The 52,500-nt window shown below is 41.4% G+C and overlaps 1 protein-coding gene across 1 annotated transcript; it reads left to right on the plus strand.

Annotated features, from left to right (window-relative positions):
- The first annotated feature begins 13,120 nt into the window (after positions 1-13,120).
- On the plus strand, positions 13,121-44,330 carry LOC137638640 (ferritin, heavy subunit-like). The gene is made up of 4 exons (XM_068370903.1): positions 13,121-13,334; positions 24,316-24,417; positions 28,567-28,689; positions 43,387-44,330. The coding sequence occupies exons 1-4, from the start codon at positions 13,233-13,235 to the stop codon at positions 43,567-43,569; spliced, it is 510 nt and encodes a 169-aa protein (XP_068227004.1). The 5' UTR covers positions 13,121-13,232; the 3' UTR covers positions 43,570-44,330.
- Positions 44,331-52,500: the final 8,170 nt, after the last annotated feature.

Genomic DNA, 52,500 nt, shown 5'->3' on the forward strand with positions numbered 1-52,500 from the left:
TACACCGAATAGTCTGGCCTATTCTTTACAGATTCTCCTCTGTCCTCATACATCTGACAACACTGAGATTACCAATCAATTCTTCTTCACCCAAGGGGTTAACTACTGCACTGTAATTGTCCAGTGGCTACTTTCCTCTTGCTAATGGTAGAAGAGACTCTTTAGCTATGGTAAGCAGCTCTTCTAGGAGAAGGACACTCCAAAATCAAGCCATTGTTCTCTAGTCTTGGGTAGTGCCATAGCCTCTGTACCATGGTCTTCCACTGTCTTGGATTAGAGTTCTCTTGCTTGAGGGTACACTCGGGCACGCTATTCTATCTCGTTTCTCTTCCTTTTGTTTTGTAAAAGTTTTCATAGTTTATATAAGAAATGTTTATTTAATGTCATTGTTCTTAAAATATATTATTTTTCCTTATTTCCTTTCCTCAGTAGGCTATTTTCCCTGTTGGAGCCCCTGGGCTTATAGCATCTTGCTTTTCCAACTAGGGTTGTAGCTTAGCAAGTATTAATAATAATAATAATAATAATAATAATAATAATAATAATAATAATAATATAAATCCTATCGAAAGCAACATCATCGTACAATTTGATCTTCTCAGAAACGCTCCTTCAATGTAGAATTGAAATTAATGAATAGAATCTCTTTCACGGCTGAACTTATCACTAATTGAAACCTTCTTTCTCGTATAAGATTGAACCCTCTCCCAGCTTGGGATTAAAACCCTCTCTCCCGCGTAAATTCGAACCTTCTCCCGACATAGGATTAGAACCCTCTTTGTAAATCTGAGTATAGATTTGTGTTCCTTGCTCTGGATGGAATGACCGAATCAACAGAGTGCTTATCTAGCAATGGCAATTGTAATGCATTTTCCTTTGTCCCGCAAGTCTGTAGAGCAGCCATCTTGGATTTTTTTTTTAAATGATGACCTTAATACTAAAGTTATTAATATTTCGTGGCCTTCGTAACCTACTATAAGGGCAATTGTAATGGTTAAAATTTTTTTTTTTTCGAACAAGGATTCAATTCTTCTAAACACGAAAGGTACTTTTCGTTAACTCCTCAGATATTGGGGATCATTTCAGCATTTCTTCATGAGAGCGAAAAGAATAATTTCACTCTGCTCTAGACTAAAAAAAAAACATCCTTACTTATGAGGGATATTAGATCGAAGAATGTCAGGACATTTATAACTGAAGACATAGTAAACAATTCAACGGAATTTTTGAGTTAGTACTTGTAGGCCTACTCATACATTGCTTGTGAGGGAGGTAGGGTCCATTCAGCTTTATTGAGGATTAAAGTAACCAAGAGATTTTTTTCACAGCTGCACAGATAACACGCAAGGTAATTGCAGCCTTCAATTATAGTCAATTCTTTTTAGTGAGGCAGATTTGCACCGACTCGCTGGGGTGCTCATTTAGCTCGGAACTGTTTCCTGATCGCTGATTGGTTGGACAAGATAATTCTAACCAATCAGATAGCAGGAAATTTTTCCGAGCTATAAGGGCACCGCTGCTACTCGGTGCAAATGCGTCTCATTAAAAAAAATTGAGTATAGTAGGAGCAAGCAATCGAAAAACTGATGATGACATATACTGAGTGATTCTACTGACTCGCTGAGGGTCCTTTATACAGTATGTGCTGGAAACTGAATTAAGACTGCAAGACCAAGATATTGACATGATAGCAATCACAGTCAGACAAAACAATGTATGTGGATTTGACCCCCAACAGACGGGCAGAGTACAAGACAAGTAGAGATTCAATGACTTCCATGCAGATACAAGGGGAGATAACTCTCAATTATTAAGAATGGCCTTGGCAGTCCATTATAATGCAAGAAACAGTTTCGACGGGCCTTCTTAATATATGGGGCTACTGACTCCAATATTGCCGCATTCTTTTACTCGAAACTTCTTTTTCCAATGGCACTGCAGAATCCCCCAAGCAGTTTCAATGCCCCGGTATGCTCGTGTACTGATGCTAGTCATTACCAAAGAGGGCATCTTGCTAATGAATATTCATATTGCAATTCTATTTTGGGTAGTAGAATGAAATCCAATATGGATTGCATTGGGTGTAGATAAAAAGGAACGGCTTTGCCAGCAATTCACAGCTACACACCATTGGAGAAGACTGGGAGGTTTTACAGGCTAGACTAAAGAACTTGGTCATTTTAACAACCTCAAATCGGACAACGGTAGGCTATCATACAATTATTGCAGACGTTTTCCAATACAGGTGAATTCACGGAAGACTGTCTATCTACATTGGCTCTGTACCAACCGTGTGTCACACAATTGTACATAATTCCTTTTGTATATAATATGCTTGTATCTTCGCTCTTCCCTCGCACTCAAACGAACATGAAAATTCATGTTTGCTGTTTTGCTCTGAACATTGTCTGTCTCTCGAACATGTTATGTCCTGTTGCCTTGAGGTTTTGTATATAAAGAAGAGTGTTCCTTAATATATAACTCAGTCGTTTCCAATCTGCCTTTGAGTTCACAACTCCCCTTACTCGGCACCGTCACATTGGTGACCCCGGAGTGACTCGCTCCTCCCGCCTCCCCAACCCCCCCCCCCCCCTCCCCCTGCCTCTCACCGTTACTATGACGCCGTCAACGCATACCTTCTGCAGCAGTACTCGCCGTCGCCAGCCGCCCGTATAGCAACGCCTTTTCAGCTCTCTCAACAACCGTTGGGGGACCAAAGGGCTTCGCTCACCCTCGGGAAAATGACCAGTATCACTCGCCTGCAACCCGCCGCAGACGGCTCTCCTCGTGATGTGAACCCACTTCATGACTTTCAAACCTCCATCAACGCCTCCACTCGTGGCGAAGAGGACATCTATTCAACTTCAACCGAAGCTGACGTGAATGTCGTAGGACACGCCTATGAATGCCGTAGGACATACACGCCTATGAACGCCGTAGGCCTATGAATGCCGTAGGACACGCCTATGAATGCCGTAGGACACACGCCTATGAATGCCGTAGGACACACACGCCTATGAAAGCCGTAGGACACACACGCCTATGAAAGCCGTAGGACACGCCTATGAATGCCGTAGGACACACACGCCTATGAATGCCGTAGGACACACTCGCCTACCCCGTGACGAGCCGGAGCGGCAACAGCCACCCATCATCCACCACTCGCTCGCACCCAAACCAACGACTTCTACAGCCACTCACTGTCGCTAATCGGCGCAGTTTTTAATACTACCTCTCCAGATTCAGGGCACCTATTTAACATGTTCAGTATGTCATTTTTAGAGGGGGAGCCATGTACCAACCGTGTGTCACACAATTGTACATAATTCCTTTTGTATATAATATGCTTGTATCTTCGCTCTTCCCTCGCACTCAAACGAACATGAAAATTCATGTCTGCTGTTTTGCTCTGAACATTGTCTGTCTCTCGAACATGTTATGTCCTGTTGCCTTGAGGTTTTGTATATAAAGAAGAGTGTTCCTTAATATATAACTCAGTCGTTTCCAATCTGCCTTTGAGTTCATAACTCCCCTTACTCGGCACCGTCACAGCTCCGTGCATTGTGCAGGATATTCACCCAAGCAAATCCATACCGAAGTTATCCCTGAGCACGTTATTTCTCCAAGCACATAGAAGTTGACAAACTACCACTACCACTTACCCTTGAGTTTCCAAAGAAGTGTGCATCCAAGCAGCCATCACAAAGTTGCAGTTCCTTGATTCACTGTAAAATGGATTCTTCACGGACACAGATGGCTAACTTTCACCTTCCTCCACACCATCAAGCAATGACCTCTAAGTGATTAACGTCATCATAATGATAATCAGTTGCTCTTCCCACAGGTGTTCTTGGAGGGCAAAGGGGCACCATAGACAGACCTGTGTCAGCATAGCACTAAATGCTAGATTGATGAAGACTAACAGGATGACACATTCTCTGAATTGCAGAATTGTAATGCTACTATAGATTTTCATGTGAAGGGTGAAACTGCTAAGTAAAAAATAAAATCATACGAATACCGAATATATTCCATCTTTGAACTAGTTTTTTTTTTCCTCAAAACTAGAATTATCTCTCTCAAAATTCCAGTTGTGGGCCTTACAGCCCACCAGGATATGGGATTTTGTTTTTTTAACGTATGTCTATACATAAGTAAATTAGAATCAAGATTATAATTCACTTATGAGGAAAGATACAAACACTAACTACGATTTTTAGAAAAATATACAATTCATAAAATATAAAATACAAAATATACGATTTAAAAAAAAAAATCTGTAGCATCAATATAACCTGAATTTCAATTGCACTGCTCAGTAATAATAATAATAATAATAATAATAATAATAATAATAATAATAATAATAATAATAATAGGGAAGTGGGGAATATGGGGAAAGGAAGAGTACCCCTGGATACAATCCAGTTTAGAGCTCAAAGGCAGGTACTCGGGATGGGAAAGATTAAGGAACTAGGGAGAAAGAGAAGTACAGGAGAAGAATAAAAGAGAAGGGCAGACCCTCTTGCGATATTAGGGAATTGGTATTATTATTGTTTATATTACTGCTCAGTAGTCGAAGCCTCCTAGTTGTTGAACTGAAAGTGAAGCTTAAAACAGGATTACAATCCCGGGCGCAAAAATATTAATGCCTGAGTCACACATCGGCCTATTGTGGCGAGCATCGTGGACTGGCGTCTTATGTGACCCAAAGCAAAAGAAGAATGGCAGTTGATTACACCATGACGTATTACGACATCAATCATAACGATTAACTTACGTAATCCTACGCAAACGTAGGTTGCTGATTAGGCCACGCCCACATTTTTCTTTAGACATATTTTCAGTTTTAATCATTGTTATTTTTTCACAGTCAGTATAACTAGTTATGAATATATTTGATAAAGTTATTCTAATCATGTCAAATATATTTGTTTGAACGTTTACTGATATTTTCTATGACCATATCAATAAACCAAATTAAGCAGGATAAAGAGAATGATAAAAAACCAATAAATGAAATACAACGAGGTCGGAGGAATGCCGTTAAACTAAATTAGATCATGGAATATCGGATTATGGGCAAGTGTCCTCAGCGATGCAAAATAAGCTCTCGAAGACCTTTCAGGACACTGTAGGCTATAAATTCTGAGCCCACTCGAGTAACTGAGAGCTCCCTCCCCCTCCCTCCCTCTCCCTCCGGAGGAAAAATTACTCTCCTCGATACAAGCGGTCCTGCTCAAGGCGTCAATTGAGCTTGTTAAAAGATCTCAGACGTTCGTTCGTTCGTTCGTTTAATAACGACCATGCACTAGGCAGATCCCAAGCGTAAGTTACGCGTATGTTCAGCCTACAAGGTTGCATCGTTTGATCAAGATAAATTTCCTACATGGACATGGGAGTGTTTTTTATTTTTTATTTTATTTTTTTTTCTTTGTCTGGTGGATCTAAAGTTTTAGATGCCACTGACGGCGGCCTCCCACCAGATGAGATTTATTGGCTTCCGACTGCACATTGTACTAACAAAATCATAATTTTTGGACGATTTTTATGTCTTCTCTTCTTCTTCCCAGCTTTATCCCTATTCGGGGTCGCTGTTTCTAATGAGTCTCTTCCATCTCCCTCTGTCCTGTGTCATTTCCTCCCATACTTCCTTCTCCCTCATATCATCTCTAATGCAATCTCTCCACCTGGTCTTAGGTCTTCCTCTCCTTCGTGTTCCATTTTTATGTGACTAATTACAATTTGTACACAATGACTATCCTAAAATAAATTTATACAACGCTTCCAGAGGGCTGAAGTCTCTACCTGATTTTTGCTCAGATGGCCTCTATAAGGTTTACAACACTTCTATAGGACTCAAATCACGGGCAGTTTTCCTCAGACAGTCTCTACAACCCGGTAGGCCTACTTGGTGAATTTATCAAATACATACGTAGGACCTTAAATGTCGAAGGGAAATGCACCTATATCTGTAATATCTTTAAGTTTACGCATACAACATCACACAATTCTATCGAAATCATGCGTGTTTAAATATAAAGAGCATGATGTAGCCTATCATTATATAAAGGCACAAATACAAACTAATAATCAATTTCATTTGCTCATGCTTTGTCTATCTAAGCTTACTTTCATATTATACCGTGAAGGTTTGGGTAAAACAAATCAAGAGGCCCAAAATGCTTTAACGAGTCCATAATTATATCTATAAATCAACATCCTTTTGAAAATGAGAAAAAAAAAGTGTTAAAGGATAAATATCAAAATTCTTTGCCGCTATTTTAAACTCTTAAGATATCAAATAACAACACAGAATGTGTCCTGAAAGATGGTCAGTAAAAACTACAAATAGGCCTATTCCACACTATCTATCTGCAGGCACGTATTCATACAAAGTGACGTGGTTAAAAACTACACATCTTCCTATAAAAATATCGATATTTTCATATATGATATTCCTTTAAAAATAATAGCTGAGAACAATATATAGATAAAAAAAGAATATACGTGGATATCTACCAGCGCATTAGGATGAGGGCAATGTGTATATATATATATATATATATATATATATATATATATATATATATATATATATATATATATATATATATGTGTGTGTGTGTGTGTGTGTGTGTGTGTGTGTGCATCACACACACACACACATATATATATATATATATATATATATATATATATATATATATATATATATATATATATATATATATATATATATATATATATATATATGCATCATATGTATGTATATATACATACATACATATGTATTTGCAATATATATATATATATATATATATATATATATATATATATATATATATATATATATATATATGCTTATACAGCATATACATTTTTAGATAACCTGATCATAAGGTTAACATAGTGTTGTTGTAGTCTATCAGAAACGTCGCTGGCTTGTAATCTGTTGGAAGGGTGTTCGAGACACACTCAAGCAACAATCACACCATCCTTATGAAGATATGAGGTGTTTGGGGGAGCCTATGAGTTTACCTGACGAGTCATCTGCAGCCATTGTCTGGTCCTCCCTCGTCTTAGCTTGGTGGAGAGGAGTCTTGGATGCTGATCATGTGTATGTGATCAGTCTCTAGTCCACTGTCCTATCCTTTAAACCCTTAAGATATTTACTCTACCATGTTTTCACTGGGTCCATCGGTGAGCTAAGTATGGGGGCTTTGGGGGAGCCTATAGGTCTATCTGCTGATTCATCAGCCGATTATATGTATATAATGGTCAGGCTCTAGGGCATTGTCCTGCTTAACATGGCAATGTCACTGTCCCTTGCCTCTGCCATTCATGAGTGGCCTTTAAACCTATAAAATATACCAAGACCGTCGGTAGGCCCAGTCAATACAGTATTGGCTCTGAGTAGGCCTATACAGAAAAGTTGTCGTAACTTTACTTTAAAGGTAACTCTAGACTTCCGGGGCTACTCTGATAAACTAATAGGAAATTCTACGATCTATTCCCAGAGGATGGTAAGACAAGACGTGTGAAAGGTGAAAAGAAAGGCTAATCGTGTGAGAAATTTTTTTTATTAAGCTAGAAAAATTTGAATATAATTATGTAAAAGAAATAGTAGTAAAGAAGTCTTTCAATAATAGTTACTGTGATATAATCACAATAAAAAGAATATTATTAATCTTACTAATATTGTTGTTAACATTGTTGTTACAAGTATACCCCAGCCGTTAAAATGACGTTAGATGATTAATATGGACCCGCCCGAGAAGTAGTTCACTCGAATTCAGTGGAGGGTTGGATTTAAACCCAAAACAAGTAAAGCAAGTATAAGAGGACTAATAAGTTTGGATCCAGTGACGTTACATACAGTCCATAAAGCGTAGACAAAGGCGCACACACACACACACACACACACACATATATATATATATATATATATATATATATATATATATATATATATATATATATATTATTCTGTCAGAAAAAAAGCACAAGAACTTTGAATTGTTATGTATTGTTATGGCAAGACATTTTCTGTCGACGAAATTACAGGTAATATATTTTCAGAGTTAACATATTCGTAAATAATCCAAATATATGCATAGGCTACTGTTTTCAACAGCCCGTATTTCACCATAGATCTTAAACGAACGAACGAAAACAATGTCGGAGTTAACAATAATTATCAAGTAACGTATGAATATATATATACATATATATATATATATATATATATATATATATATATATATATATATATATATATATATATATATATATATAACAAATGGCAAGTGTTGCATTCTTGTGATGCTTGATCTAAGTGCAGCATTTGATACTGTAGAACATACATATCTGATAGAAGACCTTAAAGCTGTGGGCATCTTAGAACGAGCATACGACTGGTTTGTGAGTTATCTTGAAAACCGCAAAGTTAAAGTAGTAATATCAAATGTTGAATCTGAGACAATAAAACTAAGCAAAGGGGTGCCTCAAGGCAGTGTACTAGGTCCTCTCCTGTTTGAAATTTACACGATTGAACTGGCAAATATACTTGAAACTCACAGAGTTAAGTTTAAAATATACGCTGATGATACACAATTCTATTTCCCAATAGAATCAGTTGATGAAGCTAAAAGAAAGATACATGAAATAATGACTGACATTAATTAACGCTTGGATGTTAACAAAAAAACTCAAGCTCAATGAAGATAAAAGTGAATGTATTATTTTTGGAAATTAAAAAGATATAAAAAGAATCGAATGCTTCCAAAGAATTGAAATAAGTCAATCGATCATTGACCTAAAGAAATCTGTCAGGAATCTTGGAGTAATCATGGATGATAGACTGACAATGAATGAACATAAATAATATGGTAAGAAATTGTAACTATCATATTAGAAACATAGCATTTATTAGTAAATACTTAGATGAAAAATCTATGGCCATACTCATAAATCACCTCATATTTTCAAGAATTGATTACTGCAACTCACTGTTCTATGGCTTACCAAATTATCAGCTGAAGAAAATTCAGAGAGTACAAAACAGAGCCGCTAGATTAATAAAAGGACTACACAATAGGGAAAGAGTTACCCCTGCACTAATTAAATTACACTGGCTACCGGCAAAAGCGAGAATTGAATACAAGCTACTCTTACTAACGTATAAGATACTGAACCAAAATATCTAAAAGAATGCCTGAATAAACTAGAACTAGAAACAAATGTTAACACAAGACACACGAGTGATAAACATAGGCTATCTGAACCAAGAACAAATAATAAAATTGGTGAAAGGGCTTTTAGCTACTGTGCGCCTAGACACTATAATAAACTGCCAACTGAAATGAAGGACCTTAAGGGAGCAATTGAATTTAAGAAGAAACTAAAGACATTACTTTTTACAAGATCATATGATTTGGAAGATGCTACAATCAAAGAATTGTATAAGTTATAATGAAAATGTTTCGTTAGATGATTAATATGGACCCGCCCGAGAAGTAGTTCACTCGACTTCAGTGGAGGGTTGGATTTAAACCCAAAACAAGTAAACAAGTATATATATATATATATATATATATATATATATATATATATATATATATATATATATATATATATATATATATATATATATATATATATATATATACGGGATGTTGAAAACAGTAGCCTATGCATATATTTGGATTATTTACGAATATGTTAACTCTGAAAATATATTACCTGTAATTTCGTCGACAGAAAATGTTTTGCCATAACAATACATAACAATTCAAAGTTCTTGTGCTTTTTTCTGACAGAATAACGATCACCAGGAAGGACTGGATAACTTGAACTGACCAAGGGGTAAAAGTGAGGAAAACTGGAGATAACCGCCACAAGTAGGGATTAGCCACCAACCCGAATGCTTATATGGGGGCAACACCGCAAGCAATGGAACTCATCGTACAAGGGTGCCCACTGGACCCTCATTACCTTAGATCAGTGTTTCCCAACCCTGGGGTAAATTACCCGTGGGGTAATGGACCCGTATTTTTGGGGTAATCAAGATGTTCAGATGCCCGTGTAGCCCTTTCTGTAACCAAGCCCAGAATAGAGAAAATTGCACAAGCAAAACAAGCTCAACCCTTACACGGAAAAACCAGAGTAAACATAAAGTGATTGCTGAATAATATCTATTAATATTGTTACATTGAATATTCTGTACTGATGACGGTTCATTTTGATATCCATTAAAATGGAAAAGTTTGCATTTGTTTTGGATCCTTAAATATAAGCAGCCAATAGCGGGCTACATGATCCATACAGTTCATCAGGTGGCTGCAAAAAAACATCCGATGTTACCGGGTATATGTTCAATGGGGTAATTGATTAGTTGGAAATAAAATTTTGGGGTAATCATTTAAAAAGGTTGGGAAACACTGCCTTAGATGCTGCTGATTTTTACCTTAGATTGCCTTAAAACTAATATTATTCCCTAAATTTGACGTTAGTAATTTCGTTAAACCAAAACTACCTTAGAATTATCTTATAGATTACCTTGAAACCATGCAAATTACCTCAAACTAAGGTATTTACTTTAAAATTTTAAACCCTGCTCCTGACATTACCACGATAAGATATGCTGGTCTGACAAACAACGTATTTCCAGATAACCAAATTCTTTCATGATCCCCCTCCTCCTCTCAACTAGGTCCCATACTTGGTATGGTTGAATTTTTCAAGAAATCTATATCTTACCTAACCTAAAGATGAAGAAAATTAATAAAAAAAATAATAAAATCAATGTATGAAGAACCTAGAGTGTGAATAAAGGAAAGTACGTTGAGTACCGTATTTAAATAGAACCAACCCCTTAATGAATATTCCTGAATAATTATATTAAGAGATCTTGATGAGGTTTAATCGAGCTTTTGACCTCTTATATGGGTAAAGAGTGAATTATAATACCCGAGGGGCTTTTTTCAATTGTTCAGAAACAATTATGCGTGGTCGTGCGGGAAAGGTAAAGAAGTGCTCTTCATATCCTCGAAGAAATTATAATAGTAATAAGAATGATAAATGAAGAGGGTAATATTTCAGTCTCAATATCATATCGGTTCAATATACTCTTGAAATTTCTAATACACACACATGTATATATATATATATATATATATATATATATATATATATATATATATATATATATATATATATATATATATATATATATATATATATATACACGTCTGTGTGTGTTTATACGTCTGTTGCCTATCATGAATATATATATATATATATATATATATATATATATATGTATGTATGTATATACAGTATATATATATATATATATATATATATATATATATATATATATACACACACACACACACACACACATATATATATATATATATATATATATATATATATATATATATATATATATATATATATATAGTAGCCTCTTGGCTAGTACAGTGGTAACGTGTTTGCCTAGCATTCGCGTGGCAAGAAATCGATCCCCGCCCAGGGCCGTGAGTTTAAGCTGTTTACTGGGGAGGCTACTGCTGTGGTAGGGCACCACTGTGGGGGGTTGGGCTTGCCCGGCTGACGTTCTGGTGAGCATCTATTCTGATGAAACTGGAACTGAAACCAGACACCTTTAACCTTATATATATATATATATATATATATATATATATATATATATATATATATATATATATATATATACGTTTGTGTGTGTTTATACGTATGTAGCCTATCATGAATGCATGTACACATGTATCACCAAATAATGATAGCAATTAGTTTTCAAGCACTGAAAATCAAAGCAAACTTGATATTTACTGATTTTGTCACAATCTTTCATCGTTCCTCCCCAAAAATGAATTCCTTTTAGAGGGGTGTGAAGTAAATTAACAGCTTTTAGAACTTGTTCATTTAACGGGGAAGGGTTGGGTAAGCTTTTGTCTTATCCAAGAATAATTACAAATGTGTGTCATTCAAGAAATAACACTAAGTCTAAATTGAGTTAAACTAGGTCGTTAGAAATTGAATAATAATAATAATAATAATAATATTAATAACAATAATAATAATAATAATAATAATAATAATAATAATAATAATAATAATAATAATATGACCCATCTTCTCCCATTATTTTTTCGTAACATTGATATATAATAGAATTCATAATTACTGGTATGTAGTCAGTAGTATTAAATTTCATTTACGATTTATTTAAATAAAAGTAGCGGATAATCGTTACTAAAAGTCTGATAATGCTCCATTTAACATCAGGTGAAGATTATTTCAATCTAATATACTACCTTCACATGAATTACAGTTATTTTTATATGCAGAATGTCAATTTCTTTAACGGAGTGCTTATAAGTTCTGTTCATTCTGCATTAAGAGAAAGAAAATATTTCTCATTCTTTCATCATTTGCTCTTACATAACCAGTGATGTACGAGCAAATATGTACTGTAGATGAAAATGGTGAATGTTATTGATATGCGATCTCTTAGAAACCTAGTGTATCATCAGTTCTGTCATTCTTCATTTCTATTTACATTGCCTAATTTGCCTCATTATCTTGAGAAGTACCGCCTGTTACACGTGCAAGCATGTACTGAGATTGCGTGCAAGCAAGACCAATGATTTTTGCATACCAACCAGGGTTGCCAGGTATTGCAAATGAGAAAAGGTCAATTTCTAATCAACAGAGGCTTTAAAAGGCCAACCCATTAATAGAAAAAGGTAAAAAATATAGTATTTAAGGCTCGGCTTTTTTCATATTACTAAAGGGCAACCTATTTAAATACAAAAGGTCAAATTTGAGTTTTTTTTGGCCGGAAAAAAGGCCAACCTGGCAACCCTGATACCAACGTCATGCGATTCGTAATTTCCTTTTCATTTGAAAATTCAATCGATTTATCATCTGCTCCCTACATTAATGGTCGTAATCTCCCCTTATCAGATTTTAAAATTTTAATTTCTTTAATTTAGGACAAAATAACAGTGCAAGCAACGATAACAAAAATCTATTTCTGACAAGTCCTTGCAGTCACCGTCGGAGTCACGTGACATACCAGCTGTTAGATGTAAACAAGAAATTTTGGCGTGTTGTTTAGTCGACGACTCTCTCCAAAACAGGACTTGTCAACTTTCTGTGGTTTGTGTTCATCAAAGTCTTTGGTGTTAATCGCTGTTAAAATGGCTAGTGCTATACGACAGAACTTCCACGAGGATTGTGAAGCAGCACTGAATAACCACATCAATTTGCAGCTCCACATAAGCTATGTATTTACAAATTTGGTAAGTAAGTGTTACTCATCTCGGTTTCATTGTATATTATTACGGTAGCTTCCGTGTTACTCAAGGCTACCTTTGGTATTTGTGCGAATTATTCTTATGATAATTCAGGACAATATTATCTGGATAATCATCTTTGCTTGAATTATATACCAATTATTATTCTCATTGGTAATTGTAGTTAGTTACGCTTATGGAGCCCAAATCGTACGTGACCTTGTAAACTACAACTCCTTTGTTTTGTATCTCTTTGTTTTTCATGGTAAATATATGGTAATTTGGAGCCTTTGTATTTCAGCGGCCAGTTCCTCCTGTGTGGATTAAGAATAGTCAACTTAACTAAACTATTCTTCCTTACCTAACCTACAAGCCGCGTCCTTACCTACATACCTAATGGGGCCGCTAACGCCCCCTTGCGACCCCTAACGCCCCCTTGCGACCCCTAACGCCCCCTTGCGACCCCCCTTACACTGCCGCATTCTAAGTTAGCCATAATAATACATACAGGTGGTTGCTATCATACATACACCCCCTTTTTTTTTGTGGGGGAAATGCCAAAATAGAGTGATGTGCTGCAATAATAATGGTCAGAAATACAAATTAACACAAGATAACCAGTTGGAAACATATATGGTTCATGTAAGTGACTTTTAATTGAATGAAAATTAAAGTATCATAATTACCTATAATTCACTAAACCTTACACTGGTTTTTACTCCGCCGTGGCTCGGTTCGATTGCAAATAATCTCGCTGCTCTTGTGTTCTGGCAAGTGGTACATGTTGAGCTGTGCTCGCGACACCCTTGTCATTATTCCAGGGTTACTTTTTACTTTCACATGAGTCACAATAGCTATTCACTGAACGGAGAGCGTTTCCTTCACAATCAATCGCTGACGTAGATGAAATTACAGTAAATTTTGAAATTAGATTGTATTTCTCTTAAGTTCCCTCTTAGAGACGTCCTTATGTGACAGTGGTCCAGCTTTAACCGAAGGGAATGGTGGAAAAAAGGGGCTGTTGTTGAAAACCATACGGGAACTTTTGCATAAATATTTTTAAGCTCCTAATTGGTTAAAAAACCCAGATAATGATTTAAGTCATTCAAAAAACTGGAAAACTGGCCAAAGCGAGTGCAAGTCATGCATGTGCACTAACTTGCCATCAGTCTCCCAAATGTAAACAATGGACTTAGAATAAGAGATAGACTTCATTTTAATCGACCGATACATTAGTTATGATGCCCCAGGCCCCATTAAACCTATAGAGAAAAATACCAAACTAGCCAGCACTCTTCCATTTCTTATAGGGAATTTCAGTTTTGCTAGTGTTAAAGTGTCGTATATTTACTGTTTTTATTTCGTAATGACCTAATCAACACTGTAAAGTTGTGTCGTCAATACTACAATAGAATTGGTCTTATATGCACCACTTTTGTCTTATTAGGCTAGAGAGTTTAACTCTTTTGTCTTGGCATGATCGTCATGTTAGCTGCAGATAGATAGTTTACCTAGGTTAAGACAACGCCAATACATCAATGATACTTATAATAGACTTCTTTCCTGATCCTATGACAGAGGGGAACCCTACTCTCTACAAGACCTACAAAATTAGTTTATTGTATACATTCTAAGCTATATTGCATTTCACACTGCATAACTGGTATTTATTGTTAAATCCACATTATCAAAGCACCTAGAGAACCAGAAAGTCTTCAGTTTCTTATTGAACAAAGTATTTCTCAGTTATCAATTCTGGAATTTGAATTTTTTTATAACACTGAATATTTACATGTTTTATAACTCTGAATTTTTCAATATTAATCTTACCCGATAATCATGTAGCTGTCAACTCTGTTGCCGACAGAAATCTACGGTAGGGATACGCCAGCGATCGCTATACAGGTGGGGGTGAACACCACAGCGCCATCTGTGGTCAGGTACTCTAGTACTTCTTGTCAACACCACCTCAATTTTTCCTCTGTCGTGCCTCCGGCTAGACCTACATGGATACGCTGTTGATTCTGGAGTTATTGCTCACGATTTGGTGATGTATTTGCTCTAGAGTTTAGCCTTCGCTATTCAGGAAGCTATATCATTAGCTTAGCAAGTTTTTGGAATTAATTTGATTTAATTGAACTCTCTTTCACTTTTAAATGGCCGACCCTTCCCTTAGACGGAAGTGTTGGTGTCGAAGAGAGTATAGACTCTCTTAATTTTGCTTAACAAAGTTATAGATTTATTTTATATCTCTCCGCCTTTTATAGGCCTCTTTGATTAACTTCCTTTTATTATAAACTTATTAAAATTAATTTTTATATTTGTTTATATTCGACCTTTCCTAATAGTAGGCGGTCTTTTCTTGGAACCGAAGTTAATTAACTTTGAGCCCGTCATTTCGTTTGTACCTGTTAACATATTATGCCATTTTAATGTTTTTGAAAGAATTTCTTTGATAGTCTTGTACTGTTTTCAAAGTTGAACTAACGTTTTGTTTTGTCTCTGCAGTTGTTGACGTTCAGAACGTTCAACTTGCGCTCTATCGTTACGATAGAGAGAGTCTATCACGGTGTCACGTTGCAGTAAGAGTAAACCGATTCTAGCGTTTTGTTCATTCTTTCTTAGCTTAAATGGTTCTATTCTAATAAAGGAACTTTTTATGTGGGAAACCTTTCAGTTTTTTTTTTTTTTTTTCCTTTAACAATAATATGTTTTAACGATATATATAATTGGGCTCTTCTCTCAGGTGCTAAGTCAAGAGAGAGAGAGAGAGAGAGATAGAGACGGAGGGAGAGAGAGGAGGGTAAACGTTTCGTTCAAGCGGGTAACGTTGTTATCGTTTTTGCTCTTCTCCCTAGTCTCTTTAAGGGAAGAAGGTAAACGTTTCTAGAGTTTTATTCTTGTTCTCAGACTTTATGCGGTGAGAGATTTTAAACGTAGTTTATTTGATCTAGTGTTTAATCTCTTTTCCAGCCACTGAATTATTTATCTTTCATTATGTTTTTCTGTTACATTGTAATACTGTTTTCGCAATTACTAACTTTTAATGAAGGATAGAATTGCGTGTTTCAGGTACAAACCACTTAAAGTTTTGAGTTCAGTGAAATAAGTGCAAACAGAAAATCAAAAGTGATAAAGTGATAAGCGCATAGTGTTACAGTGTTGCGTTCGAGGGTTCGTCTGTTCGTGCCAGTTGTTCGCCTGGTCTGGGACCTCTTACAAGCTCCCAAGCCCAGGGGAGAAGTAATGTCGAAGGACTTACGGGTTCAGCAGGCCTTGATCGACGAACAGACTTTTCCCTCCGTGGTTTCGGGTGTAACCAACTCACGTAGCCGACGTGATCACCCCACCCACACAAAGACGAGAGAGCCCATTTATTCCTCGTCTGCGGAAGAGGTTTCTCGCAGAAACCATGGACCAAATCTTGCAGCTTTTAAGTGCAAGTCGGTCCCTTCCGCGCAAGTCCAACTCCTAGGTGGTGCCATTAGCACTGGGTCAGTTCGGACTTGCTGCAGTACGACAACTGCACACCTCCCAGAGAGGCAAGGTGGTATCGCAACAGACAGTAACTCCGTCTGTTGCCGCACCAGCTGTTTTAGACCCTCAGTTTCAACGGACAGTAGCTCCGTTTGTTGTTGTCTTTCTTAAACTCTAGTGGTCTATGCTGCTGACAATGCAGTCTCAGCTTGCGGTGTTGATGCAGGAGTTTCAGGCAGAGAAGGTTAACACACCTCCTCCTGCGAGCGCTCCTCCACCTCTACGCAGTCCAGCCTGCCAGACGTATGATGTTGAGGTTCCTCAAGCTACCTCCATGCGTGAGCTGCCGCGTTGGGAGTTGCCAGATACCAGCTCTGTGCAGCAACCTCCCCTTTCCTTGAGGCAGGAGCCTCTTGCCACGCGGCAACCTCCTCAACACTTGAGGCAGGAGCCTTATGCTTTGCAGCAACCTCCTCTACCCTTGAGGTAGGAGCCTCTTGCGTTGCGACTACCTCCTCCATCCTCGAGGCAGCTACCTCTTGCGGTGCGACAACCTCCACCATCCTCGAGGCAGCAACCTCAACTCCACCTCTGCGCAGTCCACCCTGCCAGACGTATGATGTTGAGGTTCCTCAACCTACCTCCACGCGTGAGCTGCCGCATTGGGAGTTGCCAGATACCAGCGCTATGCAGCAACCTCTTGCGTTGCGGCAACCTCCACCATCCTTGAGGCAGCAACCTCAACTCTTGCGGCAGCCACCTCCACTCTTGAGGCAAGAACCTCAACTCTTGAATGGGCTCTCGTGGCATGGTTAGTTTCGACCTGGCCTTTCATTAGAAGGGGCTAGCGTTCGATCCCAAGTATGAGGTAGAAATTTATTTCTATTTGAACACGATGTTGTGTTGATATTTATCCATATTGACTCATTAGGGGTAATTTGAATGAATTACTACCAATTGTGTCACGTGGTGGCCCGGGGAAATCTGGTAAAACTCGCTGGTAAAGAGACTGATGTCTCACCAGGTAAATCCTTGGACAGCTAGATTAGTGTCAGGTTCAGATTTCTTTAAAAAATCCTCCTCTACCCATCAGGCAGCCTCATGCTTATGAGGAGCCTCATGCTATGCGGCATCCTCCTCAAATCATGAGGCAAAAGCCTCATGCTATGCGGCAACCGCCTCAACCCATGAGGCAGGAGCCTCATACTATGCGGCATCCTCCTCAACGCATGCGGCATAAGCCTCATCCCTTGCAGCTTGAGCCTCATCCCATACAGCATGAGTCTCATACCATGCAGCATGAGCCTCATCCCATGCAGCATGAGCCTCATCCCATGCAGCATAAGCCGCACGCCATGCAACATGCTTACCTTACAGCATGCTCTACATACAGCATGCTCTGCATACCTTACCGCATGCTTCTCAGTCACACATCTTTGGTTGTTGCCAACTCACTAGACTGTCAAGCAGTTTCATAACGTTGCCTTCTAGTCTGCTGCTTTTGCACCAGTGAAACCCTCACTGAGAGAACTTAGCTTTTCTCGGATATGGTTCCTGTAGATGAGAAAGTGCTATTCTCCCTCCTTCTGATTTTCCCTTGAGGACTCTGTCATTTGGAGAGGAGCCTTTAGCTGCTTAGCCTCCTATGGACTTTTATTTAAGCATAGCATGCTTCCAGGGAGGGTAATGGTTCCACTTCAGTCGCTAACCCCGTCTGTTACCACACCTGCTCCCATAGACCTTGAGCTGTGTTGCAAGACATGCAGTCCAAGCTTAGTCCTTGTTAGAGGATTTTTTGTTTACGGAGTCAGTGTGTCACTGGGAAGACGTTCAACAACCAGCAGAAGTGTCTTGTTGTGACGCAGTGCGGCAACCTCAGCAACCCGATAAGGAGTTGTCTGTACGACCCAGACAGTCTAGACAGCTTCGGGTTGTCACTGTACTTCCTCGCTTCCCCATGGTTGACAGTTCACAGACTGTGCAGCAGTACCATGATCTTGTGTCCGGCTCCGTCAGACGACTAGCTTTTAAGAGCTCCCACAAGTCGTCGCTGTCTGGAGATTCTCAGATGGACTATGGATCTGACCAAGGAACTGGGCCTCCTGGTCAATTTTGAGGAGTCCCAGCTCGTCCCATCCCAGACCATTGTCTACCTGGGTATGGATCTTCAGAGTCGAGCTTTTCGGGCTTTTCCGTCGACCCCAAAGATATACTAAGCCCTAGATTGCATCCAGAGCATGCTGAGAAGGAACCGATGCTCAGTCAGGTAGTGGATGAGTCTAACAGGGACACTTTCATCGCTGGCACTGTTCATCGAGTTAGGGAGACCCCACCTCCCCCCCTTCAGTATCATCTAGCGGCTCACTGGATAAAGGACATGACGCTAGAGACGATCTCAGTTCCTGTTTCCGAAGAGAAGAGGTCTACTCTCACGTGGTGAAAGAACAGCTTTCTTCTCAAGGAAGTCTACCTTTGGCTGTTCAGAAACCCGACCGCCGTCTCTTCTCTGACGCATCAGACACGGGCTGGGGTGCGACTTTGGACGGACAGGAATGCTCGGGAACATGGAATCAGGAGCTAAGGACACTTCACATCTATTGCAAGGAGCTGTTGGCGGTTCATCTGACCTTGATAAACTTCAAGTCCCTCCAGCTTAACAAGGTGGTGGAGGTGGACTCTGACAACACCACAGCCTTGGCTTACATCTCCAAGCAGGGAGGGACTCATTCGTGGAAGTTGTTCTAGATCGCAAGGGAACTCCTCATCTGGTTAAAAGATCGAAAGCTCACGCTGGTAACGAGGTTCATTCAGGGCGATATGAATGTCATGGCAGATCGCCTTAGCCGGAAGGGTCAGGTCATCCCCACAGAGTGGACCCTTCACAAGAATGTTTGCAGCAGACTTTGGGCCCTGTGGGGTCAGCCAACCATAGATCTGTTCGCTACCTCGATAACCTAGAGGCTCCCGTTGTATTGTTCTCCGATTCCAGACCCAGCAGCAGTTCACGTGGATGCTTTTCTGCTGGATTGGTCCCATCTCGACCTGTATGCATTCCCGCCGTTCAAGATTGTCAACAGGGTACTTCAGAAGTTCGCCTCTCGCAAAGGGACACGGCTGACGTTGGTTGGCTCCGCTCTGGCCCGCGAGAGAATGGTTCATAGAGGTACTGCAATGGCTGGTCGACATTCCCAGGACTCTTCCTCTAGGAGTGGACCTTCTACGTCTACCTCACGTAAAGAAGGTACATCCAAACCTCCACGCTCTTCGTCTGACTGCCTTCAGACTTTCGAAAGACTCTCAAGAGCTAGGGGCTTTTCGAAGGAGGCAGCCAGAGCGATTGCCAGAGCAAGGAGGACATCCACTCTCAGAGTCTATCAGTCTAAAGGGGAAGTCTTCCGAAGCTGGTACAAAGCCAATGCAGTTTCCTCATCCAGTACCACTGTAACCCAGATTGCTGACTTCCTGTTACATCTAAGGAACGTAAGATCCCTTTCAGCTCCTACGATTAAGGGTTACAGAAGTATGTTGGCAGCGGTCTTCCGCCACAGAGGCTTGGATCTTTCCACCAACAAAGATCTACAGGACCTCCTTAGGTCTTTTAAGACCTCAAAGGAACGTCGGTTGTCCACTCCAGGCTGGAATCTAGACGTGGTCCTAAGGTTCCTTATGTCATCAAGATTTGAACCTCTCCAATCAGCCTCTTTTAAGGACCTCACATTAAAAACTCTTTTCCTCGTGTGCTTGACAACAGCTAAAAGAGTAAGTGAGATCCACGCCTTCAGCAGGAACATAGTTTTCACATCTGAAACGGCTAAATGTTCCTTGCAGCTCGGTTTTTTGCTAAAACGAGCTTCCTTCACGTCCTTGGCCTAAGTCGTTCGAGATCCCAAGCCTGTCCAACTTGGTGGGGGACGAACTGGAGAGAGTACTTTGCCCAGTTAGAGCTCTTAGGTACTATCTAAAAAGGTCATAACCTTTACGAGGACAATCAGAAGCCTTATGGTGGGCTATCAAGAAGCCTTCTCTTCCAAGGTCTAAGAACTCAGTTTCTTACCTATTCAGGCTCCTAATTAGGGAAGCACATTCTCATCTGAAGGAAGAAGACCTTGCTTTGCTGAAGGTAAGGACACATGAAGTGAGAGCTGTGGCTACTTCAGTGGCCCTCAAACAGAACCGTTCTCTGCAGAGTGTTATGGATGCAACCTATTGGAGAAGCAAGTCAGTGTTCGCATCATTCTATCTCAAAGATGTCCAGTCTCTTTACGAGAACTGCTACACCCTGGGACCATTCGTAGCAACGAATGCAGTAGTAGGCGGGGGCTCAGCCACTACATTCCCATAATCCCATAACCTTTTTAACCTTTCTCTTGAATACTTTTTATGGGTTGTACGGTTGGCTAAGAAGCCTTCCACATCCTTGTTGATTTGGCGGGTGGTCAATTCTTTCTTGAGAAGCGCCAAGGTTAAAGGTTGTGATGAGGTCCTTTAGTATGGGTTGCAGCCCTTTATACTTCAGCACCTAAGAGTCGTTCAGCATCCTAAGAGGACCGCTACGCTCAGTAAGAAAGACGTACTTAATAAAGGCAGAGTAATGGTTCAAGTCGTCTTCCTTACCAGGTACTTATTTATTTTATGTTATTTTTGAATAACTAATAAAATAAAATACGGGATACTTAGCTTCTGTGTTAACATGTATGCTGGTCTCCACCCACCACCCTGGGTGTGAATCAGCTACATGATTATCGGGTAAGATTAATATTGAAAAATGTTATTTTCATTAGTAAAATAAATTTTTGAATATACTTACCCGATAATCATGATTTAATTGACCCACCCTTCCTCCCCATAGAGAACCAGTGGACCGAGGAAAAAATTGAGGTGGTGTTGACAAGAAGTACTAGAGTACCTGACCACAGATGGCGCTGTGGTGTTCACCCCCACCTGTATAGCGATCGCTGGCGTATCCCTACCGTAGATTTCTGTCGGCAACAGAGTTGACAGCTACATGATTATCGGGTAAGTATATTCAAAAATTTATTTTACTAATAAAAATAACATATTTACATGTTTTATAACACTGAATATTTACATGTTTTATAACACTGAATATTTACATGTTTTATAACACTGAATATTTACATGTTTTATAACACTGAATATTTACATGTTTTATAACACTGAATATTTACATGTTTTATAACTCTGAATATTTACATGTTTTATAACACTGAATATTTACATATGTGCTATTTATTACATCCCTAGTATGTCTGTATTTTCAGCTAATCTCTCAATTTCCAAGTCATGAGCTTTGCAATTTCTTGAATTCACTGGGTTATATGATCATCAAGTGCGTTCAACTTGGTGAAGTTTATACATTGTATTTATTGTGAGTTGTATTCCTTGTTGGTGTGGGTTGGGCTGTATTAGACTACGGTAAGTGTTGCGTGTAGGATATGATAATTCAATGATGTCCACATGGGTAGGTAAGGATAATTCAAAGATTTCAAAAAGGGTAGGCTAGGATAATTCATTTATGTCAGCAAGAGTATGCTAGGATAATTCATGGATGTCAACAAGGCTAGGCTAGGATAATTCATTTATGTCAGCAAGAGTATGCTAGGATAATTCTTAACATCAGCATGAGTAGGTTGGGATAATTCATAACATTAATATGGGTAGGGTAGGATAATTCATAACATCAGCATGAGTAGGTTGGGATAATTCTTAACATTAGTATGGGTAGGGTAGGATAATTCATAACATCAGCATGAGTAGGCTAGGATAATTCATAACATCAGCATGGGTAGGCTAGGATAATTCATAACATCAGCATGGGTAGGCTAGGATAATTCATAACATCAGCATGGGTAGGCTAGGATAATTCATAACATCAGCATGGGTAGGCTAGGATAATTCATAACATCAGCATGGTTAGGCTAGGGATAATTCATGGGTAGGCTATGGTAATTCAATGATGTGTACATGGGTAAGCTAGGCTAATTCATTAATTTTAGCATTGGTAGGCTATGGTAATTAATTGATGTCAGTATGAGTAGGCTAAGATAATTCATTGATACCATCGTGGGTTGAATAGGATAATTCATTTATGCCAATATTAGTAAGCTAGGAAAATTGATGCCAACATGGGTAGGCTTGGATAATTCATTGATGATGATATTTCATTGATATTGAAATGGTTTACACTAGGATAATTCATGGATCTATACATCGGTAGGCTAGGTTAATTCATGGATGTGTGTTAGCTAGAATAATTCATAGATCTCGGTTTGGTTAGAGGGCTACATAAAATCCTGGCAGGTTGAAAAAAAAATTATAATCTAGACTCTGTAGAGTGATAGGATAAAACACATTTTAGCTACTTCTTTAAATAGACTTGAGAATACTGTACCAGTTTAAATATAGATTGACTAATGCTGTATCTCGTCAAGAAATTGTTGAAGTCTGCAAGGTTTATCACCTTTCTTTTTAGGTAATATGAGGGACAAATGAGGAATAATGCATTTAGTGTACTGATACAAATATGAAGAGTACTATGTTGTTGTATTTCGGGTGTTTTTTCTATTTTCTATATGTGATTATTGTGCATGCATTCTTCTGAAGTTCTTGTTGGAGTTTCTGATTGCTTTTATTGTCTTAGTCTCAATAAGAGCTTATTAAAACTTCTTGAATTCTAATGCTGCCTGGGTGCTTGGTGTTTTCATATTAAAGTAATTTTTTAAGACGCCTCAGTTGTATTATGACTGTCTTTTGTCTTTTGTACAGTATTAACCCTTTTACCCCCTGGTACGTTTCACAAAAGCCATCCCTTTACCCTCATGGACGTACCGGTACGTCCTTGCAAAAAATGGTATAAAATTTTTTTTTTTCATATTTTTGATAATTTTTTGAGAAAATTCAGGCATTTTCCAAGAGAATGAAACCAATCTGACCTCTCTATGACAAAAATTAAGGCTGTTAGAGCAATTTAAAAAAAAATATACTGCAAAATGTGCTGGGAAAAATATAACCCCCTGGGGGTTAAGGGTTGGAAATTTCCAAATAGCCTGGGGGTAAAAGGGTTAAGAAGTATTTATGGGAAGTACAATAGTTTTTAAGAATTTTAAATAAGAAATCATACATAAAGGTATTCCATGCTCATTAAAAGGGGGTTTACACAATCGAACCCGGTTGTTGAACTTGCTTGTCAAACGGTTTGAAGAGGTGTCAGGTAGTCACAAATGTATATGGTTTGTGAACAATGAAGCCCCTCCCACAAAAGTCAGACTAGAACAGACTTTCTTGGAACCATTTGAAAACCAAATACTGTATCCCATTCACATGTTCAAACATCACTTTAAACCCTGCTTAAGAAGTAATCTGTTCCAGTAATGAAAGGCTCCCCTGGTAAAAATAAGAAATCTCAGTTGAATGGTAGATATGTGGATTTTCTTAAGACAAAAACTTTATACATTCGCTATATTCTGATGAACATTTTTACTCTCAACAGAGGCACCATTTTGCTCGGGATGATATTGCGCTTCCTGGTTTTGCAAAGTACTTTGGAAAGGCCAGCAAGATAGCAAATGACCACGCAGAGATGCTCATGAAGGTAATTAAGATTGTTATTTATAATGAAAAAAGGGATTTTGACGAAGGAAAAATCTATTTCTGGGGAGAGACCTGTGACGCCCGGTGAAAAGTCCTTCTTTACACTTTTCTGATATAAATCTTCCAAATATACCAGAGAAAGATAAAAGCATGGAATGCAGAGGTTACTACCCTCGCGCGAGCTTTGATGCTTTTGACCACTGTTTAGTGAATGTTCTGAGAGTAGTCAATTATCATATTATAGGGAAAAGTGCTTATTCAGTACTATTTGGAAGTGGTCGACCCATTTTGATGAGGTATATGAAATACTTTTGGTTTGGAAGGTCTGACTTGAGGTGCACTATAGTGATACAGTACAGTATTTTACCTATGTTATTCAGACAATTTAAATCTACTTGAAATTTTCTCATAGCTGACATGCTCACTCTCTCTCTCTCTCTCTCTCTCTCTCCCCTTTTTTTCTCTCTCCCCTTTTTTTCTCTCTCTCTCTCTCTCTCTCTCTCTCTCTCTCTCTCTCTCTCTCTCTCTCTCTCTCTCTCTCTCTCTCTCATTGCAGCTTCTGATGTGGAATGCTTTAAAATTTTGTAAATCTGTACTGGACGATATATTTTAGATTTTTAATCTGATTGCCAGAAAATTTGATATTGAATGAATTTCTAATTTGCTACTAACAGTTGGCTTGTTTGGTCACCAGACACAGTAGACAAAGCTTTGAATATATTATGGTAAATGTACTGTTCAGCAGACTAGTAATTATATACTTTCAACAACTTTGCTATTATGTATTGTTATTGCAGTATAGCTTTTTCACTCTTGTGATTTTTTCAATCTCTTTAATATTGGTGCAGTTGCCAGTACCTTGATATATGCTCTTTAGTTCCAAAACCAAAGACCTATACCAATCAACACCTGTACCAAAGAAATTTTGCATATAAAAAGTTTTATAAGTGATTTATGCACTACTCAATACTAAAATTAATAAGTACTGAAAGTAATTATCTGAAATAAAGTAAAATCTAACCTCCGCTTAACCTTGCTGAGAGGAGTCTAATGACTATGAGTATGGTGGAGAGGGAAGGTATAAAGAAGAAATGTTATTATTTGGAAGGAGAGTCTCTTTCCAATAAAACTTCAGGCATCTTGAGTTCTGGGTTTTTTCTTTTTCTACACAATGTTTTCCCTGCCTTCGACATGGTTGAGGCTCATCAAGTTTCTTTAGACGATGTGTCCAATGAATTTTGTCTCTGCCTTCTCATCCGGATGTTTCTAAAATGTAACCTTGTCTGGTCATTCCAGACAAGAGTACTATGGCTTTTTGGGACTTTTTTGGTTTTACTTCTCTACTGAATTTGGACATTCATCCATTCATTTTGTGAAGATATCCGTGATCAGTTAAATAGCGGCATATTATATCTCCTTTGAAGATAGTGCATCTATCCTAGTCTTGTATTTCTTTTCAAGCTCTTGCAGCTCCTCAGTGGTGAGCTCTTCCCTGTGGTGACCAGACAATTCGCTGTATGAATAGTTGGATGCAAGGACATATTTCTGTAAAGCATAAAAAGGAAAGAATGAAATTAAATTTAAGTAATCGTGAAGGTCATACAGCTTATTTAAATAGTTAAGCGGAAAAATTAGAAATCTGAAAATCATGCAAGTTCATCGCAATTGCTGGGAAGGAATGATATTTGTTCCTACACAAAGACAAATCTTCGTCCTTCAATAGGAGTATCGTATGATTTCAGCAGGGGTGGAAACTCTGTTGTTAAAAGAAGTGTTGGTAGTTACTGTCAGGTAATGGGGAAACCCTGGCTTCTGCCAGCTCACTGAGTAGTTGAGATGTACTCGTGGTGCAACAAACATGGCTATATTTACACTTTTATTATGCAGATTGCTGTGTAACCCTGAGAATGGATAAAAACGTAGCAGCATGCGGTCCTACCCATGATTCCTGGATTACAAATGTAGCTCTTTTATAACCGGGAGCTCTAGATCCCCATTCATTGTGCCCTTCTTGCAGAAGTCATAAGTGTGTGTAGTCATCACTGTGAGGAATGTAAAGAGTAGCAGGAGTATGGCAAAGTGAGATTCTTTGCCTTTGGTGTCTTCTTCAAGGTCAAAGAAATTCACTAAACCTCTTTCTTGTCCTTCTGGTACTTGAGCTTATAAACCTTCTGTCTCCTTCTCCCATGGCTGTAATGAAGAAGGACGACGACTCGGACTTGCCCCAAGACAAGCTCTGAGTGAGGTAAGCCTATTTACTCCCCCCAGAGAACCGGGTAGCTCCCTCTCTTCATTTCAGAGTGAGCCTGAAATTGCCTTTTTAAATGGTGACCCTGCTAAGGACAACACCCTAAAGGCTCTGTGGCCTTTCTAAGGGTATGAGGGCCATTCAGTTGACGGAGAAGCCTCGGCAATCTTTAGCTATTTCTAAGACTAGGCCTTCCTCTATGGCCCTGCCTTCACCTGCTGACATTGCATAGGATGCTACTGACCCAGGTCTAACCCAGGACTCCGGAATATGTAGTCAATTGTCAATCTTCATCTTCTGCAGTCTCGGGTAAGGGAAAGAAGTGCCCACGGCTTCCTTCTCCTCCCAGTCAGATTCCATCGACCTTGTCTCTGCTAGGGTGTACTTTAGTAGCTGCCTTCCAAAGGCAGAGGAGTGAGCACCTACAGAGTTCTCCAAGGGAATCGATCTTTCCATCGAGAAAACCTTCGCCCATCACCTGTGAAGATGAATCTTAGAAGGCTTCTCATCACAGATATGAGAAAGATTATCTGATCTTCGCTAGACTCGCATGTGTGTCCACGCTGTAAGAGATGTTTAATTTCAGCTATCAGAATGTAAAAAATTGTAAATTTCGGCTGTCAGGGGATAAGAAGTTGTCATTTACAGCTATCTGGTCATAAAAAAGTTGTCAGTTTCTAGTTTGAGGGTAAGAAGTTGTCAATTTCAGCCATCTGGTCATAAAAAAAGTTGTCAGTTTCTGGCTTTAGAGGGAAAGAAATTGTCAATTTCAGCTACATGGTCATAAAAAAGTTGTCAGTTTCAGGTGGTAAGAAATTGTCAATTTCAGTATCTGGGCATAAAAAAATTTGTTTCTGGGGGTTAAGAAATTTTCAATTGTAGCTTTCAAGAGGTAAAAAAAGTAAGATTTGCAGAAACAAAAAGTGTTTTTAATTTAAATACTATTTCCAGTTACTGTACCTCTGAAAAGTAATAGGTCTCTCCCCATCCTCAACGCTTTTGTCAGGTGATTCATTCATTATTTAACAGTCAGTCCTCGTTGTCCTCCACTGTTCCGATTGAGGCATAGCAGGTATGAGAGGGTATGTTGGTTCCTCAAAGGGGAGGATGCATGTCGGAGAAAGAGAGGGAAAAAATCGTATTAGTACACCGAGGTTGTGATGTTGGCACTTCTGAACTATTGTAATTGCATTTACTGTACTTCTAAATTGTATGGATTTAAGATTTTAGATTTAGAAGCCTTATAACTTTTACCCAGTTGTTTTTATCTCATTCAAATTTGTCTTCCGTGTGCAATTTATAGATATACTGTATTCATTTAATCTGTCTCCTCACATTTGTAATTTATTGATATATTGATTTTAGAGTCATGTTGAACTGTGTTTCATATTTAAGGTCAATGTTTGTTAGAGGAAAGTGTAATGGTGTTGAAGTTTAATTTACAAGGAATAACTTTTACACTACAGAATATGTCCAGTTTGAAGGAATTACTTTTAGCACCACAGAATATGCCCATTTTGTGTTGTATTGCTGCAGTCTAATGCATTGTAAAATGTAAGATCAAAACCAGCATAATTTTGTAAAGTTTATACTTCAAATCAATTTGAGACTTTCAAAAGTGCAATTGAATTCATTTTATTTCCCTGGACATTTTCCATTTTTTTTTTAATCTAATGCAGCATCATTGTTCTTTTTAAAACTATTTATTCACTCAAATTGTAATTCGAGGGGCAAAACTAATAGTAGGTCTTACTCTGAAGTTTACATTACTATTATGTATTACAGTTCAAAATTTATGGTAGGAATTTCTTGACAGTTTGAATTTCAATTTTGATTTCAATTCACAAAAGTGTTGATTGTTTTAACTTTCAAGTTCTCTTATTCAGTATGTATGATTTTCAGTATTTAAACAAAAGAGGGGGCCGTCTAGAACTGCAGAACATATCTTCCCAGATTTTCAAGGTACAGAATGATGCTCTTCCAAATGTTATTAATGCACTGGATATGAAAAAGAAGGTTAATAAGGTAAGAACAGACTTTAGTTGTTTATCATTGCTCTTTTTAAGCCTGATTGATAGTATCCTAAAAGTTTATACAATATTCTTCATTGATAATGACTGCTTCCATTATTACATGTTATGGGTAACATATTTTTTTTACCTTAATCCACTCGCAAATTATAACAATTGCTCTCTAGGTTATAGTTCATTATTCAAAATTCTAAGTGCTGCAATGTATCCTTAACTTGGATTGTATTATAAAATTTAGGCCAGGAGCCAGACACTAGGACGGGTAAGGTCATTCAGTACAGTTTTTTAATGATTAAAAATATGATAAAATATTTGAAAAACCATTCACCCATAAGTGCATTCCATTCCCACATAAAGATTAATTCATTAAAAATGAAATTAATTCAAATTTCATTCAAAAGCTCAATTTTGTCATATGCCCCCCCCAAAAAAAAACATTTACATAATCTAAAATATCATCAATGGATTTACCATCTAGAGGGTATTTTCGATGCTTATTTGTATATTTGTTCCGTAACCGAAATACAAACCACGCTATTTACAAAGGGTTATTACTTTTAGCGTAGCTGAAATGGCGAGCCATTAGAATTTAACGAGGGTGTATTACCCCCGCGCTAGTTAGCGGGGGGGTAGGGGAGTGGTAGCTAGCTACCCCTCCTCCCCCTCACACACAGGTGAATACTCACTTTCACTTTTGGCTCGGACTGTGACAGACGTCTCTGTCTTGGTCCTCGCTTGGCAGCCATTGTCTGTTTTGTCTTTACTTAATCGCTTACTTTTCTTTTACTCAATATATATGTAAACATGTTTTCATGTTTGTATATATATTTGAGTATAGAAATAAGTAAGTTTCCTTTTCAGATGTGTGTGTGTAGTGTACGATATCTACGTGGAGGCCTCGGCAGTTAGGCCACCACGGCCTAATTTTATGGGTTGCGATCGAGTTTGACTTCGGTCTTTCTCTCTCTCTCTCTCTTGAGGTCGTTCACCCTTTTACTATGTTTTACTACGCCCTTGTAGCTTCCTTCCCGTGTGGGTGGGGTTGCTACGCCGTACATTTTGTCTCAATTAGTTTATGAATCTAATTGTAGTTGTTAATTTTTCAGCTTGTAGAACGATTCCTTTCGGGGTTTTCGTTTTTTTCTTTAGTGTTCATTCTTTTTTTAAATTACATAATTACATAGTTACATAATTATAATTGTTATAATTCTGTTTTGGTTACAGCTCTCCTTCCGCGAGTGTAAGTGGTTGTGAGGGCACGTGCCTGTTGTGTAATTCTTGTTCCTTTTCCTCGGGATTCCTCTTCGGAGCCTTCCCGGGGGAATGAATGTGTACTAATATTATTTGTTTTATTTTTTTTTTTACAGTTACCGATCTAGTTCGTTTCTGTAATATAGCAACGGTGTGAGCTGTCTGGTTGAGTCCTGGGGATTCGGCTGTTGCTGCCTCCCCCCTTGTATTGTCGTCAGGGGCGTGTCTCCTTCTACTGGTAGTACTCCCGTGTCGACGGACAGCTCTCCAGTTCATTTTAGAACAGTCAGGAGGCTTGCCTCCTTGGGCGGATAACTTTCCTTCCGAGGGAAGTTTTTTCCTGTCCAGGCTTGAGCTTTTCCTCTTTTGGGGGGTTCTTCTCTTGCCTTTTTTTCGTGCGACTATGCTCTTGGTGCTGAGCGGTCGCACCTGCAGTTTCGCTCAAGGGGCTGGGCAACTGCAGGGGCTCCTCTTCGGAGGATTGCCCCTTTTAGGTCACTGGCTGACCAGTCTCTTCCACGAAGTGTTTCTCTGTCGTTCGCGAGAGAGTACACTCATATAGAGACTCCTCTTCGGAGGTTTCTTCTGTTGCTGTTGCTGTTGGCCTCCCTCGCCGTAAGGCCCTCCGTCCGCCTCGTCGTAAGGGCCTCTCATCTCCCTATAAGGGTGCTTGAGGCGCCTTTTTGAATCTCCGTTTGCAGCCTACAACTTCTTTTTCTCGATCTTCCGTCTTGGTGCAGATGGACAGCAGTCTAATCTCGTCTCCCGACGGGCAACGGTCTTCCCGACGGACAACGGTCTTCCCGACGGACAACGGTCTTCCCGACGGACAGCGGTCTTCCGACGGACATCAGTCTCCCGGCGGACAATGATCCCTTCGGGGCAAAGGGTTGCCCCCACGGGGGTTCTTCCCTTGCGTGTCAGGGTTTCCCTGCGCGCCCTTCTGTTCGTCAGCGCTCTCCTGTTCGTCAGCGCTTTCAAGATGATCTTCCCTGCGGTTCCTGTTAAGTGCCCTGTGCGCCCACGTTCGCCCTCGCGATCTAGAACTTCGGTTCAGGTCGGGGTCAAGGACTCTTCTTTGCGCAGGCTTCCACGCGTAGCCTTCTGCTCGTCAGCGATCATCAGCTCGTCAGCGATCATCAGCTCGTCAGCGATCATCAGCTCGCCAGCGATCGTCAGCTCGTCAGCGATCATCAGCTCGCCAGCGATCTCCGGATCGCCCACGTGTGTTACAGCTGGCACGCCAACGTTCTCCAACACTTCTGAAGGAACATGGTTCGCCAGCTACTAGCTCAACTGCGGATGCTGATCGCCATCGCGCGACCCTCAACTGCGGATGCTGATCGCCATCGCGCGTCCCTCAACTGCGGATGCTGATCGCCATCGCGCGACCCTCAACTGCGGATGCTGATCGCCATCGCGCGACCCTCAACTGCGGATGCTGATCGCCATCGCGCGACCCTCAACTGCGGATGCTGATCGCCATCGCGCGACCCTCAACTGCGGATGCTGATCGCCATCGCGCGACCCTCAACTGCGGATGCTGATCGCCATCGCGCGACCCTCAACTGCGGATGCTGATCGCCATCGCGCGACCCTCAACTGCGGATGCTGATCGCCATCGCGCGACCCTCAACTGCGGATGCTGATCGCCATCGCGCGACCCTCAACTGCGGATGCTGATCGCCATCGCGCGACCCTCAACTGCGGATGCTGATCGCCATCGCGCGACCCTCAACTGCGGATGCTGATCGCCATCGCGCGACCCTCAACTGCGGATGCTGATCGCCATCGCGCGACCCTCAACTGCGGATGCTGATCGCCATCGCGCGACCCTCAACTGCGGATGCTGATCGCCATCGCGCGACCCTCAACTGCGGATGCTGATCGCCATCGCGCGACCCTCAACTGCGGATGCTGATCGCCATCGCGCGACCCTCAACTGCGGATGCTGATCGCCATCGCGCGACCCTCAACTGCGGATGCTGATCGCCATCGCGCGACCCTCAACTGCGGATGCTGATCGCCATCGCGCGACCCTCAACTGCGGATGCTGATCGCCATCGCGCGACCCTCAACTGCGGATGCTGATCGCCATCGCGCGACCCTCAACTGCGGATGCTGATCGCCATCGCGCGACCCTCAACTGCGGATGCTGATCGCCATCGCGCGACCCTCAACTGCGGATGCTGATCGCCATCGCGCGACCCTCAACTGCGGATGCTGATCGCCATCGCGCGACCCTCAACTGCGGATGCTGATCGCCATCGCGCGACCCTCAACTGCGGATGCTGATCGCCATCGCGCGACCCTCAACTGCGGATGCTGATCGCCATCGCGCGACCCTCAACTGCGGATGCTGATCGCCATCGCGCGACCCTCAACTGCGGATGCTGATCGCCATCGCGCGACCCTCAACTGCGGATGCTGATCGCCATCGCGCGACCCTCAACTGCGGATGCTGATCGCCATCGCGCGACCCTCAACTGCGGATGCTGATCGCCATCGCGCGACCCTCAACTGCGGATGCTGATCGCCATCGCGCGACCCTCAACTGCGGATGCTGATCGCCATCGCGCGACCCTCAACTGCGGATGCTGATCGCCATCGCACAACCCTGAACGATTGCCCGCTTACGCATGCTGCTCCTCATCGCACAACCCTGAACGATCGCCCTCTTGCGGATGCTGATCACCATCGCACCCTTTCACGCGATCATTCACCTGCGCATGCTGCTCGCCATCGCACAACCCTGAACGATTGCCCGCTTACGCATGCTGCTCCTCATCGCACAACCCTGAACGATCGCCCTCCTGCAGATGCTGATCACCATCGCACCCTTTCACGCGATCATTCACCTGCGCATGCTGCTCGCCATCGCACAACCCTGCACGATTGCCCGCTTACGCATGCTGCTCCTCATCGCACAACCCTGAACGCTCGCCCTCTTGCGGATGCTGATCACCATCGCACCCTATCACGCGATCATTCACCTACACATGCTGCTCGCCATCGCTTACCGCCAGCGATCTTCTTCACCTACGCGGCAGCACGATCCCTCGCCGTCACGCCCATTCGCCTGCGCGCCCGCGCGATCGCTCGCCTGCGCGCCCGCGCGATCGCTCGCCTGCGCGCCCGCGCGATCGCTCGCCTGCGCGCCCGCGCGATCGCTCGCCTGCGCGCCCTCGCGACCGCTCGCCTGCGCGCCCGCGCGACCACTCGCCTGTGCGCCCGCGCGACCATTCGCCTTTGCGCGACCGTTCGCCCTCGCGCGACCATAGTTCGCGGCGAATTCCACAGCCGGTGGTAGCAACAGGGACGCGTGCTCCTAGGCGGCACTCGGGATCACCTCCATCCAAGCACAGGTTGGTAGTGCAGGACGAAGACAGGTCAGTACAGCATTCTTCCCACCTTCTTTTCAGGCAGGAACCGTCGTGTCCTCTCCAAAGGATCGCCCGATCCCTTTCACCTTAGCGAGGATTTCGGACTCTGTGTCCTTGGAGCAGCAGACATGGTTTGATCCGCTGGCACGGGCGTTAATGAGGGTTATGAAACCAGCACTCACCGGCCAGGGTAACAAACCAGCGGCTGTCTCTCCTACGCTGAAGAGAAAGAGAGGAGTGGACTTCGTGGTGACTTCCCCCAGGGCGAAGTTGGTTCCCAAGAGGTCGGTCTCGAGGGTCCCCTCTCCTGCACGAGTACTCTCTCCTTCTCCCGCCCTGGAAGGATTTTTGGCGGGGGGGCTTTCCGTTGAAGATTTCTCCATCGGACAAGGGGTGACTGCTTACCTCTTCCTCTGGGAGCTTACCAGGTTCTTTCCCTCCTCGGTTACGGCCCGAGGTTTGGTTCAAGGAAGCTACAGGAAGATCAAGGGTACTTTCCTCCTCTCGAGCTCAGGCACCTTGGCCTTTCGTCGTTAAGTATCTACTTGCGGACAAGCTCGATGTTGTACCATCTGGACGCACTGACTGAAGGCTTCCTTCGGGTGTCTCATCTGTGGAGGTCAACGACCTCAGACACCCTTCCATCCTTGAGAAGAGTTTTGTCTTTGCCCAAGGACAGAGACTTAAACATCTGCTGTGCGGAGTAAATCGACTTCCGGTTTCACTCCTCCAAGGCGCTTTCTTCCAGACTCTGCAGGGCTCCAGCTCCCTTTTCTTTCAACCACGTCGGCTTAAGTTATCGGCTACGACAACTGGGACAAGGTGTCCAATTGCAGTTTCCTCCTGTCAGGAACAGATGGCACGGGAGACTCCCCCGGGGGGGCATAGTCCTAAAAGGAGTTCACGAACTCTAGGATTGCAGGTTTTTTCGCTGGGAGGATGCTTAAGGTTACTCATCCGAATGACAGCTTCCCGATGCCCATTCCCGCACAATCTCTGTGAGTAGCCAAGGATATCGCGCCTGCCGTCTCTGTCAGCGAATTCAGTGTCTCTGAACCTCTATGCCATAGCATCAGCAGAGTTGCCCGGTTGGGCAGAATGATCCATACCTTAGGCGAAGGTCTTCCTTAGGATCATCGACGGCTTCACCCCCGGCCCCCTCAGTCGATCCTTTCTTGTAAGGAAGGATCTGAGAGGGGATGTCCATAGTCGACCTCTCAGCCCTGATCAAGTTTGTCGAACAAACTTTGGCCAGCGTAGACCAGCAGAATCGATCAGACTGGTAACGAGGCGACAGGACTCCTTTAACCCTGGATCGGAAGGACGGGTACTTTCAGTTTCCATTCCATCCATCTTCCAGGGTGCTCGTCGAATTCAGCCTAAACTGCAAGTATTCCTGCTTATGATGCAGTGTGGCTATCCCGCCGTGGCATAGCAGGTTTGTTTCCCCAGAGAACTCTCCCTGCCTTCCTCTTGGCCGCTCAGGTGCAGACTTCCGCCTCCTCTGCTGTTTGGAGGGCTGGTCAACTCCGGTAGGCTCGGGTTTCGACCTTCTTCAGCGCCGGGAAAAGCTTCCGAATGCTGACCATGAGTGTGGGCTCATGGTATTTTGCTTGGAGCCTTCTCTTCCTCTGCCTCAACATCTGGAGTATCTGGCCATGATATTGAGTCAACCGCCTTACCACGTTGGAAACCCCGCTTCTCGTCCGTCCAGCGAGGTTAAGCAACGTCGGTACTTGGATGGGTGACCACCTGGGGACGCCAGATTCTGTTACCACATCCTCCGAGCCTTCCTTTCGGTTGACTGTGGCAAGACTGAGGAGAGTCGCAGTACCTGTTCTCAGTCAAGCAGAGTTTTCAGCCCTACCTTGGAACGTTTCCTAGTTCTTCTTTCCTCATTGACCCGTTTATAGTCCGAACGGTCGCCTCAGGATAAGTTCCATGTGGGGCGATCCAAGTTCCGGTGGCTTCAGGCAATGTTTAACCGGACTCCCTGGCCCTATGGGACCAGCGGAACTATTAAACCTGCAATGGGTGTTGACCTATGGAGCCTCTTGATGGTAGTGGATATTCTCGTCCTTTCCCCACATTCTTGATGCGGTTCTCGGACTCGTCAAAGGAAAGGGGGGGGGGCATGTTCCGGTCCAGGCCTATGGTCAAGACCTGAAGGATACCTCTCCATCATTCAGGCAGGCTTAAGGGCCTTAGTCTGGCCCCTCTTCAGATCCTACCGCTCCTGCCAAGTCGCCCCGTTGCGTGTCGACTTCATGCTAACCAGCAGGGGACGCATTTTCACACCTTCACATCTTGCAGTAGAGATACCGGGATGATTGAGATTCTCTCAATTCCACCATCGGCTCTCTCATTCCAGGCAGGGGAATGTTTCTCTCAGACTATCCGAGCAGAGCCTCATAGAGAGAGTGTACCTAAGGGTCTTTGACCTTGGGTAACCAGCAAGTGCTGGTCTGGGGGACCTGATCGCGACAGCTTGGAACCTCAAGCTTCCGCTAGTTTTCCCCCCAGTCTCAGACCCCGAGACTCTGGCAAGATGCATTCCGGTGATGGTGGGACAACTTCGACGCCTGCGTCTTCCCTCCTTTTTGTCTGCGGACAATGGGTCTCAACAAAACCAGGTTGTCTGTCAACCTTTCAATGGGAGAGCTCCACTGGGACTATGCGCAGAACGGTTTCTGGACCCTCTGCTTCCCCTGACGGAACTCCCGGGAGAGCTTCTCCCACGGCGCAGACTACTCAAGCAACCACACTGCGACATCTCTCCCGAACCGGGACGTCGCTTCGGCTTCATGCCTGGAGACGCTACGCTTCCTCCTCTAGAAGAGACAACCCGCTACAGTCGCGGTACGGAGGTCGCGTCATCTGCGATAGTCATCCACAGGGGTCTCCCAGGCAAAGTGAAGAGTCTAAGGTGGTTGGTGCCGTGGGAGATATACCTCTTCCCGTGAGGCCTCTTCTCCAGCAATAACGGTCTTATTGCCTTTCGGCGGGAGGAAACTCCTTTCCGCTCTTGGCAATGAAGCCTGTCGCTCAGCCTTTCCCTGACCTTCAGGCTTAAAGGAATAACTTTTTCCTGCCCGCTGGATCTATCCTCGCTCATGCGAAGCTACGATCGTCCCTGCCCTAGTCGGAGGAAGACCTCCAACTTGGAGCATGGCTCGGACTTTTAGTCCTTTAAGAGATCTTCTCAAGACCCTTTTATGACAGGCCTCGGATTGTATTCCGCCTTGGGTCTTCTGCTCACTCTGGCCACGGCCAGTGTGTAAGCAATCTTCTTGGTCTCTTACTACTCCCCCCCCTTTCTAAGGAAGAGGGGAAGGCAACATTCAGGCTCGCTCCTGAGTTGTTGGCTAGACTCAGAATCTGAGGGTCCCGACCCTTCGGTCCGATTCATTCAAGATTTTGAGTCTCCATTCTGTGTCTGATGTCCCAAGACCTTCTCTTTCTTGCCAGTACAGGAATCGAGAGGTTAGCGCTGGGAACAGCTGCAGTTTGGCCTCAGTTGCAGCCGATTTGGGAACACAAGGAGGACATGGGGGGAGAGTCACCAGTATACCTCTTCAGCCCGGACTCAAGGACATTCATCTCGACCTGTCTTCAGACCCTCCCCCGTCACGTCGCCCTACAGCACGATGTTGGATACATCGCAACGTCCCTCGCCTTCGAGTAATACTACTCTGTGACGCAGGTGCTACAAGCTGGAGTCTGGAAGCGTCTGATGACCTTCGCAGCCCGCTTCCTGCAGGGCGTGACCCACAGGAGTCTCGATACGTTTTCTATCGCTCTGTGGTGGCTACACAACAGCTGGTCTAACCTCAGGCTCCTTTTTGGACAGGTAGCAGAAGGTTGAGGGCATTGTTATCAGGTTTTAGTCTGCATGAACGAAAGAAGTATGTCTGGCCCTTACTTCTTTCTTCATCATCCCCTCTACGGGGAAGCAGCATCCTGGTCTCTGCATAGCTGACCTCGAACCTCTGCAGGTAAACCATGCTTCCTTGTGTTCCGAGTATTGAGTCAATACTGTCGCGTCCCCCATACCCTGACGAGGTGGTATTGGGAACGTCCTAACCCAGAGTTCCTTCTGGAACTCCAGGTCAACTGCCTAGGACGGGTCACACTTCTTCCTTCACACACAAGCTTACGTAGGCCACATGGTTCCTTGCGGTGCAAGGAACTTGTGAGGTGCAGGGACTCCTTTTCTCGAGTGCGACTCACTCGGATTCTGAGTCCCCGGGTAAAGCCAAAGCCAGTATGGCTGGGGACTTTCCACCCTTCCTAAGGGATAAGTCACCCTTTGTAAATAGCGTGGTTTGTATTTCGGTTACGGAACAAATGACAAATTCGAAGATAATTTGTATTTTTCCTAACCATACAAACCTTAGCTATTTACACATATTTGCCCGCCAGCCCTGTCCCCCAAGACAAGTCCTACCTCTAAGTGAAAGTGAGTATTCACCTGTGTGTGAGGGGGAGGAGGGGTAGCTAGCTACCACTCCCCTACCCCCCCGCTAACTAGCGCGGGGGTAATACACCCTCGTTAAATTCTAATGGCTCGCCATTTCAGCTACGCTAAAAGTAATAACCCTTTGTAAATAGCTAAGGTTTGTATGGTTAGGAAAAATACAAATTATCTTCGAATTTGTCATATTTTGAGCAGCACGCCTTAATGTGCTCATCTGCCAGTAATTTGTCAAAATGAACACGCATTGATGCATTGCTACTGTCTAAAATGTATTTGTATGAGGTGTGTATGACTAATCTTCATTCTGGTTGAAATACTAACATTTATGTTGCTAAAAACACATTTAAACTAGGGATTAATTTTAGCTCTTATGCCTTTATAATATTTTTAAATTGAAGGAAGGGTTGTTAGGGACAGATTCTAAATGTTAATGCAAACCTAATTCCTCCATGCAGATCAAGTGGTAATTTGTTTGTATCCACATACTGTATGTTCTCGATATATAAAGTTATAAATGGACCTATGTATATTCTAAGACCCATGCTATGTGCAACATCCAGTTCTTGCAATTTACAGAATATGTGGGTGCCATGTTGAAGGTTTTATCTTACAGGCTCTAAAAGTCCTTGTCTACTCCATAATTAAACAGGAGACAACATTTAAAACATAAAAAGATTTCTCGCTCTTCAATTTTAGGGTTTCGATGTGACTAGACTAGGTCAGTTAACAATTTGATATCATTCCCCAAAATATCAAATTTTTTTAATAGGGTAAATTCAGTAGTATTTTTCAAAAGTTAGCGGGTACTACTTCAGTATGTTTGCCTTTAGTAAATGGTACAGCTACTGTGTTAAATGTAAAAAAATTAAAACCATGCTTATCCGCTCATTTGCTGAGATGGTATTGATGGGCTTTTGTAAATGCTTACAGGCTGCTGTGGTACCATAGCTAGTGCAGTATATTGTCAAATCATTAACAAACAGAGCTCTTTACAGAAGAAATTTCTCTACAGTACATTGCTATTAATAGCAAAGATGTTTCCTGATAAATTCCTTTCTCTTGAATAAAAGACTTGGACAGTTTGCTAATCACTCTTAGTTCTATGAATCTGACTGTTATAAAAGAATAGATAAATCTAATCATCTTACCACTGACCCCCATTTTATATAATTCATTCATTTTTCCTATTAACCTCCCTTGATGTTCATTTTGCTTCTCTCTTGAAGTTTGGTTGATAAAGATGACTATCCAAAAAAAAAAAAATTCTTTCCCTCCAGTCGACTTAGATCTCTAGTATAGTAATGAAACAATCCAGCAGATACTGTAATGGCAAAAACAACAGTCAGGAATTGATATTTTGTCTTTAGTCTCTTTCCATTATTCTCGTACTGACAGCATTGGTTTAGGTTGCAAAGACTTCCTAATTCTTTAGCCTTTCAGACTGCAAGCCTTTTAAGGCACTCGACATACTTCGAGTTGCACCAAAAATCTCCTCAACCTTATGGCTTTCGGGTGAAACAATTATTAAACAGTCTTGATATAGTTATGAAGCAATGGAGCAACTGTTGATAGTGCTTCAGTGAAGAGAATGTAGAGCCCCTTACTCCAGATTATTTGTTTATTTAGGGTTTTCAATAATAGTTTCATAGATTTGTCTTCTCATTCCGGGACCAGTGCAGTTTTGTACTGTATTGTGATTTAGAAAGTGGTGAGCAGTGAGAGGGCCCTGTTGTACCTCTTAAGAAAAAGTATGTTTATGTGGTTTCTGACCAAATTAAAGGTTCAAAGCTTAAAAGAAAGCTTCCTTCTTATTCCAAGAAATATCCAGAGGAAAGACTAGGCTAGTTAATTAGAGCAGAAATTTTGACAATATTGCTGATTCAAGCAATGATGAGCTTCTAAAACTCCTCAACTTCTTTAGATTCTTTTCTAAAATCTAGGAAGGCCATCTAGTCTTCATCTACAGGCATTAATTCTGAACTAACCTGCCCTGCTTCAAATTCTAGCCTAACTGCTCAAGTTTTGCCACGTGGTTCTGTTACATCATTCAGTAAGGGTTCTGATGGTGCTCAGAGCATGAGAGATTTGAGATCCTCTATTCAGAGCCTCAAATTCTTTGTTTACTTTAAACTGATCTGCTGCAAAACCCTTGCCTTCTGCAATCCAGTCCACTCCATTAAACCACTAGATTATGAGGCCGAAGAAAGAGTTGGTAGCCTGGATCCTAATATTCTGCTATTTGTTGAAGTAAGCTCTCATAAGTAACCTATTATTTTATACTCTGTATGAATGGCATGGCATATCGTATGATTCCCTTAGAAAATTATGTACTGTATCTGTATTAAATATACATGTACAGTAGTCAAAAAGGGGGGGAGGGGGGGGGGCGAATAGGTTTCCTAGAGTATGAGACCCCACTTGCCTGTGAAAAGGCTTCAACATAAAATATACTAGTCCCTGTTGATGTCGTGTGACTGCGTCAATGTACTCTCTCATCGAGAAGGACTTGAGCCCCAGGCATATGAATAAGGTGATGGAAGGTTTTACAAATAGGTTTTCAGGTAATAGACCTATAATTAGTGTAGATTTTGGTTTCCCAAGAATTTATCATGTTCCTCTTCAATTCTTAAAGCAAACGGCTCTTAGTTTCAGACTTTTCATATACAGTATATTTTCAAGTTTGTGAGGTAAATATAATACTAGAATTGTGGTATAATATACTATTATTGAAAGCCATGATGTATGTGATTTTTGCAACTTTTTGCTTGTTATTAAAGTTACATTCTTAGATTACTTAAATGTTACCTGAAGTTATTTACGGTTTAGCAAATAGTAATATGATTTGAGATACATTAAATTAAGAAAGCGAAACCTAATACATGTACAACTGTAATATTTGGCTTATTTTTTATTTATCTATTAGTTCTTAACCCAACTGATAAAACAAGAGGAAGTAAGAAATAGAATTTAGGAATAATGTTATTATTTTTTAGAAATATCATACATAAGGTTAGATCATTCTTTATGTAATAAGAAGACAATAAGGGAAGAAAATCTTTAATTGCTGTGACACTTAATTATTAGGGGAAAAAGTCAATAATTGTTTGGTTATTAGACAAAGGTATACTATACTGTATAGCAAAAAGATGGTAAAAAAACCACCAGCTCAACGTATGCTGATATTAAGTTTACAGTACAGTATATTGAAAAGGATAAGTACAGTATAGATTTTTTTGTGTGGAGTTCAGTAACATATTCCTTACAGTCAGCCCTTGCTCTTCGCTAAGGTTAGGTAACGGAGACAAGCCCGAAGAGCGAGAATTCGTGAATACTCCGAACACAACTCACTGCCCATTGCCAATACGCGGTCGATTAACACACTAAGTACTGTCTGATAATGTTTTTACTTAATTTCTATCACAGTACAGTATAAGTATTTTATAATTGAATAATAATGTATCGGTAAGTGTACAGTAAATGTGCACACATGTACACTATGTACTGGACATGGTAAGTCTACAGTACAGTACAGTACATAACACTACAGTGGTCATTGGGACACTTATAGCAACAAAATGCTATTGTTCCTATCTGACACTCACTGATACTGTAGTGTATACTACTGTAATATTTGTACAGTATTATCACTACTGTACAGCTTAACTGTATTGTAAATGTTCATTGCTTTTGTTCAGACGACTGACTCGCACTGTTTAACAACTCCCCGCACACATAGTCTACACTTACATATTACAAAGTACAGTACTGTACAGTATAGTTAATAAACACTATTATACATTACTGTAATAATGTACTGACTGTACAAAATGTATACAATGATATTGCATTAAATATTAACCAAGTGTACGTATTTTATACAACGCCCATTAATCATTTTCATATGAAGTTCTATTATTATTATTACTTGCTAAGCTACAACCCTAGTTGGAAGAGCAGGATGCTATAAGCCCAGGGGCTCCAACAGGGAAAATAGCCCTGTGAGGAAAGGAAACGAAGAATAAAAATTTTAAGAAGAGTAACATTTAAATATCTCCTATATAAACTATATAAACTTTAATAAAACAAGAGGAAGAGGAACAAGACAGAACAGCTTGTGTGAGTGTATCCTCAAGGAAGAGAACTCTAACCCAAAGACAGTGGAAGACCATGATACAGAGGCTATGGCACTTCCCAAGACTAGAGAACAATGGTTTGATTCTGGATTGTCCTTCTTCAAGAAGAGCTGCTTCTCCAAGAAGAGCTTCTTACCATTGCTAAAGAGTCTCTTCTAGCCATAGCAAGAGGAAAGTAGCCACTAAACAATTACAGTACAGTAATTAGCCCCTTAAGCGAAGAGGTGTTCGGTAATTTCAGTGTTATTGGGTGTATGAGGAAAGATGAGAATCTGTAACGAATATGCCAGACTATTCTGTGTATGTGTAGTCAAAGAAAAAATGAGCCATAACCAGAGAGAGGGATCCAATGCATTACTGTCTGGCCAGTCAAAGGATCCAATAACTCTACTGGTAGTATCTCAACGGGTGGCTGGTGCCCTGGCCAACCTACCTTTGCAGCAGTTTTGAAGTATGACAGAACTCCTGATGCCTCATTTCTTGCACAGTACTGTAAGGAATTGCATATCTAGAGTACATTACCTCGTAAATATAAACAATATCCAGGAGTATGTATTGCTGTATACAAATAGTGTTTTTTTTTTTACATGAAAACATGATTCTGCTTAAAAAGGAACGAAGTAGGAGAGACAATGCAAGACTGATGCTGAGGCAGCGTGAGATGGGATGTGTTGGGATTAGATTGAAGTGGCTCAAAGCGAGCTGGGGTAAAAGGAGAGTAGGCTGTTTGAAATCATTGCACCACGAGAGTACTTCTCACGGATGTGATTTTTTATTTAATACTGTTCTGTGTCACAAATGAGCGAAATCACGAAGAAGGAAATTGTAAAAAGTGAGGATGGACTGTATTAGGAAATAGATTTTAATATGAAGCTAAAGGTGAAAATTTATTTCTACATTTTATCCTTCATATGATATTCAGAAAGATTTACATACTGCATACTAAATGTAGGTTTCCAATGCAAATTAATACCGACTCCATACAGTACATGGATTTTAAAATAACTTTTAGTTAGGATCCAACTTAAGGCAGGAGGAATGGTACAGAGATCACAGTACAATTTATAGCATCCTTATCTTGCAGTTTGGCTTGTAATAGCTTGTTTGATTTTTTAAAGTAAGTGATAATGGTAAAAGCTTCGTTTAAAGTAATAATTTTGATAGATATTAGATGAAATAATAAAATTGTATGGTGTAACACATCCCTGTCATGCAGCAGTTTTGTATTTCCCTGAATTTTTATGGTAATGTTGGTTGTAAATTTGAGAAGCCACTATATTTTAATTTTAAATTCTATTGTGGTATTGAAAAGCAAGATTGGAGAAGTTGCTTGTGCAAGAAAAAGCTCTGCTGTTCTGTTTTGGAGTCCACTTACATGAAATTTTAGTTTCTAAGTGCACAATGTAATCCATCCCCATTTGATAGTTCACCGGATACCTCTGTTTTAGCATTTACTGGAGGTTCGTCAGAAGGCTTCAGACAAAGAGGATAATCATACGTGTCATATCCTCGATGACCATATCCTGGTGGAACATGTAGACACGATGAAAGAACTCGGACACATGATAACGAAGTTGGAACGCGTTGGAACTGGCTTTGGTCTGTATATATTTGATAAGGAATTTGATTGATCCAATTTTCCATCGATGTGCAATTTCATAAACGAAGTTGGTAGGAATTTATTTTTTCCTGCATTGAATGGAGAATCTTGTATATAATTTTGAATTGTATAAATTAATATTTGGAAATTATGATAATTTTAGCATTATTGTAAACTGCCATGAAGTTGGTGAACTTAGAGATGTAGTGATGTCCTTTTTGGTACATGAAGAATTCATATGATGCATAGAAATTTGCTTTCTGTTTAGTAAATTATTTGTCCAAAAGAGGTTTAATAGCCACTAAAGTGAAGGCTAATTCTGGTAAATATGATGGTAATTGAAGGCAAATTTGAAATTTGTATTGACATGCTTTGCTGTACAGTTAATGGAGTATTTTGTTGTATTAATTAGATTAATAATTACAAGCTCAAATGATTATAAAAGTATAAAAATTTATGAATAATTATAAAACAAATTGCTGAAAATTTCTGCTTTATCTTTTATAATTTTCAGTTTATAGTTTCTGGGAGTTGCTTTAACCATTCTGTAATGTTAATGTACTAAATAATTATGTAAGACAGTCACTTTTCATTTACACAGTGCATATTGGGTAAAGATCTGACCTTTATTAGGCTATAGGTTTATACCTAGCTTATTAATGGAATTTTTAAACTGACCTTTTCTGATTATTATGCATTTTAAAGTAGTGGTGCATTCTAAGGTAATGGTGTAAGTAGGGTGTTTTAAACATTCCTTTCATAAGTTTTTCTAAAAATAAAAGATTAATTAAAGACAGTACCTTTAATTCCTTGTCCTCTTCAATTAGTGTAAGTGTTAGTTTAAAATTTTCATGTCTTCTTGAAATGTTCCTGAAGGATTTGTGGCAGTAGGTGTTTCCCTGTCCTGACTTAATCATTGTTGTTAGGGGTATTTGCTTTGGGTCCTGTTGAGGATACCACATAATTGAACTGCTAAAGCTTTGAAAATTATGCAAAGTTATTGAAAACTTTAATCAATCTCCATTTAATTAATAAGATGTACAAATACAATCTGCGCAAATGTAGAATTTTTATTTTGGTTGCCTCTCGTTCTTATATATAAAAGAAACCACTGTTTACCATTCTGTTTGTTATTCCAAGAACAGAAGTTTTCCTTGAGTGCAAGTTATCTATTATACTGTATATAGGAAATTCAATATGGAGTACCCTGTTTTGCACTATGCTTTCCACACTTGACATTTCTAAATCTTGTAAGAATGATGTCCTTTCTCTTGCATAGATTGTAAAGTATCCATAACCTCTATTTGTTGCTATAGCCTTCTTTGTGGTTCTAGGCACAATTTTAGCTATATAGGTTTTCGTATGACTGATACATTGGTCAATGTTCGGTTAGTTTTAATTGCCTATATCCTGGCTTCACATTTAAGTTTTCATTTGTTCCTATGCAAATACAAACCTCTCTTCCTCTAAATAGGAGATGACTTGAGTGCGAACTGGACCGACTGTTGAATAATTGATAAGGTAGTTGGCTAACTACTGTTATGGTGAAGGGGATCCCCTGCCCACCTGCCTTACTGAGTCAAGCCACTTTTGACTTCGATTGCTTAGTGAATGGATTCGTTATTACACTCTTACCTTTCACCTGCACTATTGGATCTTTCTTTTACTTTTGTTTGTAATTATTTTTTTTCTAACACTCGCACTAGGGACAGTGAAAGCACCCAGAAAGTAAAGAGGCAGTAAATGGTTTACTTGTGAATCCCCATGTGTTGTGTATCTTTTGTGAGGGGAAGACGATAACTCTGCTTGCTCTGTGGTAGTATCCTTCCCCCATGATGCAGTTGCCCAGTTCAGACCTAGTGTCCCCCTTACCTACATGCTCGACAATGAACATCATTTCGTGCTTGTGGGTACGTTTGGTACCATCAATGTGCTCCCAAGTGGTTATTCATTTCCAAGTACACTGTAGAGTGGTGCCAGTGTGAGTGAGTGTTCCAGTGAACCCCTTGTGACAAATCTCCTAGTGTAGTGGGTTAGGATATGGCAGGGAAAGCTCTTGTAGTTTCCTCCCAGGGAGGGCAGCCATTATCAGTAACCCAGAACATGACTCGTTTGTGGCAGCAAAGAAGACTGATTGGCAAGTGGAAGTACAGTATAGTAGAGAGAGCTTTTTCTCTTTCTTCCTCCTTTACCAACCTCTTCTCCCTCTTATTTCATCGTCAGACACTTCTTGCTAACGAAGAAGAGAATGACAAAGAAAAATAGCCCCACGGGAAGTCCTTTTGCAAAATGTTCCTCAAGTTCTAGTGATTGCTCTCCTTTTCCAGGAGCTTTTAAACATTTAAACTTACCCGCTGGTTATATAACAATAGCTTTATTCTTCTGTCCGGCAGAAATTCAAAACTCGCATCGATATGCCAGGTATACTCTAGCGCCACCACAGAGCTAGGTCAAACTATTCCTCCTAGTATCAGATTTTCTTCTGCCGCCATATTGGCAACAGCTTTGGGAATTCACTCGCCGTTTACCTGGAATTAAGTGTTCTTGGTGATGTACGGTTGTTTTTTGGTTTTGACTTTCGCATTATTGGACTCTCTTTCGGATTGGATTATTTGGATTATTTTTTGACCATTGCTTGATTTTGATCTCTCTATTTACTTTTCAAAATGGCTGACCCCTCCCCTTCATATAGGAAGTGTGTGAAAGGGTGTAAAACTCTGCTTCCAAAAGCCTCTGTGTATCCCCATACGATTTGCATTAAATGTAGGGGTAAAATTTGTATTTCTGAAGATCGATGTCAAGAATGTTTTGAATTATCAGAGAGTGAGTGGTTGGCTTATGAGCGCTACGCTCGTAAACTAGGAAGGGATAGAGTTAGGCGTAGTTCCTCTCGATCAAGAGATTTATCATTTTGTAATGTCATTGAACCAAATTCTTCCCCTGTAATGGTAGATCCTGAACCTAATTCTTCCCCTGTAATGGTAGATCCTGAACCTAATTCTTCCCCTGTAATGGTAGATCCTGAACCTAATTCTTCCCCTGTAATGGTAGATCCTGAACCTAATTCTTCCCCTGTAATGGTAGATCCTGAACCTAATTCTGTTCAATCTGAGCCTACAATGAAGGATATGATGACAGCGATCCAGGCTCTTGGTTCAAGGGTGGAATCGCTAGCAGCGGACAGAAACCAACTTATGTCCGATGTTAATCAACTTAAAAGTGGTAATATTAAAAGTGTTATTAATGTGTTCAGTGATGTGGAGGGTGCGTCTGCGCGATCTTGTCGTTCACCTAGCCTTAGACCTCTTTCAAGCTCCTGAACCCATGGGAGAAGTAAATTCGAGCGGTGAAAGGGAACGAGAGGCGTCATCAATCGCACAGACGTGCCCTCGAGCGTTCCTGTTGTCTCAATGTCACAGATCGCTCACCCTCAGCATGGGAAAGGTGAGGTTAGTTTTTTATCCTCATCCTCAGATGAAGCTACGCATGGCAAAGTCTGGCGTCAGGCTTCCAGACCCCTTAAAAGAAAGGTAGATGAAGGCGCGCAGCAACACGATCCATCACTGCAAGCGCCTGGCTGTAGCCATTGGGATTCGCCAGAGCGTTTTCAATCGTCTGTTCAATTTTCTCCTCCTAAAAGTCCTAACAAAATGTCGGAAATTGACAAGAGGATGATTCAGACTGAGTCAGAGCTTATTCCTGAGTCTGGTGTTACGGTACATGCACCACCGCTTCCATCAGAATGGATTCCATCTCCCGATAATGTGGAGCGTTATGAGAGCGATGAAGAAGGTGAATTCCCAATGGAAGTTTCGACTCCTGTTTCGTCTAAGGTTGATCCTAATTGGTCTATGCTGCTTGACATGAAGCAGCAACTCTCAACGTTTATGCAATCTTATCAGCCTGCTGTCAGCAAAGCGTTGGTTCGTCATGATTACGATCATGACGCGATGTCGCACAGGCGGCCTACCTTTATACGCGATGTTGAGCAGGGTGATAGGACTGCTTCTACTAAGACTGCTAGTGCTCATAGAGTTTCTATTCCTCTTGACAGCAAACATCAAGCGAGTAAGCGTGACGTTGAGCGTCATCATTCCAGGTGCGATGACAAGCGCCAGGCGGCTGAGCGTGAAGTCATGCGCCAGGCCCCTGAACGTGACGTCGCGTGCCTAGCTAAGGAGGACTTAGAACAACAAGAACGTGACGTCGTATGTCAAGCATACCATGACGCCCAACGTCAGTCGGATTCACTACAGCATGCGCACGGACGGGACGCCAAGCGCAATATTATTGAGCGTCCAGTAGACAAACAAACTGCTCAACTTGATTGCGCACACCGCGCGGCTGACGCTTGCGCTCGCGAGCGGTGCCTTTCGGAACTAGAAGCGGTTACACCAGGTGGAATTATTTCGGAAGAGGATCAGGATGATCATTCCTCTCTGGATGAGCCATTGGACATTGTCTCAGAGGAGGAAGGAAATAAAACACCACAACACTGTTGATCTCAAGAAGATTATGTTGGTTTTTTGAGAATTATTTCCTGACAGCTTTACTCCTGTAGCCCCTCGTTCACCTCCATCGACGTTTACCATGGGATTATATTCAAAAGTTTCAAGGTTTACTAAGATGGTTCTCTCCCGCTCCTCAAAGAGAGCATTAAAGTTGATGGCGAATTGGATGCAATCTAAGAAAGTTTCAGGAAATACAAACTTCTCATTTCCTCCAGCCAAGTTAGCCTCCAAGTCTAGCGTATGGTATGAAACAGGAGGTGTCCTAGTCTTGGGAGTTCCTGCCTCTGCTCAGGGCAACTTCTCAAGTTTGGTAGACTCTTCTCGCCGCTCAGCTATGAGAAGGACGAAGATTTTATGGTCTATGACCGAGTTTGACCATCTTCTCAAGGGCATGTATAGAGCTTTTAAAGTTTTCAACTTCCTTGACTGGTCACTGGGTACCTTGGGAAAGAAAGTTTCTGCTTTAAAGGACCCTGAGACTTCTAACCTTATCCATATAATGTCCTGCTTGGAAAAAGCTGTTAGAGATGGCTCAAATGAATTAGTAGCCCTATTCACAGCCGGAGTTGTTAAGAAAAGAGAAACTATGTGCTCTTTTCTCTCCATGGGAGTCACTCCGTTCCAGAGGTCAGAGTTGCTATATGCTCCTCTTTCTCCTTCTCTTTTCCCTTAGGAAATAGTAAAGGAGGTGGCAGCTGCCCTTACTCAAAAGGCTACTCACGACCTAGTCTCTAAATTAGCAAGGAAGGTTCTTCCAACGTCTTTCTCCGCCCGTAGATTCAAGGAGGATTCTACCTTCCCTCAAACAACACAGTTTTTTCATGGAAGGACAGTCGGTAGAGGCAGCTTCAGATCCGATAGTAGAAGGGCCAGAACAAGGAGAGGTTCTAGGTCAGGCAGAAGCAGAGTCTGACTGCCTTCACCTTCAGACAGCAGTGGGGGCCAGGCTAAGCAATTTTTGGTAGGCCTGGGAGAAAAGGAGAGCGGACCCATGGTCCGTCCTAGTGTTAAAGAAGGGATACAAAATCCCTTTTATCTCGAAACCCCCATTAATTTCGAACACGGTGGATCTTTCTCCCAAATACAAGGAAGAGTCAAAGAGGCAGGCCATGCAGCTTCAAATGTCTCTCTTGCTAGAGAAGAATGCGATAGAGAGGGTACGGGACTTAAAATCCCCAGGCTTCTACAACAGACTGTTCCTGGTTCCCAAGAATTCGGGAGGATGGAGGCCAGTCCTGGACGTAAGTGCCCTCAACAACTACGTCCAGAAGACAAAGTTTTCTATGGAATCCCAGAGTACAGTTCTTGCAGCAGTAAGGAAAGGCGACTGGATGGTCTCATTAGACCTCCATGATGCTTATATTCATGTCTCGATTCACTTGAATTGCAAATGTTACCTAAAGTTTGTGTACAGGAAGGAAGTATTCCAGTTTCGGGCCTTGTGTTTCGGCCTCGCCATCGCCCCTCTAGTCTTCACAAAGATCATGATGAATGTGGCAAGCATGCTCCACTCAAGAGGCATCAGAGCCTCCTTGTACTTGGACGATTGGCTACTAAGAGCCCCCTTACTTAATCGCTGTCTGGAGGATTTGCATTTGACAATGAGTCTGTCAGAGGAGCTAGGACTTCTGGTGAGTTCAGAGAAGTCTCAGTTGATCTCTTCCCAGAAGATTCTTTATTTGGGGATGGAGATTCACAGTCTGACTTTTCAGGTTTTTCCATCACCTGCAAGAATACAGCTAGCTCTCTGGATGAGTCTCCTGGGAACCCTCTCTTCACTGGAACAATTTGTGTCTGGGGAAACTGAATTTACGACCCCTTCAGTTCCATCTCAATTGCCATTGGAACAAAGAGGACAGCCTCGACAAGAAGAGCATTCCTCTTACGGAACCAATAAAAGAGTGCCTTTGTTGGTGGAACAACATAAACAGGTTCCAGGAAGGTCTCTTTGGAACAAAAGAGCCCAAACCTTGTGTTGTTTTCCGACGCCTCGGACTCGGGGTGGGGAGCAACACTGGGAAAGTCAGAGATTTCGGGTCTGTGGACAAAACAATAGCGAAGTCTCCACATCAATCAAAAGGATCTGTTAGCAGTCCTGTTGGCTCTCAAGGGGTACGAGAAGCTAGTACTAAACAAAGTAATACAAATCAATGCAGACAATACCACAGCTTTGGCGTACATAGCGAAACAAGGGGGAACGCATTCGAGGCTGCTTTATGAGATAGCAAGAACTCTTCTCGTCTGGGCACATCAAAGAAAGATATCCCTGTTGACAAGATTCATTCAAGGGGAAAAGAATGTGAGGGCGGACAGCCTCAGCAGGAGGAATCAAGTTCTCCCCACAAAGTGGACACTGCATCTAGATGTATGCAAGAAACTTTGGCGGATTTGGGGCCGCCCTCTCATAGATCTATTCGCGACCTCGAAAACCAAAAGACTAGAGACTTATTGCTCCCCAGTTCCGGACCTCGAAGCGTCACACATAGACGCGTTCCTGATGGACTGGTCACACCTAGACGTGTACGCTTTCCCTCCATTCAAAGTGCTGTACAAAGTACTACAGAAGTTTGTGTCTCACGAGGGAACCAGATTGACGTTAATAGCCCCCTTCTGGCCGTCAAGAGGTTGGTTCACAGAGGTACTAGAATGGATGGTGGATGTTCCAAAAAGCTTGCCATTGAGAATAGATCTTCTCAGACAACCCCACTTGGCAAGAAACCATCTAAACCTCCAAGCTCTATGTTTGACTGCCTTCAGACTATCGAAAAACTAGCAAGATCTAGAGGATTTTCGAAGGAGGCAGCCAAGGCTATTGCTAGAGCAAGAAGGACTTCTACTATCAGGGTTTACCAATCCAAGTGGGAAGTTTTTAGAGCATGGTGTAAAGCTAACTCAGTTTCTTCATTCAGTACCTCTATAGCTCAAATTGCCGATTTATTTTTAGAGCTTAGAAGGAGGCACAATTTCTCCTCCTCAACCATTAAAGGGTACAGGAGTATGCTAGCAACGGTCTTCAGGCATAGACATTTAGACCTCTCGAATAACAAGGACCTTCAGGATCTTCTTAGATCCTTTGAAACCTCTAAGAAACGTCAACAGGATTCACCAGCCTGAAATTTAGAGGTGGTTTTAAAATTTCTTATGAGTGACAGGTTCGAACTTTTGAACTCTGCTTCTTTTAAAGATCTGACTTTAAAGACTTTATTTTTAGTAAGCTTAGCAACAGCTAAAAGAGTCGGTGAAGTTCACGCTTTTAGCAAGAACATTGGCTTTAGAAACGGCAAAGCTATATGCTCCCTGCAGCTTGAATTTCTAGCCAAGAACGAACGTCCTTCTCACCCATGGCCAAAATCTTTCGAAATTGCTAACCTCTCTGATTTGGTGGGTGAGGAGCTGGAGAAGGTTCTTTGTTCTGTTAGAGCATTGAGGTTCTATTTAGACAGGACTAAAGGTTTAAGAGGCAATACAGAAGCTCTTTGGTGTGCAGTCAAAAAGCCTGCTTTACCTATGTCTAAAAACGCCTTATCATGTTTCATATGACTTTTGATTAAAGAAGCTCACACACACACTGTGGTGAGGCAGATCTTAAGCTCCTGAAAGTTAAGACTCGTGAAGTTAGAGCTGTGGCAACTTCTGTAGCTTTTAAACAAAATCGTTCTCTGCAAAGTATAATGGATACAACATTTTGGAGAAGTAAATCTGTATTCTCATCACATTATTTAAAACGTGTCCAGACTCTTTATAAAGACTGCTACACTTTGGGTCCATTCGTAGCAGCGAATGCAGTAGTAGGTGAAGGATCTACCACTACACTCCCTTAATCCCTAGTACCCTTTTCCCTTCTTGGAACTTGTACTGTATATATTTTTATGATTGGAGGAAATTGTTAGACAATCTTCTGCAATCTTTGACTTAGTCAGGTAGTCATTTGTTCCTTGAGAGTTCCCGGAAGAAGGGTATTAGTTGAGGTCCTGTCAGCATATAGCTTATTCACTGTTTGACAGCTCCTAGAGTTCTTCAGCCCCCTGGGTGGATCGCTGGTTCTCAAAGGACAGCAGACTTGATAATGCAGAGAATCATTGAAGTAAGCTTCCTTAATAGGTACGAGCCCTTAAGCTAGTTTTGTTTTAAACTCTTAAGTGAAATTCCATTAATGTTGCTGTCTTTGACCCGCCACCAAGGGTGTCAATCAGCTATTGCTATATAACCAGTTTAAATGTTTAAAAATTATATTTTCATAAAATAAAATTTTTGAACATACCCGCTAGTTATATACAGTAACTTAAAATCCCACCCTCCTCCCCTCTAGAGACCTATGGGCATGGAAAATCTGATACTGGGAGGAATAGTTCAACCTAGCTCCGTGGTGGCGCTAGTGTATACCTGGCATATCGATGCGATTGCTGCGAGTTTTGAATTTCTGCCGGACAGAATAATAAAGCTATTGTTAT

Source organism: Palaemon carinicauda, chromosome 3 (assembly GCF_036898095.1).
Source record: "Palaemon carinicauda isolate YSFRI2023 chromosome 3, ASM3689809v2, whole genome shotgun sequence".
Taxonomy (NCBI): Eukaryota; Metazoa; Arthropoda; class Malacostraca; order Decapoda; family Palaemonidae; genus Palaemon; species Palaemon carinicauda.

Coding starts and splice junctions, on each gene's coding strand:
- LOC137638640 (XM_068370903.1), top strand. CDS start 13,233: ATGGCTAGTGCTATACGACAGAACTTCCACGAGGATTGTGAAGCAGCA. Junction 13,335..24,315: donor GCTATGTATTTACAAATTTG/GTAAGTAAGTGT, acceptor TACTCTCAACAG/AGGCACCATTTTGCTCGGGA. Junction 28,690..43,386: donor TGAAAAAGAAGGTTAATAAG/GTAAGAACAGAC, acceptor CCTCTGTTTTAG/CATTTACTGGAGGTTCGTCA.